Below are 72,089 nucleotides of genomic sequence, written 5' to 3'. Positions count from 1 at the left end.
TTTCAGCTTGCATTTCCCTAATGATTAGTGACATGGAGTGTCTTTTCATATAACTGATGGCCATTTGTATGTCTTCTTTTAAGAAATGTCTATTCCGGTCCTTAGCTCTTTTTAAAATGCTTTTCTTGTCACTGTTGAATTGTAGGAGTTCCTTACATATTTTGCAATTTAACCCGTTATTAGATATATGGCTTGCAAATATTTTCTCCCATTCTATAAGTTGCCTTTTTACTCTGTCAATTGTTTCCTTTGCTGTGCAGAAGCTTTTCAATTTGGTGTGGTCTCACTTGTCTAGTTTTGCTTTTGTTGCATGTGTTTTCACTGTCATATCCATGAAACCATTGCCAAGCCCAATGTCATGAAGCTTTTCCCTACATTTTCTTAGGAGTTTTACAGTTTCAGGTCTTACATTTAAGCTTATAATCCATTTTGAGTTGACTTTTGTGTATAGTGTAGGGTAAGGGTCCAATTTCATTCTTTTGCATTTGGATATCCAGTTCCGATACCATTTGTTGAAGAGATGTAATTTCTCCATTGTGCATTCTTCACATTATTGTTGAAATTAGTTGACTGTATATGTGTGGATTTATTTCTGGGCTCTCCATTCTGTTCCCATTAGTCTTTATATCTGTCTTTATGCCAATACGTACTATTTTAATTAACTGTAGCTTTGTGATCAGGAAGTGTGTTGCCTTCAGCTTTGTTCATTTTATAATTGTTTTGGTTATTTGGGGTCCTTTGTGGTTCCATGTGAGTTTTAGAATTGGAATACCATTGGAATTTTGATACGGATTACACTGAATCTATAGATCATTTGGGGTAGTACGGACATCTTAACAATACTGTCTTCCAATCAGTGTACATGAGGTGTCTTTCCATTTGTGTCTTCTTTAATTCCTTTTATCATGTTTTGTAGTTTTCACTGAAGTTTAGTTAAATAAAAAATAAACTTGGTTTATTTAACTAAAGTTTATTCTTAAGTTATTAAGAATAACATAGTTATTAAATTATTCATAGTTATGTTTATTCCCAAGTATTTTATTCTTTTTGACGCTATTGTAAATGAGATTGTTTCCCTAATTTCCTTTTTCAGATCATTCATTATTAATATATAGAAATGCACCTGACTTTTTGTGTGTTGATTTTGAATCCTGCAATTTTACTGAATTCATTTATTACTTCTAACAGTTTTTGTGTGTGTGCATGGCGTCTTTAGTGTACTTATATATAAAACCATGTCATCTCCAAACAGGGGCAATTTTACTTCTTTCTTTCTAATTTGGATGCATTTTTTTTTCTGCCTAATTGCCATGGGTAGGACTTCCAGTACTATGTTGAACAGAAGTGATGAGACTGGGAAACCTTGCCTTGTTCCTGATAGTAGAGGAAAAGTTTTCAGTTTTTCACCATTTAGTATGATGTTAGCTGTGGGCTTTCATATATGGACTTTACTATGCTGAGACAATTTCCTTTTATCCCTAGTTTTTTGAAAATTTGTATCATGAATAAACAGTGTCGAATTTTATTAAACACTTTTTCTGAGATGATTATGTCATTTTCCCCCCTTCATCTCTTAGTGTGGTTTATCACATTAATTGTTTTTTGTATGATGAACCAGGCTTGTGTTCCGGGGATAAATCCTGCTTGGTCATGGTGAGTTATCCTTTCACTGTGTTGTTGAATTTAGTTTGCTAATATTTATTCATCAGGGACATTGGCCTCTAGTTTTCTTTTCCTGTAGTATTTTTATCTGGCTTTGGTATTAGAGTAATTCTGGTCTTATAATTTTCGAAGTATTCCTTCCTCTTCAATTTTTGGAAGAGTTTGAAAAGGATAGGTGTTAATTCTTCTTTGTTTGGTAGAATTCACCAGTAAGGCATCTAGTTTGAGGCTTGTGTTTGTTAGGAGATTTGTGTTTACTTATTCAATTTCCTTGTTATTGGTCTGTTCTGGCTTCTGGATTCTTCATTCAGCTTTGGCAGGCTATATGTTTTTAGAAATTCATCCATTTCTTCTATGTTATTCAGTTAGCATATAATTGTTTATTGTAGTTTCTTATGATCCTTTTGGTTTCTGTGGCATCTGTTGTAATGTCTCCTTTTTCATTTCTGATTATATCTGTTTGAGTCTTATTTTTTCTTAGTCTAAAGGTTTATTGATTTTATCTTTTCAAAAAAACAACTCCTAGTTTTGTTGATTTAAACAAATATATTTTGTTTACTATTTATTTCTGCTCTAATCTTCATTATTTCCTTCCTTCTGCTCACTTTAGGCTTATTCTTTTTTATCTAGTTCCTTGAGGTGTAAAGTTTCATTATTTATTTTAGATTTTTCTTTTTTTTAATGTAGGAATTTATTGTTATAAACTTCCTTTATGACTGTTTATGGTGCATCTCAACAGTTTTTAAATGTTGTGTTTTTATTTTTATTTGTCTCAAGATATTTTCTCAATTCTCTTCTGATTTCTTCTTTGACCATTGGCTGTTCAAAAGTGTATTGTTTAATTTCCACACATGTCACATTTGTCACTTTCCAGCTTTCTTTCTACTATGGATTTCTAGTTTCATTTCATTATGGTTAGAAAAGATACTTTGTATGATTTCAGTCTTCTTAAATTTGTTAATACTTGTTTTGTGACCTAACATGTATCTAACCTGGAGAATGTTCCATATGCACCTGGGAAGAATGTATATTCTGCTACTATTGGGTAGAATATTCTGCATTTGTCTGTTAGGTCCATTTGGGATATATTGTTGATCAAATTCACTGTTTATTTGTTAGTTTTCTGTCTGGTTGTTTTCCCCATTATCAAAAGTGAGGTATTGAAGTCTCCTACTTCATTATTATATTGCTGTCTATTTATCCCTTCAGAGCTGTCAATGTTTGCTTTATATGCTAAGTGTTTGATGTTTGGTACAAATATATTCATAATTGTTATATTCTCCTGGTGAATTGACCCTTTAATCATTATATTATGCCCTTCTTTATCTCTTGTGACAATTTTTGACATAAAGTTTATTTTGTCTGATATAAGTATAGCCACCCTGGCTCTCTTTTGGCTACCATTTACATAGAATATTTTTTCCATCTCTCCACTTGCAGCCTATTTGTGTCCTTGTTTCTAAAGTGAGTCTCTTTTAAATAGCATATACTTGGATCTTGTTTTTCTAAATCCACTCAGCCATTATACGTCTTTAGTCATAAGCAGCAGCCTTTTTCAGAAATCACGCAAACCACTCTAACATCTATTCTTAAATTAACATTAACAAAGTCTAAAGTTAATTCATTTCTTACTATCATCTTGACAAATACGTAGATGTTAGAACAATTTATACTTAGACTTAGAGCATAGACTTAGAACACTACTCCCTTTGAATTTATATGCAGTTTTTATCAATTTTATATGATTTTTAACTCTACTGATTAAAGAGCATAATTATTAGTATTATTATTTTATATAGAGGGCATTAATTTATACATACCAATATATTTATGGATTTCTTTGTCCATTACTTATTCTTGAATCTCAGACCTTTCTGGCAATATTTTCTTTTGTCCTGAAATGCACGTTCATTTAGACTTTTACTTAGACTGAGTTCAAACCCTGGAGTTGTTATTTATTAGCTCTGTGACCTTGGACCTTAATCTTTATGTAAAATGTGGATAATGTAGTGCCTACCACATAGGATTATTTTGAGGATCAATTAGCTAATAAGTATAAGGAACCTGACATATAGTGAATGCTATTTAAGTGTTAAGCATATTTTTGAAGTTTAAAAGTTCCTTTCCGAAAGTCTGCTAGTTTTTTTTTTTGTCTGGAAATATATTTTTTGCCCATTCATTTTTGAAAGACGGTTTTCTTGAGAGATATTTTAGTTGATACACACTTCACCTTAAAGGTAAATTACACTATCACTGGCTTCCATTATTACTGTTAAGAAAAGTGCTATGTCTAATTACCGTTTTCTTTTAAATGGTTTTTCTTATTTATCTCCTCTCAGGTTACTTTTAAGACTATTTTTCTTTGATATTTGTGTTAGAGTTTTCCAGAGAATGCAGAACCATATAGATACAAAATAGGAATTGGCTCACATGATTATGGAGGCTGAGAAGTCCCACAGTCTGCCATCTGCAAGCTGGAGAACCAGGAAATCTAGTGGTGTAATTCAGTCTGAGTCCAAAAGCCTGAGAACCAGGAGGTGGAGAGTGGTGATGGTGTAAGTCCTGGTCCAAATTTGAAGGCTTAACAACCAGCAGCACAAATGTCTGAGGACAGAAGAAAATAGATGTCCCAGTTCAAATAGAGAGTGATTAGCCCTTCCTCCACCTTTTTGATATATTCACGTCTTCAATGGATTGGATGATGTCCAACCACGCTGAGGAGGGCCATCTGCTTTACGCAGTTCATGAATTCAAATGGTAATTTCTTCAGGAAACATCCTCACAGATATACTCAAAAAATAATGTTTTTCCAGTTATCTGGACATACTTTAACCCAGTTACGTTGACACATAAAATTAATCATCACAATATGCTATACTTTTATTACAGTGCTTCTAGGTATAGATTTACTTACCAATCAATCCATCCATCATGCCTTCTCTTTTTGTGGATTCGTGTCTTTCATCAAATCTGGAAGTTTCTCCAACATTGCCACTTCAAATATTGCCTGTCTTCTATGAACTCTGTTCTCTCTCTGTGTGTGAGAGTCTACATAAAAGCAGGTTAGGCATTCCTATTCTATCCTCCAAATCTCCCTACTTCCCTTCTGTATTTTCCAGCTCCTTGCTTCTCTGTACTGCATTCTGGGTCATCTCCACAGATCTATTCTGTGTCCACTCATGGTCTCTTTGGCTGTGTTTAATTGAATGTTTTGCTCATTTAAATTTGTTTTTTTAATTATAATTTCCATTTCTTTTTTTTTTGACATTTATTTATTTTTGAGAGACAGAAAGAGACAGAGTGTGAGCAGGAGAGAGGTGGAGAGAGACAGGGAGACACAGAATCTGAAGCAGGCTCTAGGCTCCAAATTGTCAGCACAGAGCCCAATGCTGGGCTCACACCCACAAACCGCAATACCATGACCTGAGCCGAAGTCGGCACTTAACTGACTGAGCTACCCAGGTGCCTCTGTAATTTTCATTTCTACACGTTGTATTTAGTTCTTTAAGTGTACCTTGATTTTGGGACAGTCTCTTGATCTTTGCTCATTTTTTATTCCATTTCCATTACTTAAACAAATTAATTGTAATTATTTTATATGTTACCTAATAATTCTAATATATTAGTTTTTGATGGTTGATCATCTTTTGTGTATTGTTTTTGCTCACTTTTACTCATTGTACTTTGTTTCTTATGGTTTGGTGATTTTTAATGAGGAATTTATATTTGGTAGAACTTAATCTGAGGAAATCCTCAGTACGTAAATTAAAGATGGTTTCTTTCAGAGAGGATTTGCTTTTGCTGGAAACCAGGGAAGCTACTGATCTATATCTACTTAATCCTCTTCTAAGGTCCTTGCTTCATATGAAAATCTTGGGTGCTGCCTTCTCACCTAACAGGGTGTCTCAGGCTCAGTCTTCAGATATAAATGTATAATCTCAGGTATGTGTATGTCATATATGTGTATATGTGTATGTGTGTGTTTTCTTTCAACCTATGCTATGTAACTGGTGCTTTTTGTAGTTTTAGGTATGGAAGGAGAGTGCAAGTGCAAGGTATAACTGAGCTATACAATGTGCTAACCATACCTCAGACTTGCATAATTTCAGAATAGATTTGACTCTTGTGTTAAATTATATAATGAAAATTTTCTTCAGTTGCACTCTATTTTTTTAACTTTATTTATTTAGTTTGAGAGAGAGAGAGAGAGAGAACATAAGCAGTGTGGCATAGACAGAGAGGGAGAGACAGAGAGAGAGAGAGAATCTCAAGCAGGCTCTGCACTGCCAGAGCAGAGCCCCAAGCAGGGCTCAATCTCATGAACCATGTGATCATGATCTGAGCTGAAATCAAGAATTGGATGCTTAACTGACTGAGCCACCCATGTGCCCCTCAGTTACTTAGTTTTCAGTCTTTTATTGTCTAAAATGATTTATTACTGTGTACTGACTTTCATTTTGCACAATGTCAGAATCCTTTCTCCAAAATATTGACAATCTATAGTATTTCCAGAAGACCTTGAAATTTAAAAAAAGAATTAAGAAATCTGCCATCATCACTAAAATGTCAGCTCCATCCACCATAAATTCGAGTTCTATGAGTGCAGGGTTCTATACATCTTGTTCATTTTTTAAATCCTAGCACCTAGAATAATACCTAATAAATTCTCAACAGCACTTATTGAATTAACGAGTTAATACTTTCTATAAAGAGTTAATTCCTTATTTTGAGATTATAGAGAGATATGACAGATGTTACTTTTATTTTACCATACAACTACACCGAAGTTTCAAAGATCAGAAATATTTTTGTACAACCCTTCTTGTTTAACCCTAATCTACTAATCTACTCTACTGGTCATGAAGAATAGTATTCTGCTGGATCACTATTACATAAGAATATTTCAGAGTTATTCATGTTTTTCTAAATGGGTATAATCTAGGAATCATGACATCCCTTTTACAACATTTCATTCTTGGTACTGAGTTTTATCTATCTATCTCTTTGTTTTTCATCTTTACATTGCACATCACATCTGTTGCTCTTGTTTCTCTGCTAAAGCAATGTGAAAAATGAAGTGTTGCTTCTGCCTGTTGACACTGATAATATTGCAATACGGATAAAATTAGTCCATCAGCTTTGCCACCTGCATTCAAGACTCCTGTGCCCTAGAGTGTGTGAGGCAAGTTTTCTTCAGCTTATGTCATAACTTGTACTTTTTACAGTTTATGTATGCAAGGAGATGGCAAGCAGCAGTAGAATGATAGCTTGACAATATTCCAGGTTGCTCTGCTTTGTCAAAGATACATGTTTGAAAGACTGATTCTTCATCCCTATGATAGGTAAATACCCCACAGAATATCGCTTACCCAATCAAAAAGGTCCACATAACAGTATTTATTGTTTCTAGAAGAAATGGAAAATGAAAGGCACTCTTTCTGCATTACTTTATTTATTTAACCACTTTTTAGGGGATGTCCTTGATGGGGTGCCTGACTGGCTCAGTGGGATAAGTATACGGCTCCTGATTTTCGCTCAGGTCATGTTCTCACAGTTCCTGCAATTGAGCCCCGCATTGGACTCTATGCTAACAGTGTGGAGCCTGCTTGGGATTCTCTCCCTCTCTCTGGCCCTCCCCAGCTTGTGCTCTCTCTCTCAAGTAAATAAAATAAAACTTAAAAAAAGTACACGTAACAGTATTTATTGTTTCTAGAAGAAACGAAAAATAAAGGGCACTCCTCCAGTGTTATTTTATTTACTTAACCACTCTTTAGGGGAGGTCCATTGAAAATTATGTGTTTTCCAAATCTTTTACTCATTTACAACTTGAAATAATCATCATTTTAGGAACTGAAGTAGATCCAAAAATTAATTAGAGAGAGCCCCTGGCCTTGAAGATCTTACAGAGGAAAATAGACATGGATACGTAAACTTACATGCAATAGAAGTCCCAGAATTGGGAATAGAGTGCTGTGGAAACACAGAAGAAAGGATAACTAACTCTTCCTGGAATGAGGTTTGGAGTAATGGGAGAATATTAGGAAAGCCCACACAGGAATGAGACTTGACTTTGGCCCTGAGGAATAAAAGGCAATTCAACAGACATTCTAGTCATGGAAAACACCATCTATGAGACTCAGAAATATACATAAGGATGACATATCTACCAAATGGAAGGTTTAGAGTATCTAAATTTTTTTTTTCAACGTTTATTTATTTTTGGGACAGAGAGAGACAGAGCATGAACGGGGGAGGGGCAGAGAGAGAGGGAAACACAGAATCGGAAACAGGCTCCAGGCTCTGAGCCATCAGCCCAGAGCCCATAGAGTATCTAAAGAGAGGAGCGTGGAAGCAAGGATGGGAGATGAGGCTAAAAAGGGAAGTTTGGGAATTTTTCTTTAAAAGGTATTTATGTTGGGCTTAAGAAGTTTGGACTTAAGGATTTATCAGGTCCATCATATGGAAGAGGGAGTGAGAGCAGATAGGCTGAAGACACAGAGACCTGTTAGAATGCTTTGGGGAAAGCAATAGAAGGAGCAAGGGTATCAGCTAGGACCTTTGCCTTCAGCAGAGGTCAAAATCTCAAAAGCCTCAAGGGCTCTGCAGTAGCTTGAATGAGTAAGGATTTGGGTAGGAGACAACGGAAAGGTTAGGGAGAGGACAATGACAGACTATGTTCCCAAAGACACTCAAATTCAATGTAAAAAGGAACAACAATAACAACATCTTTGTTAGTCAACTAAAGTTCATCCACAGGGCAGATTTGGCCTGCGGGTAACCCTTTGGTCAACACAGAATGGCCTCTTTATTCTCTTTCTGATGTTTTTGTGGAAGAGACAGCTACTCTGATCTCAGGTAGATTATGATGGTATTCAGTCATTCTGAAAGGCAAGGACTTTATTACTTTCTCAATTTCTGTTTCTTATGGAAACTCACTTCCTTTTGTTCCACTTTCTTGGCAGGCAGGGATCATTTGGGTTTTTCTCTCCCACTCTTGAAGTTTTTCATATTCTTTACTCAGAGAATATTTCTTTACAATCAATACAGTACAGGAAATTATAATAACCACAACTAAGATTTGCTTAGCACTTCACAGTTAAAATACACTTTTGTCCCCTTCTTCTGAGATAAATAAGGCAGATTTTCAGACAAAAAAAATCCAATACTTTGCTTAAATTACACATCTAAGTTATATGGCTGGAATATGGAAATGGAACTTTGGTCTACTCTCACAAATGGGTTTGCTCTTCTAACACCATGGCGGCTTGTATGGCCTATTTGTAAGTCAGATGATTCATCTGCATGTTTGTTCTCTGTAAGTACAGAGAGAAAGACTATTGGTTCAGGGTTTAGAAAACAAAGGTATTTAAATAAAAGTGGCACTTTGGGACTTAAAAATACTAAAGTAATTTCTTCTTTAAACCCACAATTTATTGAGTTGACAGTGTGTTAAAATAATAAATATTTAAAAGTTTGATTATTTTTTAATATGGAAATTTCTTTCAGGGACTACTTTAAAACCTCGTGAACTTTGACCTTATTCATTCGTTCATCCATCTATCAAACCACTTTTTTTTTTTTTTTTTTACCAGATATTGTGTTAGGAATACAAAGAAGAATAAACCGTGGTTTCTGGCAGCAACTCAGGCTCCAGGTCATTTCTGACTCACTCCCTGCAGAATTCTGCTGGTATCTTCTGAAGCCTTTTTCCCTTTATTTCTTTAACCCTGACCTGGATGCCCCTCTGAATTAAGGGTTTGGACAGAAACTCAGCCCAATCTCTGATAGAACCTAACTCAAGTTTTACTTAAGTGTAAGCAAAACTTCGGAAGCATATAGCACCCTCTGAATGATGGGTAAATATAGAAATATTATGTTGCCTGCAAATGTACTTTTAAACCAAAGAAAAGTGGGGGGATAAGCCAACTCAGAGAACTGCAATTTTCAATAAACTGCTCTGAAAAGTATCTGATTTTTCTTCTCATTAAGATTCAAGAGAGAATTGCATTTATATAACTTGAATAAACAATTATGAAAATCTGAAATAATGAAGGATTGCTTGAATTTGAAAAACACAACTGCCAAGTTTAAAAGAGATGGAAACAGCCAATAGAAGGAGAATATTGTAAAAAATCAATTAGTGAATAGAATGAATTTGCAAAGCTCTCTCATAACACAGAAGAAATGGATAAAAGATTAAAGTGATAAAGGAGACAATTAAAAAATGGGGAAAAGATCACTGAGATCCAACTAAGGAATATAGAATTCTCAAAGCAAAAAATGGACTACATGGACCAGAAACAAAGATCAAAGAGTTCGTGGAAGAATAATTGGCTGATCCAAAGAAACTCAATCTAAAAATCTAAGCAGCAAAGCATGAATAATACTCCCAGGCAAATGTCATAACTAAACATCAATACTCAGTAATATTGGCCATTTTCAGTTATTAAGGGTGGGTAAAAATCTTAGGGATTTTTAGCACTCCCACTCTCATCTCCACTTCCCCCGGCCCCATACACACACACACACACACACACACACACACACAATAAAACCAACAAACAACCCATCAAATTATTTACTGTGTCGTTATTATCCCTGCAGGAAACAGGAACCACTTCTGATGGTTTAGTGAAGAGCCTTTAATAAAGTCATCACTTACAGAGAGGGTTTAAGGTGCAAAAAAGGAAGGTTAGGCATCACTTACAGAGAGGGTTTAAGGTGCAGAAAAGGAAGGTTGGACACCCAGAGATTAGCAGCAATGGGAAATTGTTGATATCCCTTGGGCTGAAGGCGCAAGGGAAGAGGGTGGAGTTAGAACCCAATAAGCTGGAACCTTGAAGGAGGGGCCATGTGTGGGTTCCAAAATTGCAAACAGGCACACGACTACCAGAGAAGCTGCCCTGAGCAGGGGGAATGCAGAAAATGTAACTTTGACCTCTCTCTCCCCTCCTATCCTTTGATCTCCTGCTGGTACCTCCCTTGGCCAAACTCAACCAAGAGCCAGCCAATCAGAGTGCTAACATAGGTGGAAAAGAACTGTCAGTATCCTAGTGGTTATTGCAGGGTGGAAAACATGGCATGGATCCAGAGGGTAGGACATGGATGTGGGTAAGAAGAATAATTGGTATATCCAGCAAGGATCAAGTAACTAGTTCAATTAAGAAATATCCAGGTAGCTCGGTGGGGGGGGGGGGGGGGGGTGTGGAGACTGTTGTACATGAATTCTAGTTCCAGTAACTTTGTTGTCCAGGTGTGAATGAATTGAAAAAAATAGTCGAGGATAAGTAAGCAACGGCTTAGAGAACTTTCTGGGGGATTCAGTGACTACAGGACAGACTCAATCTCTGCTTTCAGGGAGTTCATAGTCATGTTAACATCAATTTGTAATAAACTGTGTCATGTACTGGGAGGAAAAACTTCTCTACCGACTTAGTTTAGACTGGACAAGGGCCTGCAAATTAACTGAAATAGAAAGATTAACAGGGAAAAAAATTACACATGCAGGAGTTCCAGCCCTTGGAGCATACCTGCTTAATAAAGGCTGAAGGGGTGGGTGACTTTTACCAGTTTCGAAGGGTGGAAGGTGCTGATGAGACTTGTTTGCACAAACTTCTTTTTTTTTTTTTTGCTCAAGGTGAGTGCCTTTCTGACTGGAGACCTGGGGCAAGGGGCAGATTTATGGCAGCTGACTCCCATAAAGCTCTGTTCTAGTCAGATAAGGCAAGTTCCAGTAAGAATTCCTTCTACATCTTCTGTAGCTCAGATGTATTGACTTTGAAGTAACCTCACTACCATCTTGGTGGTTGTTGGTCTCTACACTTGGCTATGGAAGTAGAAGTACAGGGCACCATGGGAACACCTTGCAGGGGGGGTGGGGACCAACCTAGTCCAGGATTATCAGGGAGGTTCCTGATCTTAGCTGAGACTTCAGATCTTAGTTCAGATGGAAGAGGAGTAACTGTTAATGAAGCAAAGCAGCTCAGAAGAAATACTACTGGGTTGGCACTCAGTAGATATCGAGCAACCATGATATAAGAGTTAATTTAAATCGTCTAATTAGGGGTGCTTGGGTGGCTCAGTCGGTTAAGTGTGGGGTTTAGGCACTGGTCATGACCTAGCAGTTTCTGGGTTTGAGTCCCCCCTCAGGCTCTGTGCTGACAGCTTGGAACCTGCTTCAGAGTCTATTATCTCCTTCTTTCTCTGCCCCTTCCCTGCTCACGCTGTCTCTCAAAAATGAATAGATGTTAAAATAAATAAATAAACAATAAATAAATAGTCTAATTAAAAGTCCTAAGAAGACTTTCATAGGTAACTACTTAGGCTGTGTCGACTGTTGTAACAAGATACCAGAGCCTGGGTGGTTTGTACACAACAAACATTTATTTCTCACAGTTCTGGAGACTGGGAAGTCCAAGGTCATGGCACCAGCAGATCTGGTGTCTGGTGAGAACTCACTCCCTAGAAGGCCATCTTTTCTCTAGCACCTCACATGGGGGAAGGGGGAAGCTAGCCCTCCGGGGTATCTTTTATAAGGACACCGATATCAATCCCGAGAACTCCACCCTCATGACCTAATCACCTCCCAAAGGCTCCACCCCCTAGTACCACCACATGGAGCCTTAGGTTTTAACATATGAATTTTGGGGAAAAACAAACATTCAGGCCACAGCAGGAACTGATGTCATACCTATATTTAAGAAGGATTTACTGATCACCCATTAAAGAGCTGTCACCGGGGACACAAGTAAACAAGTAAAATACATACAATCCCATGCCTTTGAGCAGTACCAGAGGGAAGCCAGTAAGCTTAACACCAGAGTTGTCTGTTGACAGCTGTGTGTTCAGGACAGCATGGGAAAGTGCAGGTGCTGAGAGATGCCTCATCTTCTCACTTAGGAGATGGCAAGAGGTTTGATTTAGTGTGCTGCATTTGGCTCCCAAATCATCTTGTCTTCAAAACATGATGTTATGTTTAGAGGGACTCTAAATGAAGTGGTAAATTTCATTTTAATATTGTTCTTGTCAATAAGAATCATATTCTTGGCGTGTCTGGGTGACTCAGTTGATTAAGCATCCAACTTCGACATCAGCTCAAGTCATGATCTTGTGGTTCACAAGTTCGAGCCCTGCATCAGACTCTGTGCTAACAGCTCAGAGCCTGGAGCCTACTTCAGATTCTGTCTCCTTCCTTCTCTGCCCCTCCCTCCTCCCTCCCTCCCTCTCTCTCTCTCTCTCTCTCTCTCTCTCTCTCTCTCTTGCTCTCGCTCTCGCTCTCTCTCTCGCTCAAAAATAAATAAACTCTAAAAAAGTTTTGGGGTGCCTGGGTGGCTCAGTCGGTTAAGCGTCCAACTTTGGCTCAGGTCATGATCTCATGGTTTGTGAGTTCAAGCCCTGCGACAGGCTCTCTGCTGACAGCTCAGAGCCTGGAGCCTGCGTCGGATTCTGTGTCTCCCTCTCTCACTGCCCCTCCCCTGCTCACGCTCTGTTTCTCTCTCTCTCAAAAATAAATACATATGAATTTTTTTAATTTTTAAAAAAGTTAAAAAAAAGAAATGAATCGTATTCTTGAAGGTGTGTCAGCAAGTTGGCATTACTAACTCTCTTGTCTCCACTTTTTTCTTCTCTTTTCACCACTAAGATTTATCACAGTTTAAGAGAAGTACTACAGCTAACATTAAGTTTCCCAGAAATTTGAATAAGTAAAGTTCCTGAGAGAATGTCTTGTCAGGATCTTTTAAAAAAAAAAAAAAATTTATTCAGATGAAGAAAACATTGGGAGTTCTTCAAATAATTCTACATAAAAAGTGTATCACGAATTGGCATGAATTTTAGTAGACATTCTTAACAATTCTTTAAGAGACATACAGATTAATAAAGCACAAAGAAAGCAAGTAATCACAAAAATGTACTTGGTAATGAACTACATATAACCTGAAATTCAGACCAATAATTAATTAGAACTGTTCAACGTTATTTCACCCATGGAAAAACAGGACTTTTATTATATTTATAATTAAATTTATAATTAATACTCTATGCATGTCAGGTATGAAGTCATGTTTATACAATGTAATTGTGATCATTGTTATATTGTTTCTCAAAAAAAATAAAACTGCAAGAGGTTTCCATGTTTAATATACAGAATCTTAGTTCTCACATGCTGTCACTTTTGTGGGAAAACATAAACTGTAGGATAAGAAATATGCTGATTTGGCTTATTTTTAAGTCATGAAAATAGTGTGAGTTTTTGGTGGCTCTGAAAATAGAGTAATCTCTAATGAAACATATGCATGAAGGGAACCATTAAGTCATATTTTATCTTCTTTATCTAGGCTTGTGATAAAATGTTCCCTACTGGTAAAAAAGAAAAAAAAAAGTGCTGTGAATTGAAGAGCTGAGCTCTCTCTGTCAAGGGACTAATGATTCTTGTGTTAAAATGTAAATGGGGCAGTCTTGAGTGCTTTAAAATTTGTGAGGAAAGACTGTGGAATTGTCATTATGGTGTCATTACTGTGGCTTCCCACAGGAGCGATTACAAAGATGGGGGTGGGGTGGGAGTGTGAACTGAACCTCTAAGTGCCAGGGGGCTTCCTGCAGAGTTGAGCTGGTCGGGCAGAGTCTGGCGGGACCACCCTGAGGATTGAGGATTCTGGAGAGAGCAATTTAGGAAGAGCATGGGAATCCATTCTAGAAGGTCAGGCTGGAGAGACAGGTGACTGGAGCAGAGGTCCATGGCCACTGGCCAGGTAGGTAAGGATGGGAATGAAAAGACCGTGATTCAAGGGGACAGGAAGGAACCAAACTGGATCCGTCTGAGACCAGGCTCAATCTGAGAAGGCTTTATTCTCTCAGAAGCAGAAAAGGGCTAAAAACGATAAATTGGACTGGGAAGTAAAAATGGAATGAAACGGTGTAGCGGTCCATGGCCTTCTGAACTGTGTGTAAAAATGTGTGTCTGCATTTTTTTCTGGGGAGATCAGATCCTTAGCAGGCATCAAATTCTCAAAAGGAGTTGGTGACTCCTCTCCACCCTCCTCTCTCCTCCCTGGTAAAACAAAACAAAACAAAACAAAACAACAAAGACAACAACAAGCCACGGACCCAGAAGTGAAACAATGAAACTTATGTAGGGAGTTCTTAGGATCTGAAAGTGAAATGGCAACAGGGACCACCTGAAAGCATTTATTGTTTTAAATTTCTGCTAAGAGATTTGATTAACCCAAGATTATATTTGTGATTTCCTCTCCTCCCCCTCAACTATGTTGTTTATTCCTAAATTCCTTCACACTGCAGTGAAATTTAATTGTGCATTTGAAATGAGTCTGTGTTAGAGTAATGGATAGGATGAAATGAAGGCATGTCTTCTGAGAAAAAAATGGGCGTCCATAGCTTAAAAATTGGACTTTCAATTGATTCTTGCACCCTTGTGTCCCCTCTTTCCATCCTCAGCCCCCTCGACCAGGTGTGGTGCCAACAAAAACCAGCTTTTTCCTACCAAACTGCGCTATGCACATTTCTTTAATCTTTGCTTTCATTTTTCATATATATACATATATATATGAAAGAGAGAGAGAGAGAGACCCTTCCCCCTCTCTCCACACCCTGGGTACCACACATGAGCAAGATGTCATTCCCAGTGCGGCGTTTGCTGTCCGTGTCAGGTTGGCTTGGCCAGGCAGCTTGCAGTCCAGGCATCTACAAGTGCTCTTTGTGCAAGGTTAGATCCATACTACCTTCTCAGCAGGAAGTAGCATCAGAGGCCACAGAGAAATGGAAATGGTGGGCACTGAACTTGGTGACTGGGCTCCTTTTAGATCAGTTAAGGATTTATTCATCCTCTAGCTGGAGGGGAAATGCGTACGTGTTCTCAATAGTTATGAGTTAAATGCCAAAATATAGGCACACATTGCTGGCAGTCCTTTTAATGATAGGATGAGAAGCTTTCAGAGATGAGAAGGTAATGGTGGGGAGCAAGGCTGTGACAAAAATAGAGACTTCATAATTTGTCTCTCCTCCACACTCCTGAATTAGAATGTATGGGAAATTGACTCTGGGGTAAAGCTATTTCTGCTCTTCTCTGCTCTCATCCATTTGAAAATGGATGAAAATGCTGAAAAATTATGAACCCAGAAATCTTAATGTACCATGATGTAACAGAATATAAGAGAAATGAACAGGGATGTCTAAAAAATATTTTACTTAATCCAAATCTGATATAACCAGGAAATTTGATAAGGCTGGAAATTAATCAGCCTGTTATTCTGGAAACAAAACTAGTTAGGCTAAGGATATAGTATATAATGTGGAAAAGAGGCCTTTTTTCCCCCTCTCTGGAAATACTGTTATTTAAAATAAGCTTTCAAACTTTTAAAGAAGAAAATTGATACAAGAATTTTATGTATGCATATCTTTCACATGGTAAGCATTTATAGGAAAAACTTAATGTACTTCCTGAATTTATATTTTTTCAAAGGATATTGAATTAAGTACATTTATTTTCAGTGGCATCATGTTTTTCCAAAATCATTTTGCTGTGTATGTACTCTCTTTCTCTACTTTATGTTTTTACAAAATATAATTGTGTATTTGTTTTTGTCTTCAAGATGATTTTAAAATAATTTTATATTACAAGCAATTCTACTCTTCATAAATTCATTGGTAAGATTTCGAAAGTGCCTTTCAACTGAACAGTTTATTTAAAGGAGGGACCTCATATCAGAAGAACAATTTTTTAAGTGGAATCTATTCTCATCAGTATCTCCTACTATTGTAGTCTGAAGTTTAAAAGTCTCTAGTAATGTCACTCCAAAAGTATATGTTAAAATAGTCCATTAGAAAAATCAGATAGCTTGAGTAAAATAGATGAAAAGCATTTACCATATTTGTTTATATTCTTAAAATAAATATATTTTGTACACTAACTCTATCTACTGAAAAGACCTCAAAACAGTGACAAACCCAATAGCGATAAACACTTCTAGTACCCAGATTTTGTTCTCTAGATAATCATTTCCCAACAAAATGAACCATGACTTAGTGGAGAAATGGCTGACTTCAGGTCCAGGGCAAGAAGAGCCTGGCGTGTCCTATGTGAGAGCTGGGAAGCTGTTAAAGTATATTGAGGTCATATCTGCAAAGCCAGGGGCCGACTTGAAGGGGCCTCCACTCACCCATGCAAACATGGGATGACTGGAGTATCAAGTATATGAGCTAGTAAACAAGAAATACATTAAATATATTTAAATTCTCAAGTTCATAATGACATTGGGAAAAAAACGGCATTGGTTAATTTGGAGAAGAACCAGGGAAGCAATTTATAATTTTTGAGCACTGGTAAATAAAAGGAAGGAGTCAAGCATTTATTCTAATTTTCCTCTATAAACTGTACCGCTGGATAATGAAATTGTTGAAGAAGGTAAGTTTCTTTCTAAAAAATTGCAACCAATAATTGTAGAATATCATCATTTTACAATCCCTAATGAAATAATAGATCTGGTCAATGATTACCATGAGCTGCTAATATCACACAAGAGACAACAAGATATTGTGTGCCTCCTAATGGAAGTCCACACCACCACCCATGAAGTATTCCTGCCATGAACTGAACCTGAATCTAATCACCCTCTACCTATAGCTACCAAGTTAAGACATACATAGAATACAGGGATGTGGAATGCAATTAGCAAATCCAGAAACTCTACAGGACAAACAAACCAGAATTCTTTTTAATAAAAAAATTGCAAGGAAAAAAGAAGGAGAGGAAAATAAACAAGTATTGAGACATCAACCAACTGCTGCAAATGGTCTATATTTGATACTGATTCAAATGAAAATTTGAAAAATTTAAAAATTAGGGGGTAAAACAAAAATTTGAATGCTAACAGGTTATTTGGTGATAGTTGGGAATTATGATTAATTTGTTTAGGTATTATATGGCATCACATATTACTTTCCTTAAAAAGAGGTCTTATCTTTTAGAATTATGTATTTACAGGTCAACTTTGCTTCAAAACAATCCAGGTGGCCAGCAGAGATTGGAGATATGAGTGGGGATATAGATGAAACACATTCCACCATGAGTTGGTGATAGTTGAAACGGGTGCTTATCCACGAAGATTCATGATTTTACTTTCTTTACTCTTGCATATGTTTGAAATTTTCCATAATTAAAAGTTTTGCAAGTATTTTTTAAAGTTTCTTAAAAATTGTTCTAATATCTTTTTTTTAAACCTATGTAGATGGAAGTAAAAAGAAAACCATGACCAAGTAAGAAGATCTCTAAGAGAGATGACTCAGAAATCTTACTTGTTTTAATTAGTAAAGTCAAAACTAAACTATTTCTGAAACTCTTCTTCTGCCAAGACTTCTGTCAGTCATTGTCAACCGGAACAGTTAGGGAAGGTATCCACTTCTGCACTTTTCCAAAAGGGGGATAAACTCTGTTGCAAATAGCAAGCTGTACTTATGAGACATGAAACATACTCTTTCACCCTTGGGTAGTTTCTCAGGAGGTTCTGAATAGTAAGGACAATAATTTAATAATGTATGTATACTTAATAAATGTCCATTTACTTTAAAATGCACTTCAGAAGAAAATTTTCAGAAGGAATTGCAAATATGCAAACTGAACTCAAAAATTTAAAATGTCAGAAAGGGAAACTTCATGTATTTATTTATTCATATATCCAACCACAAACTTTCTTTGCATATCTATCTTTTGGTAAACAAGATAAAATCTCTGTCCTCAAGGAATTTAAAGTCTTAAAATGAAAAAGAAATCGATGGTTACAATTTGCTGTTATAAATATAACGGTGTCTGCTTTTTTACCATTTTGCTTTAGCACCTAGAAATCTGACATGTAAAGAACCTAAGTAAATATTTTATAGACATGTAGGTGGGTGAACGGTGCTATGGAGGGATGTGGTGGAAGATAAAGTAGGAGAGATAAATGAAGGTCAGCCTCAAGAAGTGCCAGGAATACCTTGCTAGAGGAATAATCTTTGTCTCGAAGACTAGGGCTTGTTTGTTTCTTAACACAAATTATTTTTTAGAGAAGCTTTATGTTCACAACAAAATGGAACAGAAGGAACAGGAATTTCCCATATACTACCTGCCTGTATATGAGCACAGCCTCCCCCTCTAACAATATCCACAGTGGTACATTTATCACAATTGAGGAAGATACATCATTATCACCCAAAGTTCGTAGTTTACATTAGAGTTAACTCTTGGCATTGTACATTCTATGAGTTTTGGCAAATGTATAATGACATGTATCTACCATTATAGTATTATACAGAGTACAGGCATACCTTGAAGATACTCCAGGTTCTGTTCCAAACCACCACGATAAGCAAATATTGGAATTAAATGAGTCAAGTGAATTTTTTGGTTTCCAGGTACACATAAAATTATGTTTACATTGTACTGTAGCCTATTCAGTATGCAATAGCATTACATATAAAAAAAAACCCCAATGCATATGCTTTAATTAAAAAATGCTTTATTGCTGGGGTGCCTGGGTGGTGCCTCATTTGGTTAAGCTTCCAACTCTTGGTTTTGGCTCAGGTGATGATCTCGTGGTTCATGGGTTTGGGCTCCGCATTGGGTTCCTCCCCGAGAGTGGGGAGCCTGCTTGGGATTCTCTCTGTCTGCCTCCCTCTCCCTCCCACTCACTCTGAGCTCTCTCTCAAATAATAACAAATACACTAAAAATCTGCCATCCCTGAGCTTTAGTGAGTCACATCTTTGCTGGTGAAAGTCTGCCTTGTGGGGCAGCTGACCGATCAGGTGGTGCTGAGGTGTTGGGACAGCATTTCTAAATAAACATATGAAGTTGCTGCATGTGACTCTCCTTCATAACAATTCTCGTAGTGGGATGAGTTGATAGCATTTGCTGCGTGACTTCTTAAAAATGAGTCAATTCTGAACTGCACTGCTTCATCAACTGTTACTTGTTATCATATTGACAGTATTCACAGCATCTTCACCCGGAGTAGATTCCATTTCAAGAAACCACTCTCTTTGCTCATTCATAGGAAGCAATGCCTCATCCCTTCAAGTTTGATCGTGAGGTGGTAGCAATCCAGTCACATCTTCAGGCTCTACTTCTAATTCTAGTTCTCTTGCTATTTCCACCACATCTTCAGTTACTTTCTCCTCTGGAGTCTTGAACCTGTCAAAGTCATCCATGAGGGTTGGAAAAGTTTCTTCCAAACTCTTGTTAATGTTGATATTTGAACCTCCTCCCATAAGTCATGAATGTTCTCAATGGCATATAGAATGGTGGATCCTTCCCAGAAGGTTTTTAACTTACTTTTCCCAGATCCATCAGAGGAATCACTATCTATGGAAGCTGTAGCCTTACAAAATGTATTTCTTAAATGATAACACTTGAAAATCAAAATTACTCTTTGATCAATAGGTCACAGGATGGATATTGTGTTAGCAGGCATGAAAATAACATGAATTTCATTGTACATCTCTAACAGAGCTTTTGAGTGACAAGTGCATTTTTTGTGAGAGAGAGAGAGAGAGAGAGAGAGAATCTTAAGCAGGCTCTGGACCCAGCCTGATCCTGATGCAGAGCTTGATGTCACAACTGTGAGATCATGACCTAAACCAATATCAAGAGTCAGTGTGCACAGGTGCACTGTTAATGAACAGCAATATTTGGAAGGAAATCTCTTCTCTGAGCATCTCGTAACAGTGGGTTATTCAGTAAACCATGTTGTAAGCAGATGTGTTGTCATCCAGGCTTTGTTGTTCCATTTACAGAGTACAGGCAGAGTATATTTAATAAATTTCATCCTTGAGGGCTCTAGGATTTTCAGAATAGTAAATGAGCATTGGCCTCAACTTTAAGTCACCAGCTACATTACTACCTAACAAGAGTCAGCCTGCTCTCTGAAGTTTGAAGCCAAGCATTGACTTTTCTTCTTTAGCTATGAAAGTCCTAGAGGGCCTATCTTTCCAAAATAAGGCTGTTTCATCTGCATTGAAAATATTTTGTTTAGTCTGAGCTAGATCTTATGGATAACTTGATGCAACTTCTACAACATCGTTTGCTGCTTCACCTTAAACCTCATGAACCTTTGCTATACAGCTTCCTTAGCTCTCTCAGCCTTCATAGAACTGAAGAGAGTTAGGGGCTTGCTCTGGATTGGGCTTTGGGGCAAGAGAATGTTGTGGCTGGTTTGATCTTCTGTTCAGAACACTAGAACTTCCCCATATTAGCAATAAGGCTGTTTCATTTTCTTATCAGTCATGTGTTCATTATAGTAGCACTTTTAATGTCCTTCAAGAAGTTTTCTTAGCATTCATAACTTGGCTAAATGTTTGATGCAATGCCTTGGTCTATCTTGGCTTGCCACATGCCTTCTTCACTAAGTTTACTCATTTCTAGCTTTTGATTTCAGGTGAGAAACCTGGGACTTAGAACCCATTGTAGGGTTATTAGTTGGCCTAATTTCAATATTATTACATCTCAGGGAATAAGGAGACCTGAGGAGAGGGAGAGAGATGAGGACCAGCTGGTTGGTAAGGCAGTCAGAACACATACAACATTTATTGATTAACTTCACTGTCATATATGGGAGCAGTCCATGGCACCCCAAAGCAATTAAAATAATAACATCCAAGATCTGATCAGGGGCACCTGGGTGACTCAGTCAGTTGAGCAACCAACTCTTGATTTCCACTTAAGCCATGATCCCAGGGTCATAGGATCCAGCCCTGAACTGAGTGTGAAGCCTGCTTAAGTTTCTCTCTTTCTCTCTCTCTCTCTGGCCCTCTCCCCAACTCGCACCCTCTCTCTCTCTTAAAAAAAAAAAAGGAAAAGAAAAAAGAAAAGATCACTGATCAAAGGTAATCATACAAATATAATAGTAATGAAAAAGTTTGAAATATTATGAGAATTATCAAAATAGGACACAGAGACACAAAGTGATCAAATATCGTTGGAAAAAATGGTGCCAATAGACTTGCTCAACACAGGGCTGCCATGAACCTTTAGCCTGTAAAAACACAGTATCTGTGAAACTTAATAAAGTGAAGCAGGTATGCTTGTAGTTTCACTGCCCTAAAAATCCTCTATGGTCTGTCTATTCAGCCCTTCCTCCCCTAACTCCTAGCACTGATTCTTTTATTGTTTCCATAGTGTTACCTTTTCCAGAATGTCATATAGTTGGACTCGTAAAATATGTACCTTTGCAGAGTGGCTTCTTTGACTTAATAATATGCTTATGTTTCCTCTGGTTTGACAACTCATCTATTTTTTTAACACTGAACAATGTTCCATTACCACAGTAATGTATCACAGTTTATTTATCCATTCAACCTATGAAAAGACATCTTGGTTACTTCTAAGTTTTGGGAATTAAAAAAAAAATTTTTTAACGTTTATTTATTTTTGAGAGAGAGAAAGACGAGACAGAGCACAAGCAAGGGAGGGGCAGGGAGAGAGGGAGACACAAAATCTGAAGTAGGCCTCAGGCTTTGAGCTGTCAGCACAGAGCCGGCGTGGGGCTCAAACTCTCGAACTGCGAGATCATCACCTAATCATCAGAAGTCGGACACTCAAACAACTGAGCCACCCAGGCGCTCCTGAGTTTTTGGAAATTTTGAATAAAACTACTATAAATATCCATGTGCAGGTTTTTGTGCAGGACATAAGTTTTCAACTGATTCTAGGAAGTATTAAGGAGAGCAATTGCTGGATCATATGATAAGAGTATGTTTACTTTTGTAAGAAACCACCAAACTGTCTTCTAAAGTGGCTGTACCAGTTTTCATTCCCATCAACAAATATTGAGAGTTCCTGTTGCTCTTCATCCTCATCAACATTTGGTGTTGTCAGTGTTTTGGATTTTTGCCTTGTTAATAGGTCTGTAGTGGTATTTTGTTGTTATTTAAGTTTGCAGCTCATATGATGACATATGACGCTAACCATCTTTTCATATTATTTGCTATCTGTGTATCTTCTTTGGTGAGATGTCTGCTAAGGTCTTTTGCCAACTTTTTAATCAAATTATTTTTTTATTAAGTTTTAAGAATTCTTTCTGTAGGGGCACCTGGGTGGCTCAGTCAGTTGAGCGTCTGACTTGGGCTCAGGTCATGATCTTGCAGTTTGTGGGTTCAAGCACCATGTCAGGCTCTGTGCTGACAGCTCAGAACCTGGAGCCTGTTTCATGTTCCCTGTCGCCCTCTCTCTCTGCCTCTCCCCCACTTGCACTCTGTCTCTCTCTCTCTCTCTCTCTCTCTCAAGAACAAAGAAACATTTTTTAAAAGAAACACAGGAAAAGTTTCCTGGAGGGTCTTAAAAATTTTTTTGTGTATTTTGGGTAACAGTCCTTTATCAGATGTGTCTTTTGCAAATATTGTTTTTTCCCAGTCTGTGGCTTGGCTTCTCTCTTTTTTTTTTTTTTTTTTTTTGACATTGTCCTTCACAGAGAAGTTTTTAATTTTAATGAAGTCCCACTTGGAAGTTAATTTCATATATGGATTGTGCCTTTTCTGGGTTTTTTTCATTTTTTATTTTATTTTCAATTTTTTTAGAGCAGAAGCAGGGAAGAGGAGCAGAAGGAGAGCAAGAGACAGAGTCCCAAGCCTGACATCAGGCTCAATCCCAGGACCATGAGATCAGGACCTGAGCTGAAACCCAGAGTTGGATGCTCAAAGGACTGAACCACCTAGGTGCCCTCCCTCCCCACCCACCCACCCTGTGCTTTTCTCTAAAGTATCTCCCTACCCAAGGTCATGAAGATTTTCTCCTGTTATCTTTCTTGAGTTATAGTTTTGCATTTTACATTTAAGTCTATGATCCATTTTCAGTTAATTGTTGTGAAGGGTGTAACGTCTGTGTCTAGATTCACTCTTTTTGCATGTAAATGTCCTATTGTTCCAGCACCATTTGTGGAAGAGATTTAGAAGGGACTTTTTTTTTTTAATTTTAGGAACAAGATGATATTTTTTAAGAAACCAAAGGAGAAATGTTTAAATAGTCTTTTATTTACTATTCCAGGATAAGAATATACTCTTTATAATAAAAAAAGGACTAATTACCAATATGGGGCATTAAAGCAATTTCTCTGTCCCCGTCCTCCCCAGATAATTATTTATATATTCTACTATCTCAAAACAGAGACAAACCTTACAGTTTTCAATTGTCATACTGGGCTGAAGCATATTATTGTACATTCAAAATATGTAATTGATTTCATGAAGAAACAATTCCATATGAGATTTCTAACTCAAGACAATAAAAATACTTTAAAAACCTAAATAAGGGGAAACAATTCACAATATGATTATTTTTATAATAACTGTTTCAAATAAAATGGAATTTTTGTTTTATTGCTTAAAAATGCAAGCTGTAAAAGATAATTCATTCCAATGAAGTTATTATAATTAATAGCATAGCATTGTTGGTGCTACTCAAAAATTACAATAGAAAGAATAACTCCATTACACCAAGGAGATTAAATAACATGAAATACAATTCGCATGACACCTTGTATCCAGATTGCGAAACTTGAAGTTCACATTTACAGTGACCGTAGGTACAACATGGATAAAGCAGGTTTGTAAACACGTCCAATTCTTTTCACTAAGATTTGGGAACGAAAAGAAAAAGTAATATTCATTCACTCATTCACTCAATATTTACTAGGTCCCTACCACAACTAAATAAATGAAGAGACAGCATTATAACAGATACAAAGTTGTGTTAACCAGAGCTCCACTCTCAAGGAGCAAACATGCTGTTGGGGTAGATAAGAACCTACCAAAATGACTTAGAGTTAAAATAGAAAATAAACTGGAGATAAAAGAGGCACCGATTCGTTTCTAGAGATTTCAGGGAAGAAAAGAATTATTTCCAGCTGGGAAAATCAGGAAATGATTCATGAAAGAGAAAATATTTTAGCTAAATCTTAGGAAACAAAAAAACCCTACTATTTCCTACCACCGTTTCATGCAGAGCTGACTTGTTTCCCAGATCCCAAGTACCCAGGTGTGAGGAAGTGGGTATCCTGTTCGTGCACCCCATTCTTGCTTCTATACCATTAGCACTCCTCCACTCTCCCCCTGCTCGTTGCTGTCAACCAACAACCTCTGGTCACTTTCTGTTCATTTCTGCTGATTACTTGGTTCCTAGAATATCTTTTTCCTCTGCACTCTGACCTCCTATTATTTTTGCTACATTCGACACACACCAGACAGGGCTGCCACTAAAACTTGTGCGAGTCTGGGGGACCAACTCCACCATCATCTCTACCATTGATCTGCATAGTTATTTTGACAAATTCTGGTGGGTGATGGTAAAACATCTTGTGAAAGAGGTGCCATTTTTTAACTTGCGTAAAGCCACCACATTGGCCACTGGCACTGTTGCATATGGATAATTCATTCAATACCTCGGCCCCTTTGTTTTTTGACTTCATCCCCACCCATTACCTTGACCAGAGTCACAGCCGTATGATCTCAGCTCTTTGATCCCAGAGTTGCACCCTGGATTTTATCACCCCCAGAGAATAGACTACCTCGCAATGAATCTAGAGACCCTGCTTTATTACATTATCCTCCTGTCTTCCTAGCTCACTTACTCAAGTATTTCTTTCATTTTCCTATCTAGTTGATGCCACTAATTCATTCTCTCTTCTATATTCACTCTGTCTAATAGCTCCTGTCCTTTTTTATTCTCTCCTATCTAGCTTAGATTTCATAGTCTTTCATTAGAACCGTTCTGTTACAAATACTCTCAACATCCTTGCCCTCTCTTCCTTTTTCACATTCTAGGTGGGGGAAAAAAACCCCACACAATCCTGGATGAACCCAGCATCTGCCTTCTCTGGTTGGCACTCATGCAACTGAGAAAGCCCACAGCCACTAGATGGTTACTTCTTATCTCATCCCATAGCCAACTTCCTGTCACTCATGCAATTCCAGCAACACCTTTCCTAGACCCTATAATAAACTGAGCTCTATTGCCTTTGCTCATATTGTTCCCTCTTCTTGGAGTGTTTTTCCCGCAAACGCCTGTCATGGTTTAACCCCTACTTGGCCATCTGCTTTCAGCTTAGTAATAATAATTCATAGTTAACATTTACTGAGCACATTCTTTGTGCCAGAGGATTTACATAATTAGTTCAATCTTCTCAATATCTTTAGGGTTAGATGGTGTTATTATCTTCATTTTACAGATAAGAAGTTAAGGATTAGAGAAAATTAAGGATTAAAGTCCAATAATTTATTTATGACTGAACACATAGAGAGTAGTAGCTGTAGAATTTGGACCCATGCTAGCTGACTATGGGTCCTGTGTGCTTAGCTAATCTATTCTGTTGCCCTGTTTAGGACTTTCTCCTTGCTCTTTCCTGTTACTCCTCCACAGATATGTCTTCCCAATGACACCCTAAAAATATCTTCTAATAACTTTCTCAATGTGTAATCATGCATTTATTTACTTAGTTGTACCTTGCATTTTCATTGTTTCTCTCCTCTAGCTAGACTTAAGCTCCATGGGGTCATATGTCCATTTCACCTACAACAGTGTCTTCAGTGCCTAGCAATGTGCCTGCTCTATAACAAAAATCAGTCAATCCTTACTAAATAGGTGGAGAAAACTGAGGACAAGACAAGCGGAATAGGGCATTCCTGGCTGAGCTGGGCATGAACAAAGGCCCAGAAGGAAGAATTGGGACACACTAATGTGATGGTCTCACGTGGCTGTGAACTGATAGACTTTCCACCCTGGATATTGGCACTGGTAAGATAAACAAGGCTAAAGAACTGGCAAATACCATGTAGAACTAAAAAGTGGAAGGCGCCCTATTCTCCAGGGCCATTTCTGGGCATATGGGGTAGCTCATTCCACCCTGAGTTGGGAGCTGAAGTGGCATCAGAGTGGACTCTTTCAGCCCCCATGTGGGTTTCTGTTGAGACTCAAGGGCACTTTTCAAACAAGTAAGGATGGAGCCATCGGGGATAGATCTCAACAATGGCAACTTCTGTAGAGTAGACGGAGTATGAGATAGGTAAGGAAGGCAAGATCAGTAAGCTGAAATAGGGGTAGAATTTTATTACATTTGACCAAAAGTCACTCCAACACACTTAACAAAGCAAAGGGCAGGTACATTCAATCTTTAAAATAACTTACAAAGATCAGAACAGAACACAGCTAAAGTGAAATCCTGAGTGTACAGAAAGGTAACATTCACAGCATTAAGTTTATGAGCGGAAACTTCAAGGCAATATTGTATCACTGAATCATTTTAATTGCAATGTCTGACATAGCTTTAACTATAAATTTTCAAGTATCAAGTGCAAAGAGAGAGTCTCTAAAAATTATATACATGTTTATGTGCTACAGAAAGTTACTTATCTTTCTGATCTTATTTAAGAGTTACCATTTACAATGTCCTGGATAAATCTGCATGTTTAGGACAGGATAAAAGTGCTGGGGGCATGCCTGGGTGGCTCAATCAGCTAAGCGTCTGACTCTTGATTTCGGCTCAGGTCATGATCCCATGATTGTGAGATCTAGCTCCGTGTCAGTCTATGCACTTGGTGTGGAGCCTACTTACGATCCTCTCTCTCCCTCTCCCTTTGCCTCTCTCAAATTAAAAAAAAAAAATACTGCCAGAAGGTGTGGGCTTTATAGGGTAAGAAAAGTTCGAACTGAACTGGCATTGTAGCAAATATTAAGGCACGAAAGACAGCAGGAAGTGTCTCATATTGATTAAACCAGAATTCTCAGATTTCTAGACACATTCTGTGTAGAGCAGTAACTTCCACCATGGAATCCAGAGCTCTTCCTGACTAGTAGGACTTCTGTGATAAGGAGGTCCAGAGGATTCTAATTTACCTTGGCTTTCAGGAGGTGTTAATGAAGAGACTCAAGAAGGGCCAGAGTCCAGAGCAACTCAGCGCAGGTCTGCCTGCCCATCACTGATCACCAAGTACCACAGGAGGTGGGCAGCTCCTCCCTGAATGCTGCCTCTGGGCTGGTGTGTGCCTGGGAGATGACATCATCTGGAACACAGAAGACCCCATTGGTGTGTGACTCCAGCTCTATGTTGTCTTATTCCTGCAAGCATTTGCCTCCCCCACAGGAGTGTGCTTGACCCGTGTAGGACAGGCCAAAGTGCCATGGAACAAATGTCTGTGGGAGCAGTCCTCAAACAATGACAGCCAGGAGGTGGTGGACAAATGCATCTCTGTGGGACCTGGCTGAGGTGTGCTACGCCCTGCAGGATTGAACCCCCACCTGCTCCCTGCAGGGGTGTATAGAGTGATTAGGGTAAAATTAACAGAAGCTTATGAAAATTACACTCATCCTTTCCTCTCTCTCGGTAATTATTACTCAATTTTGCAAATATGGAAACTAAGACTTAAAAGATAAAATGACTTAATTTTTAAAAAACAGCTTTATTGAAGTGTAACTCATGTACCATGCACTTCACCCACTTAAAGCGTACAACTTGGTGGGGTTTAGCATATTCACAGAGTTCTGCATCTATCACCATGATCTACTTTTGGACCAGTTTTGTCAGCCCAAATGGACTTTGTTTTTGCAAGAATAATAAAAAGAAGTTAACCTATGTATGAGGTCCTGTGCTGGGACCTGTGCCAGGCCCTGGACCGTGTAGGTAGACAAGAAAGACATGTTCCAACTCTTATGCAGCTTAAATTCCAGTGGAAGGGACAAATACATATGAAAATAAGTTAGCAAGATAACTGTTGGCTGTGGTATGTACTGTCAAGGGGATAAATAGGGTGAATGAGAAAAAGAGAAATAAGGACAAAACTTTGCTTCATAAGGTTGAGGACAGCCTCTCTGAGAAGATAGCATATATAAGTTAAGACAAAAAAATATTGAAGAGGCATCAGGCAGGTGCAGAAGGGGACAAGAACCCTCCAGACTCAGGAAACAACCAGAGCAGCTGGGTGGACAGTGGTCTGAATTGATGCTGGAGAAATGGGAAGAAAGCAGTTCCTGTAAGGCTGTATACACCATGAGAGGGTGTTTGGATTTTATTCTAAATACATTGAGATGCCACTGAAATATTTGAATCCTCAGGTGTCATGACCTAATTTATGCTTTCAAAACATTTGGCTGCCCCATGGAGAATGGACACTAGGCAGGCAAGAGTGGCAACAGGAGGACTGGATAGGAGCCTACTGCAGTTGTTTAGGCAAGAGATGATGTTGACTTGGACTTGGTGGTGGCAGAGGAGATAGAAAGAAGTAGACAGAGTCAAATATATTTCAGAAACAACAGGAGGTGAGAAAGTCAATGCAGTATGTAGAGTTTGCTGAGAAGGGGAGCAGAGAAACTGGGTGGTAAGCTGGAGTCAAGGGAAGGAGGTTAGGAAATGAGACGTGCTGGAGCATGTTTGTGATTTTGGTGAGAATAATGCAATGGAGGGGGCAAGAAAGCGTTGATGCCAAGAGCCAGCAGGGGAGAGCTGGATTAGGTGAGGTCGCCAGTAATGCAGAGGGTTGGTGGCAGAGCCTAACGGAATCCAATTACACCTGTGTCTGTCAGTGTTCTCTGAGGACTCCTTAGGGATCCTCAGAGCCATTCAGGGAGAGGCTGAGCACATAGAACTCTAGTAGGGCTAGTAGCCTGAGCAAGTAGGGATCCTACTCTTGCTTTAACCAGAGCAGTTCCACTTTTATTTTATATTTGGGGCTTATGCTTACATTGTCATTGGAAGAAAGTGATCTGGGCTCAATGAACTTTGAGAACTGTAGCACTATACTCTGCTACTTGCCAAGGAGTAATTTGTTTGGTAAATATCTCTTTAATTTTGAAGACATTCAAAGTCACACTCAGAGGAAGGAGTGTTTCCAAATCATTTCATTATCTAGGACGTCGAAATTAGCCAGGACTGGGGGAAGTTCAAGTGTATGGCAAAGTATTCTTACAGGTCCAGGAGACCAGACTCTAGCCAGTGGGTTTATTGGGTGGACTCAGGCAGACAAGGCTGCTGGTGCCTCTGGCCAGGGGTGTGGGTAGGCTTGAGGGTGACAGGCGACTTCCACATGCAGGCCATGGAATCCACTTTGGAGATCCGTAGTCTCACCCAGGAAATTTTTGACTCTCTGAAAGCTCCTTCAGGAGGAGACAGCTCCGGGGCACTTGGATGGTTCAGTCGGTGAAGCATCTGACTTCGGTTCATGTCATAATCTAGTGGTTCATGGGTTCAAGCCCTGTGTCAGGTTCTGTGCTGACAGCTCAGAGCCTGGAGCCTGCTTTGGATTCTGTGTCTCCCTCTCTCTCTGCCCCTCCCCTGCTCATGGTCTGTCTCTCTCTCTCTCTCTCTCAAAGATAAATAAACAAAAATTTTTTTTCAAAAACAAAAAAACAAAAAAAAGGAGGAGACAGCTCTTTCCAGAGTCATCATTTCTAGACATTACTGACTTGGCATCTACTCAAATTCTTCTGTAAATGTGAGTCAAACATGTGCAGGTCACTGGGAGCAGTGCTGTCACTTCCTAGAACATCCTGATATTGACTTGGGTGGGCCCTGGTGAGGGACTCTGCTCTGCCCACCGTGATGCCCTTCTCACCCTCTTTCTCTAAAAGCACTTTGTCCTGACTCTGCAAGCATTAGGAGAGTATCTTGGTTGTTCTTTTATTTAACACCATGAAACAGTCTGGGAACTTACACAGATAATCTGCACATACACAGATACATCCCAGTGTGGTAGAAATAAACAGAAACGAAATCTGCTAGTTTATAGACAAAGGTTTTATTAATGGTCATAAATTATATTATTTAGCAAAGAAATGTTTAATAATTTATTCAGTGAATATGTAAGGAGCATATCATTTGCTAAACACTGTAAGGAACTGACATAATGAAAAAGAATATGATTTCTACTGTCTTCCAGAAGAAATAAATAACGATAATAGTATGTAATGCAAGCTGTAATGGTATTAATGATAGAGTTATGGATGCAGTCAAGCCAGTGAATAACTCTGCTACAGAAACTCAGTAATGCCTTCAGAGAAGAGGGTTGACTGAGCAGGTCCAAGGAGGGCGTGTAGGAGTTTGCTAGGTAGAGAAGTGGCAGAAGGGTTTTCTGGATTTATGAGGAAGTGTACAAAGCCATGGAGAACCTAAAGGAGTTGATGGGTCAGAGACCCCAATACTTCAGTATGCCCTGGGTGTGGGACAGGCCCAAAAACAGGTGGACATGAGGCTAGGAAAGGGATATGAATCTAGATGATTGCTGTCTATGCTAAGAGTGCCACTGAATTTTCTAAGCAAAGAGAGACACACGACAGCATAGGTGCTTTATTTACTATCTACATAGATACTATCTAGACATTTACATTTACCTTGATAATCTTCTTGGCTACCATTGAATTTGAGTTCTTTTTCTAATAATAAAGATAGATTTGCATTGACTGTTCTGCAGTACCTGTTCTCCTTTTGTAATCACATCTGTGCAAAATCTGGGACCAAGATGAGGATTATAATCCATAGAGGAGAAAATCATCATGCAGGATGGAACCCCCACCTTTGAAGGCTCTAGCTGTATCTCTCACCAGGGGTTAAGTGACTATGGATAATATCACAAACAAGGCATTCCTATTGCCACTGGATTTTTAAAAAATACCCATTTCCACATCAAAGCTTATAAGAAATAAGCTGTAAGTGGGTTTCACACCATTTAAGAAGCTCCTGACATTTTCGAAGTTCCCCTGGGGTTTGCAGTGAGAGTCTTTCTAGGAATACTGATCTCTAGGAAAGAAGAGGAAAATTCCTTGCAAAATTTTGTTTAAATAAAATAACAAAAGGAATACTTGATATTCAAATTCTTTGAGGGAATTGCATTTTTTAAAAAAATAAAAGAATAACAGTGGTTGCCATTGCAACTTGCTTTTTGCTTTTGATTTTGTGGCAATGTGCATGCTGAGTGGGGAATTTGATGAAGAGGGGTTGAGCATAATAAGCAGAAAATTGCAAGTGATCGATCTGTTATATACATTATCTCAGTGCCTAAGTGAAGAAAAAGGTGGTGAAATTATCCTTTGAATTCAAAACCATGCTAATCATCAATCTAGATAATTCTTCTGGTGGTATGTTTTGTTTGTTTAATTATCCAAACTGGCCATCCAGTGACTTCAAATCCATTTCTAACTGCACACCCCCCTGCTTTGTCCTTGTTTGGTAGATAAGTATTTCATCTTTCTTTTTAAATGATGGTGTGCTTTTCATATGCTAACATATTACTTCTCTGTCAGTGTATGATTGAGTAGACATAGGGTCGACAATGTTTTACCAAGTTCTTGAACTAGAAAAAGATACAGAGAGATCATATAATTCATCTTCAGCTTGTATCTAAGAAATAGATTTGTTAGTTTGGTAGTTCTTTTTCAGAGACAGGTCCATGGGTGTGTCTGTGCTGTTCACCACTTCATATCCGACACTTAGCACACTGCCTGGCTCATGGTAAAGCCTCAGTTAATCTTTGTTGAAGGAATGAAGAAATGAAGAATGAATGAATGAATGGTAACTTGCCACTCCTCCTCTCTGCACCCCCAACTCTCCACATGTTATCACCAATAAGTGATGTTCATTCTTTGATTATCTTCATATGGTGTCTTCATAAGGTCATCATATAATTTATAGTCTAAGCAAGGATATTTTTGAGAATGAAAAGGATGCTGTTAGTAATTACACCAGGACAACCAGGCATAAACTGGAACCAACTCAGGCAAATCGGGACATATGATCACGCTATACATGGAGGATTATGAAGAGACTGGAGAATCAGAGAACATTTTTTGCCTATAGCTCATGTCTTATCTATTTTCTTGACACCTTACTTGGCTTGATATAATTGATCTGACATTTTGAGCTGATTATTGAGTGTTCCTTAAACTCAATAGTTTTTATTTTTATTTTTTTGCTTTCCAATTTGAACTTTGCATTAAAGTGGCAGGAAAAAAAAAGCTCTATGAGGAGACTATTCTAACTCCCATAACTACCTGTGCTCAATACATAGTGAGCTCAGTAAGTGTTTGCTTAAAACAAAAAAACAAAAAAAAGAAAGTTCTAGTTTCAAAATGGTGGAATGTAGAATTAGCAAACACTTCTGCCACACAAAATCCATACAAATGATTTTAAAAATATATATAAATTATATAGGCATAATAAAAATTGAAGGGAACCTTTACCTCACAAGAAACTAATGAAAACTTGAAAAATGGAAAGCACATAATTAACAAGTGTACCAGAGTGGCAATAGACAGACTGAGCCACAGACACACACACACACACGCACACACATACCAGGTATACCCATTTCCACCCAGGAGCAGTTGAAGCTTGGGAGAGAGTAACAAGGCAGTTCCTCCAGGTGTGCTCAATACTGCAGAAGAGTCAGGAGTATCTGTGCTTCACCTAGTGTCATGGCTCATTCCTTTATCATTCTCCCTGGAAACGGCAGCTCCCCCTCCTCCAGGCTGTACAAAGAGAGTTAGAAAATCTAGAAGAGAAGTTCAGCTACCAAAACAAACTCATAAGGGAGTAATATACAAAATATATGAAGAAATTATACAACTCAACCCCCCAAAACCAAACAATCCAATTAAAAATGGGCAAAGAAGCTGAATAGACACTTTTCCAAAGAAGACATACAGATGGCCACCAAACATATGAAAAGATGCTAACATCACTAATCATCAAGGAAGTGCAAATTAAAACCACAATGAAATATCACTATACACCTATCAGAATGGCTAAAATTAAAACACACACACACACACACACACATAAGAAATGACAAGTGTTGGTGAAGATATGGAGAAAAAAGAAAGCTTGTGTACTTTTGGTGGGAATGTAAATTGGTTCAAGAGCTGTGAAAAACAGTATGGAGGTTTCTCCCAAAATTAAAAACAGAATTACCACAGGATCCAGTGATCGTTCTACTGGGTATTTACCCAAAGAGAACAAAAACACAAATTTGAAAAGATATATGCACCCTTAGGTTTAGTGAAGCATTACTTAGAAGATATGGAAGCAACCCAAGTGTTTGTTGATAGATGGGTGGATGAAGAATATGTGATGCATATATATACTGACATGTTACTCAACTCTAAAAAAGAATGAAATTTTGCCATTTGTAACAGCATGGATGGACCTAGAAGGTATAATGCTAAGTGAAATAAGTCAGAGAAAGACAAATGCCTTATCATTTCACTCATATGTGGAATTTAAAAAATAAAACAAATGAATAAACAAAGAAAAAACAGACAAAAAACCAGACTCTTAAATATGGAGAACAAACTTGTGGTTGCCAGAGGAGATGTGGGGGGCGGGGGTGGATAGAAAAAATAGATAAAGGGGATTAGGAGTACACTTATCACAATGAGCACTGAGTAATATATAGCATTGTTGAATCGCTATGTTGCTCACCTGAAACTAATATAACACTGTATGTTAATTACAGTTGAATTAAAAAAAAACTCCTAAGAAAGATGAAAATATTCTCAAAGTTTGAGGAACACTAACTCTATAAAAGAGAAGCTTTTCTCAAAAAACAAAAAAGATAAAAACAAAAACCAGAAACTAGACAAATGAAAGCATTTACACTAGCAGAAGTCATGTGGGACTGTAACTTGAGCTTTTTTTAAATCATCAGAGAGGTAAGGAAATATATTGCATTCAAAAACCTAGGAAGAATGATTATGAAATACAACCAGTTAGATAAAATGGAAATGAAATAAGCCTTTGAAATAAGAAAGTCTCAAAAATGGACTGAATAAATAAATAAATGAACATAATGAAAGAGTAAATTAGTCGTCTGAAAGATTACACCAAGAAATTATTCTAGAATATAGCACAAGTGGTAGAAGTAAAGGAACAGTACAAAAGAAAAGTTAAAAACAAACAAACATGTAGAACAGGGCTGGAAATCAACATCAATCCAATAGAAATCCAAACTTGAGAGAATATGGAGAATGCAGAGAAAATAATATTTTAGTGACATAAAAGCCAAAAAAAAAATTCTAGACCTGAAGGAAAACTTAAGTCCTACAATTAAAAGGACTCACCAAGGAACAAACACAACAATAGCAACAATGGTGACAAAATACAGTTCTAGACATTTCGTTGTTATGTCAAGCCTAAATGGGAAATCCTAAAAGCAAGACAAAAAAAAAATCAGAATACCTAACAAAAAATGGAGTCATATTGACAGCATACTCATCAGCAACATCATTGTATACATCGAAGTATTAGAGCAGCATCAAAAAGCTGAGAGGAAATAGTCTTGACTCTCTAATTTTATGTACAATGAAATTGCCATTCAAATATGAGAGTAGACTAAAATATTTTCAGACATATTAGTTCTCAGGAAGCTTATTACTCATGGATGTTTCCATAAGAATTACTAGAGGATATACACCAGGAAGAAGAAAATAAATTCCTGGAGGAAGAAGCTGGATGCATTAGTTGTGTAATTTAAAATTGATAATAAAAGTAACATTTATGTCTAGGGAAGTAGTTTGATTTTTTGCCTTTAAACATGAAATTAGATACAATTAGAATTTTGTTTCAATTATATATGTCCCAAGCCCGTAACTGAGGTACCATGCCAAACTGAGGTACAAACTGAGGAATAAATCAGAGGCCTGGAATCCTCTGATAATGGCAGATTGTGGCTTTTAGAGGAGGCCCTGCTTGTCCTGATAGCAGAGGATGGGGAGGCCAGAGGCCAGGAGCCAGGACCCAAGCAAGATCTAAACTCCCCACAAAGAAGATATGAGAGTCAAGGTACCACAGAATTCCTGGCACAGAGCCACCTCTAACCTTTCATGTAGTTTCCTGAAGATCTATATTTCCAGTTTTTGTCAACAGCTAGTTCATTCTCTATGCCATTTTCAAAGACTCTTCAAAGGTTAGCGGGGATTTTTATAGAGAGAAAATTTGATAAACCAAATAAAATTGGGTGTTATCAGAATATTGAGACTCCCAGAAATGCTCTGACTTGCACTGTAACTCTTTATCTAACTTCCCTAACTCTTTCCCAGTCAAGACATAGGAGTTCTGAATGATGTGGGGATTTTTCCTTTGGGCATGGGTCCCCACTATCCAGGTGGCAGATGGCCTCAAGGAATGAGTTCTTTCTCTTGGCAGCTTAGTGTATGAGTGGAAGTTTGTTAAAAGAGGTTGTTTGGAAGTATTACCTAATTCAGGAGAATGTTAGGTTTCCCTTTCATTAATGTCTTCCTTGGTATTATGCCTTTGGTGGACATCTGTTGTGGGGACTGCCTGGCTCACTGCCATCTTCCTGGAAGCACTGCCCCATATCTCCTTTTTCCACAGCAGAAGCTGCCCTGATCCTGCCCATCTGGCCTCAGTGATTGGCCCAGAAGATGAGCTCATACTTTGTGGGCCAAAATCTTTCTCCAGAACTTTCTGTGCACACCTAGAATTGAGAGAGATGGAGGTCCTTTCTCTCTGGAAATCTGTGAAGATATGATCCTTGTCATGGCCATATTCCCAGTCTGTGGAAGACGAAAATTTGCAGATGGAGATAAGGCCAGAGAGGGAGGATAAGGGGCAGAGGTAGAGAAACCTGGTGGAATGAGTCCCTGGCTCCTATGGCACTAGTTAAACCCCTACCTATCCTTGATCTTGGGTCAATAAATTCACCCTTTTGCCTAACTAGTTCAAACTGACTTTCTATCATTTGCAACCAGAAGAGTCCTGTCCAGCTCAGTAACTTTCCTAGAACAGGTGCACAATAAAGGTCACTGGATCCAGAGGAGCAGGCCAAGAATTAATTCAGCATGAGATTGGGTTCCGGAAGAGGGAGGTGAGTGGGCCAGGCCACAGCATCTTTGTGGGGACAGAGCACGTGTGTGGGGGAAGGGGTAGACCATGTGGGAACAATTTTGCCAACAGGAGGCAAATAACCAAGCACATGGTTGCAGCTCATGCCAACAGAGCACAGTGGAGGTGACAGTAGGCCCCAGTAGGAAAAGGTCCTTTATCCAGAAATTTAAAATGACATTTGGAGAATTCTGTTTTGAGTAATGCAGGATTTGGGACTGCTGGGATCTTTCCATGGTCTAATACCTTATTTGCATTGCTTTTTCTTTCTCTTAATAACTCTGTCTTTTGTTACCTTGCACCAACGCACTTATATGGGAGTTTATGTGTATAATTCCAGAAGGGAAGGAAAGAATTGATGTGTCAGCCTCTTGCACTTCCTAACGAAGACATATTCTCAAGGTTCTAGGTGAAGAATCAAGCCAAGAAAAAAGTAACTACCCAAAGGGTAAACCCAACCTTTGAGAAGGCAGGAATCTTTGACCAAGGGTCACTTCTAATCTTTAGTGTTGTTTTCTTTTCTTTTTTTTCTTTTTTTTTCTTTTTTTTTCTTTTCTTTTCTTCTTTTCTTTTCTTTTCTTTAAGTTTACTTATTTATTTTGAGAGAGAGAGAGAGAGTGTGTGTGTGTGTGTGTGTGAACTAGAGAGGGGCACAGAGAGAGAGAGACAGAGACAGAATCCCAAGAAGGCTTCATGCGGTCAGTACAGAGCCTGATGCAGGGCTCAGTCTCACAAATTCTGAGATCATAACCTGAGCTGAAACCAAGAGTCAGACACTCAACCGACTAAGCCATTCAGATGCCCCATAGTGCTGCTTTCTGTAGAGGTACAATTTTCATTTGTGACAACAACTAATACTTCCTCTATACCAGTTTCAAGGATTATTCAAAGGTAAGCAGGATTTTTATAGGAGGAAATTTGCATGAATCAAATAAAATAGACTATTTGAGGACTGTTTAGATTTTAGATGTGTTTGACTTGTTATATATTTCTTATACACATTTTTTGGCTTCAGTTTCTTCATTTGTTTATAGGTGGTGATCAGCATTGACCAGAACCAGGAGCCTGGTATAGAAATGATTATTCAACAGAATGTTAGAGAGGGACTCCTCTTGTCTCAGTTTTGACTGAAGTGCCAACAGAAAGCCAGAGTGTGATACAGGCTCTCATTGGAAGAATTTACAAAGGAAATGATGGAGAGCTACTTCTAGGACCTGGGGGCCTTCAACAAAATCAGAGATAATAAATGAGAGAGAGGGTGGAATAGAAAGAAAATGTGTCGATGGCATTTCCTTGAGAAAGTTGCTGTCACTGGCAGATGGGTGTTAGTTCCACCATCTCAGCCTCTCAGGATGACTTGGAGAACCTTGGCAGTGCTGGGAGTTGAGAGACACAAAGACTGATGTCTGTGGAAGGTGAAGCATCCCAGTGTCAACAGGGTTAGAGTGGCTGTATCAGGAGCAGCCTGAACTTCCAGAGTTTGCTTGGTCAACAGATACATGAGTGTTTTTTCAGTGGACCAGATATGAGTCATGTGGGAGACACAATTACTGTGGGATCATCTTATGTCCTGTCCTAAAGGGCCACACAGCAGAGTGGAGGATCTTAGTAACAAGAAACTGGAAATTAATTCAGAATTGTGAGGGGCTATAAGAAGATTTGCAAGTGACAGCCTAGAATAGAGATGCATCTACCAATGTCATGAAAAATGCCATGAGAGTGTCAATCAGGGAACCTCTGAAGAGACCATGAAAACACCTCTTGAGAGAAAGAGCCGGCTTTTCTCAGCCAGGTCCAGAAATTATGAAGCCAGCTTACAGGAGTGACAATGGGAGTAAGACCTTTTCTATTTTCCCACCATTCATCCCCCTCCAACTCTCTCTTCTCCCCTAGAGGGGTCAGGAATTGGCTCGTAAGTGGGGGGTGAGGGAAAGAGAAGCCCAGTGTGGAAAGATAAAGAAAACTCCAGCCTGTCACTCTCCCCATTGCAGGCTTCTAGCCTTAAGTCACTCTAAGCTGAACAAGGGGAAAAGGTTTTAATGCTAAATAACATTTAGTAATATGAGTAATATCTCTGACTGGATGTTGTAATTATTGAATTAAGATGGTTTGGGGGATGTCAAATGACTATGGAGGTGTCCATTACTTAAGAGTGAGTACAAAAGCTAGGGGTCTTGACCAGCTTTCTATGCTCAGGCAGGCTAAAATGAACCCCACTTAATGCATTTTAAAAATAAAGTTGCATTTTGAATGCATCATCGCTTAGATTTGTTTAACATGGCAATAGAAGCAACATGCAGAAAATCAAACAAATGTAATACTCCCTGAGATATGTGAACAATCTTGTCAATAAGCATAAAGATGTCACTTTATTCTCAGAATTAGTCAGGCATTCTTACACAGGTATTTACTCCCGGGCTTTATAATTTAAAACATGGTTTGTCTTTAGAAGCATGATGAAAGGGTAGAAAATTAAGGGCAGAAGAAATGTTAGAGGACTTGGCTTATATAATAGGAAGAAGTGAAACCTCTAATGCCACCAATTCTTAAAAATTTTGTCACAGGGGTGCCTGAGTAGCTCAGTCGGTTAAGCATCTGACTCTTGATTTCAGCTCAGTTCATGATCTTGCTGTTTGGGGATCGAGCCCCACATTGGGTTCTCTGCTGACAGTGCAGAGCCTGATTGGGATTCCCTCACTCCCTCTCTCTCTGCCCCTATGCTGCTTGTGCTTTCTCTCTCTTTCTCAAAATAAATAAATCAACTTAAAAAAATTTTTTTTCTGTCACCTACAGTTAGAAGCACAAAGCAATGCACCTGTCACAGATATACTTTAATTAAATTCCTAATATAGTGGTGCACTAAACAATCCAAAGAGCTCCAGGTATGGCAATAGCAAGGGGAAAAAAACATAGAAATAGGGTCAGCTATCTGAGGACCATAACTGACAGCTTGTGATTGATTGGTGTCCAGCATTCATTAATTGACATATATTGAGCAACTATTATAAGCCAGTCTTTGTAGATAAGGAGGCAGAGAAATACAAAGTGACTTAAAGGGTCAAAAAGGAATAAAAATGAATCTAAGAGGAGTGAGGCTTCTGTGGGCACTGGAACAGCAGTAGGGAAAGCAAGCTGTCTTAATCCACCTCTATTCAACTAACTGGCTACATTTATAAACCCTCTTATCTCCTCTGCAGAACATAGACTGAGGCCTTCAGTACTCTGAAATGCTTTCGGCTATTCTCTAGTATGCCTGTGAACTTCTGCTCTGATCTGTTGCTTGTTGTTGTTGTTGACCAAGAGTTAGTTCTGTTCATTTCTCAAACTTATTTATGCTGATTATATTTATTATTGTATTGAAGGTATTTAAACAAATAATATAAGATATGAAATATAGATTTTATAATAAGTACTTTTGAAAATTAAATGGAATTATTTGGAAAGGTACAATAAAGGCAAGTCCCTAAAAAATTGGTATTTGATAATCCAGATTCTTACGCAGATCTTGAAAGTTTATAACTAAATGGAAGAGTGTACCTGCCATTGTCTCACCTTTTCTACCCAAAATGCTGTGTGGATGAGTCAATTTTTCAGCTCTATTCAATGCTAAAACAGAGCAAACATTGGCAGGATGCATACTATCATTTTCTCACACAGAGAAGCATTGTCAATCGCAAAGCCATTGTCTTGGCCACCAGCTAGGAAAAGCAATAACCTCCAGAAATTCTATTATTTGTGTGCCAGTAGGGCCATATGACCATTGCAAGGCAAGTCTTTCAGCATCACCCACCCCATACTTCATGTCAGTTCACTCATTCATTCAATTAATATTGATTAAGCTCCCAGAGGGAGTCTGGCAGACAGACAATGCCTCTTACTAAACAAGCAGGAAAGAAGATTGCATGACTTACCTGTCTCTATGAGTATGCTTCTGTGGAGGAATCCTGAAAAAGGATATAGCTTGTGATGGCCTCTCTCTTGTCATGAAGTCTGCCGTGCTGAAGCGTTACCAGCCCAGTACTGGCTGTTATTTATGTACTATCTGGCCTGTTTCTGGTGGGAAGATATACTCCACCACAACACAATTGGGTGTTGATTACACAGGAAGTGGCCCCAGCCTGGCTGGTAGCGCAGAGCCAAGAAGTCCAGCCAGTAGTGCAGAGGCACCTTGGTGACCTCTGAGTATTGAGGGAGACAACTGATTCTTATGCATAAGGCAAAGTTCATCATCAATTTCCACAACATCAATCAATTTCTATTGAACATGCTAATATTCAAAAAGATTGAAAAAATTGATTATTAAATTTTTATGACAAAACTTATAATGTGTTGAAAAATTATGATACATATTTATGATAGATGCTATAAGATTACTGATTTTTAGGTAACTTTGTTCTATTTCTAAGATGACTTAGATGCCATATAAAATTATACATCACATGCTTTCCTATCTTAGAAGGGTGTTTTAAAGGCTGAGACCTTATCCACACAGAACTTACAACTTCTTTAAAAAAGGAATTAAGTAAATGAAAAGTAAATTGACACAAGGATTTGTAAATATTGTTGACAAATTGGGGGATTTGAAAATAACTCTCCTTCTGTGTGCCATGAGTTTCCAACCCTGTGAAATGCAATGTCTTAAGTAGGCATGGAGGACACATCTATCCATCTCACATTATGTGGCTACAAGCTTGTATTTTGAGCAAACATGATTAGGATGGATGAAAATAAAATGGATGTTCCACCAACTCTGTGCGCTGTCTCAAGTTAGCTATTAGACAAGAGTAAATTGAATCATTGTAATGTTTTCTTACTATTAATATTAATTAAAAATTCTCTTAGTGTTTTTTCCCCAGTGTGATGCACGCCAATCTATAGAGGGATGAACTTTATTTGTAAGAGCACTGAATTCTTTCCAAACATATATTTGGTGATGGAAGGGAGGAAAAAGTGGGGATATCCAGATATTCAGTATCCTTGGTGATTGGCAATCCACATTGGCCCTCTAATCTGCTTATTAATGGACCCATTTGGTGCAAGTTGTGTAAGGAAGAAAAATAGAAGAGTTGAGGAATTCCTCTAGCTCATTCCTGAGTCAGTACCTCCGAAACAGCATGTAAGCATAAGCATGGAAAATTAGGCTATGCTTTGTTCTGCTGGGGTCTGGCACTTCTGCTTGCCCTTGCCTTACATCTTTCCTGGGTAGCATCAAGGTTACTATGAAGTGCAAGAGTCCCTGTTGTCCTCCCTACCCCTTTTCTGGGTTTTTCTTTCCTCTGGAGTGAACGCAAAGGCACTTGCCATGGTGTGGAGGGCTCTGTCTCCAAGAGGACATGTCTGTGCATGGACTGTCCTTGAATGGAGTGGGCCATTCTGGTAGGAACAAGTGTCTCTGCAATATTCTCACAGAGGATATGAAATAGTTGATTAGGAAAATTCTAGCAAGGCAAAATTTAATTTGTAATGTGGCTGTGTGGTGGTCAGCAACATTTGCAAATAAGAAGAAATAATGTATAAACCTACCTTATTTCGGCATTTGACAGGTGATGGGAACAACATTATGAGTATTTCATACACAGTCACATTCTATCCACACAACTCCCGGTGAAGCTGGTATTATTTTTATGGCCACAGGAAACTGACGGCCAGAGAATCTACCTAAGACCTCGTAACTAAGAGACAAAAGTACAGAACTATCTTAATTCGAAATCCTCACTCTTGACCTCTACTAGGAATTATAACTAAATGGGAGGAACTGTAAAAGCAGTATTGACCCTTGAAAAGATTTTTCTAATCTAAAACTATGGAGGAATTTATTAGGTTGAAACATTAGTATTCAACTGTTTGCCCTGCAAAAATGGCAATTTCATACGGTTCAGTTATATCTGTTTCTAACTTCTGCAGAAGATATTCACAGACTGGGGAGACATACTGAAAGACATATTCATATTGAGAAGACTCCACCCCACATTTCTTAGGATTCGCAGACTTTTATGCTGTAAAGTAAAAAGGAAAATAACCATAGCAATATAAATCCACTTAATTAAATCTATATAACTGAGGCAGAATGTTTCTATGCATTAAAAATTAAAGTTTTACCATTTGGAGGCAAAAACTGGGAATTCTTTGCAATGAATACATCAGCTCTGATAAAAGCTGACAGTTTGACATGGAGTTGCCCCAAACACCAAAGCAGGACAACAAAATAAGATTATCTAAACTAGGCCTGGGAGACAGTTGCTTTTTCTGGCCACTCCTGGTTCAAGTTATTTATAATTTGCTATGCATTTGTTTATGACCAATTTAACTATTTAGCAACATGACTACAGTTCTTTCTTATGTACACTTAATTTCAGCTAATGCTTTGTCCTCATAAATTCCAAAGTTAAAGACAATCCTTTCAGGCACTGCACTTGTCATTTATGCTGTTGGCCAAATATGTCCAGTTTTTCTCTCAGACAACAAAAAAGTGGGAATGGCATTTCTGAAGCCCCTGTGGCTGGGTAAGCCCTGTGATTAGTTCTGGCTGGTGAATTGTGAGCAGAAGTAACATGTGTCACTTCTGGGCTAAGCATTGAATTGCTGGTGTGAGACCTTCCAGAGCTCTCTTTTTCCTCTGGCATGGTGATTGACAATATTTGATACAAGGAGAAATTTCTCTCAGCATAGATCCCGGGAGGGGGAGCTTTGTAGTACAGGTGCTGGCCCACATACACAAGAGAAAGATAAACTTTATTATAAACAAGTCAATAAGATTGGAGGATTGCTTATTATGGAATCATACCTTAGCCTGTCTTGATTGGTACAAGTGTTTTCAATGGCCTGACTACACTTTTAAAAAATTTTTTAAAAATGTTTATTTATTATTGAGAGACAGTGAGAGGTAGAGCATGAGCATGGGAGGGGCAGAGAGAGGAGGAGACACAGAATCCGAAGCAGGCTCTGTGCTCCGAGCTGTCAGCACAGAGCCCGAATCGGGGCTCAAACCCACAAACCGCGAGATCATGACCTGAGCCGAAGTCGGATGCTTAACTGACTGAGCCACCCAGGCGCCCCTACATTTTTTTTTTAGGTCAGCTCCATGTCCAACATGGGCTTGAGCTCATGACCCTGAGATTAAGAGTCGTGTGCTCTACTGACTGAACCAGCCAGGTGCCCCCCGAACTACGTTTTCAGTCCCCATTCTGAAAATAAGGATTGTGTGTATCTGGTTCAGCTATTTCTGCTCCTGCTGGTACCTGACTTACAAAATGGTGCCTGGAAAGGGCTTTTTTCAGTGTGGGTGTATCTCCCTTTCCATCCCAAAGAAGGATCATTCATGTTCAAACACCAGTTCCCCAAATGAAGTAGTCACTGATGGAAGCAAAACCTTCACAAACATAGGAAGACTTGACAGCTCTGTAAGAAATAAATTTTAATAGGAAACAGAAGATCCATCTGGCGGGAATATTGCCCTACCCCCATCTACCATGGAGGGAGATTACCTCCATTTATATCTCTTTTTAACCTGTAACATTGTTTCCAAAAAAGGGTGATAACAAAGATGATGCCTAGAAAGGTTGAAAGTCCGTCATGACCCATTAATATATTGCAAGAATTGTTTACTATCTAGAAATCCATAGAGCATAGAGAAAAGAGGATAGTTTACTAGATAGAAATTTGCCTATTTATCAATTTCTGCCAAATATGTATCATTTATTCCAATGTATAGAAAATTTTTGTTAAAATGTGCAGCTTTAGGATTACCTATGTTCCTCCTCACAGTTCAGCAAAACAGTGAGTCTTATCACAGTGCCTTGATATCTGCAAGATTCAAATACTATTACAGGTCAGGCCACACCTAGCAATGATGTGATTAATTGGAGCATATCACAAAAACCAAAATACAGATAAAGACAACATTCATCTCCAGAAAAAGTATGGGATAAAACATGACAACCGAGAGAGCCTCCCTCTCTCCTCCCCATGCTCACCATATCTGCCAGCAGGGATCTTTGAAAGAACTGGCCATCGCAATAGGTAATTTATGCAGCTCTTGTAACACCCAGACACTAATGCAAATTTCCTACTTAAGAATGCTGACCTTCACAGCACCAAACCAAGACCTGGCAACCAGAAATTTCCCTTCAATCTTGCATGGAGGAGTCACATTTTAAAGCCTGTCACTCTGCATAGGGAACTACCATTTAACTGTCATTAATATGGCTTTTAGAATTTAAATTGAATAGCATATAAAATACTTCTTAGCAGCAGATAATTGTAGCTTGTAATTTGCATCCTCCTTTGAACATTCCACTACAAGATTCTGAACCTTACATATTGGTTTTGTGATTTCACTTTTGAGGGATTGGTCAAGAAATAAGGTTTTATAAAGGTTAAGCCCTTAGATCCTGAATCTTTTTACTTAAATCACATTGAATTATTTAAAAATGTATTATACTTGTTTTTAACTGCCTTTCATAGTTTAATAGTTTAATTGGGTGCCATATGAAATGCCATAAACTGAATGGCTTAAGCAAGAAAAATTTATTTTCTGCCAGTTTTGGAGGCTAGAAATCCACTCAAGGTGTAAGCAGGTTTGGCTTCTTCTGAGGCCTCTCTCCTGGACTTTTGCTGTGTCCTCAGATGGTCTCTCTGTGCACACACACCCCTGGTGTCTCTCTCTGTCCTAATCTCCTCTTTCCATGAGGACACCAGTCAGCTTGAACAGCCTCATTTTAATTTAATCACCCCTATGAAGGCCCACTCTCCTAATACAGTTACACTCTGAGGTACTGGGGGTACCCAAAATGTGAATTTGGTTGGGGGAACAATTTAGTCCCTAACACTTAGCAAATGGAATATAATGTAGTTTTTTCTTAACCAGTCAGGATCTGAGTTTTGGACATTCATACGTTTTTCTGTGCCATCAGCATCTCTAGAGCGTCAGGGGGTTATTATGAAATATGCTTTTTTTTAAAGAGAACTCCCTAGAATCACTTTGCCACCTGGGAGCCCTACATGTTTGCTATTCAATGCAGTTGTCACTAGCCACGTGTGGTTATTTATATTTCAATTAATTGAACCTAAATAAATTGAAAAATTTTGTTTTTCATTTGCACTAGCCACAAGTCGAGAGCTCAAGAAGCCCCATGTGGGGAGTGACACCGTATTGGGCATTGCAAACAGTGAGCATCTCCACTATCACAGAGTTCTACCAGACTTCACTGCGGGACTGTTGCTGCTGTCCTATTGACAGGAACTCACCCCTCTTGGCCTTGTGACACCCTTAAGAAAATGCCACACATCTGGAGTGGAGAACAGCACTGCTCTTGCTGTTGTTCTCTTTTCTCTTCCTCATATTCATCTCCTTTCCTCACTGCCAGTGCTTTCAGTCTCTGCCTTTACTCCTCATCACATTTTCTCCTATTTCTCCTTTTGCCTTTTAATTTCCTGCCTCCTCCCCCCTCCTCCCCCATCCTTTCCTTTGGCTTCATCTTCTCCTGTCCTTTTCTCTGTTGGACTGGTGTGTTCTGTTCGGAAGAGTTTTGCCAAAGAGTGAGAAATCACCTTTTTTCTAATCGGTAAATGCCATTAATCTTCATGTCTTTGGCCACTCTTGACAATGTTATTGGTGTTCCATTCAGATGCGTCTTGTATAAGAGTGCCTGGTGCTTGAACAGTGGATAAGATGGAACCGTGTCATCTATCTGGAAAGCATAGCGATTGCAGGACGTTTGTCTCCTATTATTCCTCTTTTTAACTCTGGTATCATCTCTTGAAAGGTGGGTTAACCTAATAATTAAGTCAACCTGCTTGAGTTCAAATTGTGGTGTCATCACCTATTAGCTATTTGGTCTTAATCAAATTTCTTAACTTCTGCTTCTTCATCTGTCTATTGTGAGTTTTAAAACCTCATATTTTCTTGCTGCCTTGACATCCTCAAAAACAGACTGTGAGCACCTGCCTAGGTGACCAGCTGCACCAATGTGATAAGGCTGGCCCCTGCCAGCCAAAAGTTCCCCGTCTTGCCCTCCCCTGACTATAACCTAGTGACAGTCAAATGCACTGATGAAATCCTCTCCTACCTTTTGTGCATGTACCCTATCCTGACCCCCCAATGAAAGCACTTGCCCATGAATTCTTACTCTAATCTCCATACCTACTTGTTGAGCTCACTCTCTGGACACTCTCCCCCTGTGGCCTCTCCACGGCATGCAGTGACTGTCTCTCTAAGACCTGTGAGTTTACTAAATTCTGTTTTCTTGAGCCTCTCTTGTGTCCCCTCTTGTGGCCACACCTAACTGACCATCTCATGAAAGAGTACAAGATAATCTATAAGATGGAATTTGAGAACATTACTCACCTTATAAAGTTGTTAAGATTAAGGAAATTGACCCAAGGAAAAGGTGCTTCAAATATAGCTCAATAGATGGGAGCAGTTGTTATTTCTCAGGAAAAGTTTAGCTCTTCACAAGATGGCTGTGGACCTTTTCTCCTGCACTTCTTTTTTTTTTTAATTTTTTAATGTTTTATTTATATTGAGAGAGAGAGAGAGAGAGAGAGAATGAGCAGTGGAGGGGCCAGAGAGAGAGGGGGACACAGAATCCAAAGCAGGCTCCAGGCTCTGAGCTGTCAACACAGAGCCCGATGTGGGGCTCAAACTCATGGACCACAAAATCATGACCTGAGCTGAAGTCAGACGCTTAACTGACTGAGCCACCCAGGTGGCCCTCTGCTGGAATTCTTGTAGTGACTCCAGGCAGAGGAACACTTAATTTGCCACATAGAATCTTTATTGTGCATGTATTTCATGCTCAAGTTCTGCCAAGCACTTTCTCCACTTGATCAATTTATCATCTGTATAGGGGACAAGATTTATGCAGAGAAAACAGAAATTAGTAAAGCTGGGCATAATCAGATGCTAAATTATATCAGATAGACAATATATTCTATAATCTCTTTTGAAAAGAAATGCTAATTTCTGGTTTCTGGTTCCATATGTTTAAGTAGCTTGGAAGTCATCATTCCAACAAGGTTGTTTAACTAACAACGAGTAAAAAGCTGGACACACTGAAAAATCAACAACTCCTCTAGGATTCATGAGATGTGAGGACACTGGGCAAAAGCCACTGCCCCAAGATCAGAGAGACTGACAGGTAAATACAGAGAATAACAACTTTCTGGAACAGAGACAGGCAGAAAGTGCCCCAGGAACGAGTAAGGATAAGAAAACCTGAACTGTAATTGATGAATTGCTGGAGACTTAGTGCTGACAACTCAGAGTTAAAAACTCCAGGCAGAATCAGTGACAGGGGAGCCCCACAGCACTGTGAGATTTACCTCTGGGAAGTATCAGGAGCTCTATCAGATTCCCACAGTAAATATTGGAAAACAACAACAACAACAACAACAACCTTCTGTGCTTCTGACATGGAGGAGAGGAAAAGGAACCATTTTAAAATACAAAAAAAAAGCATTGTGTTCTTTAAAACAAGGCCTGTCCCCATGGGAAACTAGTTAACCAAAGCCTAAACTGTTGGGATATTATCAGAACCTAACTGACCTGGGAAAGGAGAATACCCTACTGCAGCCCATGCTAGCCATCCTCTCCCACCTAATGGGAAAAAATACTGAGAAGCACTTGTGAAGTTCACAGTCCAGAAGCATAGACTCACTGAAAGTCTGAGAACTAATAATAGGACTATAGAATGCTTTCCCTCCCCCAACATCTTACTACCACATTACTTACTCAAAGATGTATTTACCACTATTCCTTTCACCCAGTGCATCATATCTGACTTTTTTTATCAAGAAAAAATTACTAGGCATACCAAAGGCAAAAAAAAATTTTTTTTGAAGAGACAAAGCAACCATCAGAACCAGACGTGGTAGGAATGTTGGAATTATCTGATCAAGAATTTAAAACAACTATGATTAATATGCTAAGGGCTCTAATGTACAAAGTAGACATCATGAAGAACAGATGGGCAATGTAAGCAGAGAGTTGGAAGAAGCAAATGAAATGCTAGAGATCAAAAACACTGTAACAGAAATGAAGGATGTCCTTGATGGGCTTATTGGTAGACTGAACATGGCTGAGGAAAGGATCTATGAATTCAAGTTTAGCTCAATAGAAACCTCCAAAATGGAAAAGCAAAGAGAACAAAGACAGAAAAAAAAATACAGAATAGGATACCCAAGGACTGTGGGACAACCACAACAGGTACGACAGGTACAACAACACATAATGGGAATATCAGAAGGAGGAGAAAGAAAAAGAGGGAGAGAGGAAGGGAGGGAGAGAGAGAGAGAGAGAGAGAGAGAAAAGAAGGAAAAAAGAAATATTTGAAACATAAATCATTGAGAAATCAGAACCATGTGAGGAGAGTGTTGATTCAAGCTAGGGAGACAGGAGTGACCATGGAGGGATGTGAAGAGTGAGGATGGGGGGGGCTGCCTTTGGGGCAAGGAAGGTCTGGAGTAAGGAAAAGGATAGGGTGAGACCGGGCAGACCAGCAGGTTCAGAGTTAAAATCCAAGTGAGAATCAGAAGAGGACATTTTAGTTCTCTCAGTATGTTTCTGAGCAGTTTCTTTAGAATTTATTTTTTATGATATATACTATAATGTACTTTTGATTGTTTGATTTATTATGCTCACTTCCAATGATCACCTCCAAATTAGAGCCTTCCAAATTCTCATCTCTCTTTGGGTTACTAGGAATGGTTCCATTTTAGCATCATCCACACATTTCAGGAAAATTCACCTTGTCAATATATAACTAACAAAATATTAATTTACAATGAACCCCCAACTAATCAGAGGAACATGCAATAACCCCTGCATAGAGAAAGATTTAATTGTTCATTATTCTTCAAGGTGAGTGTACGTGAAGAGGGATCCAAACAATCAGATTGTATCAAGCCTACATTTATTTTGTACCCAGTATGTACTAAGGAAATGTACTTGGTATTTTGAAGTGTGTAACAAAAATATAAGAAATATTTTCACCTTCAAATGGCAATAGCACACTTATGTAAAGGGAAAAACTAAATAATATTAAACAGCTTATGTTTAAATGACCAAGTGAATAGTAAAGTGTTAAATCATATGAAAGTTTATTAATAGGAGATATTAATGGAGTAAAGAATAATTAGAACTATTGTCATGAGAGTTGCTAATATTTGAGTGTACCTTAAAACATACAGCCTTTGGTTAGGTATAAGGAAAAAGAATGCTCCTTTTGGTAGGGAAAAACATCATGGGTAGAGTACAAGGGTAAGAATAAACCAGGGCTGTCCTGGATAGTATGAAAAATAACGGTCACACAGATAGTAGGGTCACACTGATAAACCCCCAAAGATAAGCTAGATAAGAAGTTAAAGGAGGGCCTTAAATGCCAGATTAATATTTATTTCTCTGAACCTTAAATCCTCAATATGTATTTACCCTATGTGCCTAAGGATGACTCTCTGACAAAGTCATGGAAACACTTCAAGTGATTCAAAGTGCTTATTATAATGCAGAGTATAAACACTAAATTTCGCAGTTTTTAGAAGTGTCCCTTCTCAAAATTAGTGGTCTGGGGGCAGAGATTTGTAACTTCTAGAATATAACCCCCTGAATGGCACCTCAGATACCAGGTCGTTTTACCCAATTTTGTTCTATCTATCATAATACTTCTCTTAAATTCTCATCTTTTCCGGTTTTATTTTTCTACTTTTTCTTATCTAATTGTCTTTTGATCATATGTCTCCCTAGGACATAGAAATATCCCAAGGACATTTTTAGCTCCAAACTAAAGAAATTTCCTTTCCCTGGTTTATTTGGGAAATACTTACTGAACATCTACTATGTTCTGAGAAACTAGTCTAAATTATTGGATGCATCAGTGAACAAAACAGATAAAAATTCCTGCTCTGAGAGAGCTTTCTCTTAGGTAAGTAGGAAGAGACAATAAGAGTAAACCAGAGGAGACACTTATTATTATCCCATTTTACAGGTAAAAAACCATTCAGAGAGATAAGTGAATTATCCAAGATTATACAGTTATTGAGTAGTAAAATAAAGCTCAAACTTTTCTGTCTTCAATCACAGCTACTTATTGTGAAATAATTGACTACCAAAATGAAGAAATACAACTCTTTAGTTGGCTTTTTGCATCTAAAATGAACATCTTTTGCCCCCACCAATTCAACTCATTCGCTATGTCTTCGTTTTGAAAGACTGGAGCTAATGTGTGTTTAAAATTCACCGAGAAGCTGCATTATCATCTCTGGAGTCAGAGCCTATTACAAATCCTTATATCTCTCGAAAATGGACATATTGAGAACAGGTGTTATTTTGATCTCTGATCATGAACTCATTGTCCACTTAGCTCCACACCTGTCAGTTCCTGGCTATCAGCACCATGGACAGCTGCTCTCCATCCAGGCCCTTTGAAAGATTCTACAGTAAAATATTGCACACTGTCTTCTGTTCCTCTGCATTTTAAGTATCATATGGCTACTATGAAAAATGACAATAATTTAAAAATTTCCCTGTAATTCATTGTCCAGAACATTTTTCACCTCTACATGCTCAATTAATAAGCAGCAAAAAGTGCATAAGAATCCCAAACATAACATCTTCTGAGTTTTTAAAAGTGAATCAAATAGTAAAAGTTACACATTCCACAGGATATTATGCTGTTTTTCATTGGTACACTATTTCTTTTTATTGACTATTGTTTCCTTAACTGAATTATCAAAATATTAAATTTTAAATATATATATTTAGATGTGTAGAAATCAGATGCCAAGGATATTCTCTGACCTGAGTATACTCTATAAATATGAATGTTCCCAGCATCATCTCACTGGCTGACAGGATTTTAATTTAGGTAACTTCACTGTGATGAGATTATTAAATAAACATTTCAAAAAGGGAATCTAGCCTCCCAAAGTAGAAGGGGTTGTAACAAAGAAACTCACAAAATAAATGCAAGATAATCTGTTTCCTTCATTTTGAATTAGCAGTGGTGGGGGAAGTCTTCATTATTTATAAGTGGAGGAGTAGAATTTCATGCTGGCATTTTGATAAATGGTAAGAATTAGTGGAAGGAAAGCTTGTGAATGCCAAACAGGAACTTCTGTTGGTTACTGCATGGTCATTCATTTCTGGGAGGGATACTTTTCTGAACAACCCATGCTATGGTCTGACCATTGTAATTGGCTATGGTATAGTTTGCACATAGAACAAAAAAACGTTTGTAAATTTTAGAATCAGTCACCTAAATGAAGGTACACATGTATAAAATCCTTGCAATAAGATAAGAGGAATAACCTAGTCAATGCAAAAGAAAGGAGGATGGAAAAAAGGAAAAAAGAAAGAAATGAAAGGAGGAAGAATCTTGTTTTAGTAAACCTTAGTAGCAAAATGAGTGAAGCCAATTTTCTAATTTTGGTACTGTCTCCTAATTCCATGTGCTTTATGTATACAACAAATGATTTTAAGCACCAACACATACCAGGTACTGATCAGAGCAGTGTAAAGGTTGTATACAACCTGGAATTTTTTTCCAGCCCTAAAATATATTTCTTTAATGTACTGGTTGCTTTGATAGAGTAAATAACTGACCATTTGTTAGGCTAGTGATGCCCTGCATGTGATCAGCTTCTCAGAGAGTCTCCTATTGTCCTGTAACCGAAAGGGGCAATCTGACCATGAATCAGCTGTGGGATTAGGCACGACAGTGTTATGGCTGTCTGTGCACTTGAGTCTTCCTGCATTGAGTGCCAGTGAGGTCTTGTGACAATAGCTGAGAATAGAAATTTTTAAAGATCCAATGGTCAAGAAGTTCAAAGTGCAGAAATGCCATCCACTGATCCATGTCACAGGTTTGGTGAGGCATATATGGACAGGAAAGCCATGTAAAAAAGAATAAACGCCTTTGGCTTCATTTATGGCCCTTTGACAAGACACTTTAAAATCCCTGAGGCTTCAGTTTCTTCACTGGTAGGTACTCATACCTGCCTTGATACATCATTGTGAGGGTTACATAATACTGTTTATGTGAAAGCTCCATGTAAATTCTAAATCACTTTAGAAATATTATGAAAGATAGCATATGCCTGTGAGATGAGCAGAAAGGTTCAGATACAAATAGGACAGTATTGGGCACCTGGGTGGCTCAGTCAGTTAAGCATCCGACTCTTGACTTCAACTCAGGTCATGATCTCACAGTTTGTGAGCTTGAGCCCCATGTCAGGCTCTGCGCTGACAGTATGGAGGCTGCTTGGGATTCTCTGTCTGACCCTCTCTCTCTCTCTCTTTCTGCCTCTCTCTTTCCCTATCTCTCAAGAATAAATAAACATTTTTAAAAGATCAAATAGGATAGTACCTTTTTGCATTTTTTGCTCTATTATAAAATGCAGTACAAATCTATGGCCTCCACATATTACCATAGCTTATATACAATATGCAATATAGAATTTGGAAATGCCAGGACTAAATCTCCATTACAGATGTTTGTTAATGCACACAGTGGGGGAAAAGTAATGGAATAATAGAATATTCTACTGAATATCCCTTCCACCTATTTGTCTTAGGCTGACAAATGGGTGTGTGTGTGTGTGTGTGTGTGTGTGTTTATGTCTTGTGTGAATGTGCGGTGAGATACAGAGAATATGTGTGGTCGTGTATGTGGTGTGTGTATATATGTGCATTTGCTGTGTGTATGATATACGTGTTTGTGTGACTGTGCTATATATGTGTGCATATGGTGTATGTGTGCCTGGTACTTGTGGCATGTGGATATGTGTGTATGTCTGTGTATGTGTGTGCAAAGGTCTACATGTGGGTATGCAGTATTGAGTGTGGATATGTCCGATATGAGGCTCTGGAATTGACATTTTCGTTAATTCAAATGTTCTCTGGGAATAGAATTTCCATGGGCCCACATCATTTTTTTTCTCCTGGTGTCACAACTTGAATTCTACTAATTTTCCATGTCCTTGTGCCTAAAGTTGCCTTGGCTTCACAACAGTAAACAGGCAACCTCTAAATTAAACATGAAGGTTTGACCTTTCTTCTCCCATTCTATAAAGGGCATATAAGAGCTAAATACTAAGATTGTATGACTAAAAGCTTTTCAAAGAAGCAATGCTGATTTTGTGCATACATATATTTTTCCTATATGTTCCTCTAAGATATCCTAAACTTTTATCATTTTCAAACTATAGGATATTTAAAATATTTAATTAATTCCTGCAAGGTGAAAGACAATCGAGAAAATTTAGCAGACATTTGTTTAAAATACATATTTTAAAATTTCTGCCAAATAAACATTAAAATGATATATAGCCCTACCTTTTCTAGTGGATCATTTCTTTTTACATTCTTATTCTCTGATTTATTTCCTGGAATAAATAACTATTGATTGGTAATCTCAGAGCATAAAGTAGTAAAATGACATACTTGGTATTTCCAGCATGCACAAAAGAGACTAAAGTTGTTTTTTTTCTTTGATAGTAATGATTACCCTTTTTATTTTAAAAGTTGCATTGCTGAGAATTATGTTGGTGTGATCTCAAGTGGCATCCTGTTCAGCTTTCATGCAACAGTAAGCACCAAATTGAGATAGAAAGTACATGCACAGAGTGTAGTTTTTATTAAAGATTTTAAAGGGCACTATAGAAAGTATGTGATAGAAAATATGATTTAGACTGTGTATTTGTTTGGAACATTAAGCAAACTAAATGAAGCTAGTTTGCTGATTTAGCCACTGCACAGACTGGTGCCTTTGCCCTTACTGTATTTCAGTGTCTAGGATCTTAGACACTTTAGTAATACAGTTCCAGTGGCTGATGTAATATTTCTAAAATCTTCACAGCCTCAATCGAGATCAGAAAATATTCTCAAAATGCGCCAATGAAAATATTCTTAACCTAGGATTTCCTTTCAGTTATTGCAATATATACACATGAATACATGTTCATAGAAAATCAGATATTTTCTATGTGGAGTTGTCAAAAAGAAAAGCCAAAAGATCATATTGCTTCATCCTAATGCATTCCTGATGGGCAGCTTAGTGTGTGTGTGTGTGTGTGTGTGTGTGTGTGTGTGTTTTGTCATATTATTTCACCCTTGTTCTCTATTACTACTGCCAAAGATACCCAAACTTAGTTTTCAAAATAAAAATGTTTTCTATATCTTTTCATAACAATATTGATAACCTTTTATAAAATCAATAAGTGCATTTTTGTTCCCTTATTTAAATAATAGATTAAAAGTGAGAACAACACAAAAGGACTTGACAGCCTATAGTGTATACACTAAATCTGACCTCCTGGCTGGTGAATGGCAAAAGCATTAGCAAGTCCCATCAAAGGACAGAATGCTCAAAAGAAAAAATGTTCATTACTCATGCCTGATAGGCATACATAAAGAATGTAGGCTACCAGAAAAAATAAAAAAGTTTATGTTTTCTTCATACCAGGCAGTCTAAGATGTACTTTTCCCACTTTCCTTCCCTCAGTTGATCCTCAACATCACTGCTTCTCAGTTTGCCTTCAAAATAAAAATTTGATGATAAATACTCATAAAACTTTTAATAAAAGAAGATGGTTATAACTATCAGGGCACAAATGTAGCAATTTGTCCTGTGATAAACTGAATAATGACAAGGTTGCTGAACATATTTTATTCAAGGCCCTCCTCTACAAATTCAGATTTTATAATTACTGTGGTACATAACTGAAAGATGCTTCTTTGATATTTTTAAGGCCTGGGGATTACAAATGTTTTGGATATTATAACGTGATTATTGGTTGATTGTTAAGAACAACAAACTCTTTCTCACCAAAGGGTACCCTTGGAGTTTCCTGTAATCATATACATACACGTCATTCTTTCAGTAAAGGATCCATATGGCAAAGACAGACTAGCTGCCCACCAAATCCATTTCCCTGTCCTCTTGGGTTCATCTGGGTTTCTTAGCCTCCCTTACAGCTAAATAAGATTACGTGAGCCCAATTTTGGCCAGAGGAATGTGAGGAGAAGCTACAGCTAGCAGACATGACCATAAATACCTTCAATGTGATATTCCACTCTCTTTTTTCCCCTCATCGGCTAGCTGCATCTGGATCCCCAGTCCATCCAGGAATCCATGTGTTGAAAAAGGCAGAGAACTTTTCAGCCTGAGTCTCTGAATGGTTGTGTGGAGCAGACTCTTGTATTGCACATTAGTCTTCCTGTAAGCAAGAAATAATTGTCTTTTGTGTTAAGGCACTGAGATGTCAAGGTTTACTGGTACAACTGCTAATATTACCTTAACCCATACAACGGACCACACTCAAATGAAACTAGTGAATGGCTCACTTGGTGCTGGTACACAGAAGATGCTTAATAAATTAAAACTATTATTTTAATATAAATATTGAAGAATGTTATTTTACCTACTTGTGTCCACAAGCCTCTATAAGATTGTAACATTCTATAATATAGGAGACAAAGGCATGCAGCCATGTGAGTTCTGCTGTGCTGGCATCCAAGGACATTTCAGAACCCATCATTCCTGCTGGAAAATAAGTACAAATGGGGATAGTTTGGGGTAATATGCAGCCCCTTCATGGTGCCCTTCATGTAGTAAAGTCCTAATAATTGCTTTTTCATTGCGCTGATGAAAATAATAATGAATGCCTTCCTTAGGCCTCTCATCCCCCTGCCATTAGGTTGTGATCTGGTAACTTCTGCAACAGACTGCAGAGAAGCCAGATTGGCTATGGTGCCATGGTGAGACTAGGAGCTTGATTAAAAGCAAGGGCTCCAAGTACATAAGAATAATTTTATATTAGTGGCAGAAAACAGTTGTTTTGGCTGACATTTATATCATGTCTAAGTATAATGCTCCAACATACAAAATAGTACATAAAGTAATAATCGAGAAAATGTCAAAATTCATAGCTTATTTTCACTTCAGTGTGACATTTTGTCAAAAATCTGAAGCACCTCCTTGAGGTTTGGGTGTATTTAGATCGCTAACCCAAATTCACAAAAAGTGAAACTTCAGTGCTAAAGTGTTCATTCTTGGGGCACCTGGGTGGCTCAGTCAGTTGAGTGCCTGACTCTTGATTTCAGCTCAGTTCATGATCCCAGAATTTTGGGATCAAGCCCCCGTGGCAAGCACCACACTGAGAACTGACTATGGAATCTGCTTAAGATTCTCTTTCTCTCTTTCTCTCTCTCTCTCTCTCTCTCTCTCTTCCTCCAGCTCATGCTCTGTTTCCAAAATTAAAAAAAAATTTTACTATCACTGCCTGTTCAAACAATGTTATTAGACAATAGCTTTTTTGAACAGAGGTCTTAAATGCATTAACTAGGTAGATGGGAAGATTATTTTGGACAAATCAAGATTTTTCACTTAAAATAACCAAGCAAAACAAAAGGACTCTGCAATTAGACCATGAGAAGCCATTATTTACCATTCCTTGACATTAACAATCAATTCCCCAAAGGAAAGTAATATACTATTGTTTGAATTTGTTACAATAAACGTGTCACATTTTTGCGGTGTAGTCTTTTTATTGACACATAGCACACACACACAGAAAGTGCACAAATCATAAATAGGCAATTCAGTGAATTTTACAAAGCGAATACACCAGTGTAACCAGTACTCAGATTGAAATATAGGAGATTATCAGCCTCCCGGAAGTTTATACCTTCTTCCAGTCATGAGCTCTTTGTCCCAAGGATAATAACTACCCTGGCCTCTAACACTATAGTTTGCTTTTGTTTCTTCTTCATCTTTATGTAAATGGTATTATATAGTAGCTTTAATATATATTGACAGTTTCCCAAAGTGGTTGAACCAAATTACACTCCTGTCAATCATATATGAGAATTCCAGTTATTCCCATCCTCACCAAGACTAGATAGTGTTCATGTATTACTTTTATAATAATAACGATAATAATGACTGTTAATAATTTTAAAATGATCTCATTTCAGAGGAAAAAATATAGTCTAGACCATTTACAAGAAAAAAATCAGTAAAAATTATACACAAGACTCCAACTATTTTATTTGAATTTTTAACTTTTTATTATGAATGTGTTTCTACATACAGAAAACTAGAGAAAATAAGCTGTGTTTAATAATAGTTAATATTCTTCCACAATGTTCCAACTTTTTTTGCTTAAGTATTAAAGCAAATCACAGATGTCAAGATATTTCAACCTAAGCATTTTAGTACACATCTCTAAAAACTAAGAATATTTTCCTACAGAACCACAGTAATATTATGACATCTAACAAAATTCTCTTATAACATCTAATATCTAATCTCTTTTCAAATTTTCTCTACTTCTAATATTTTTTTAATGTTTATTTATTTTTGAGAGAGAGTGGCAGAGAGTGAGTGGGGGAGGAGCAGAAAGAGAAGGAGACACAAAATCCAAAGCAGGCTCCAGGCTCTGAGCTGTCAGCACAGAGCCCTACGCAGGGCTCAAACCCATGAACCGTGAGATCATGACTTGAGCTGAAGTGCGATGCTTAACTGACTAAGCCACCCAGGCACCCCAAATTTTCCTTATTTCTTCAAAAAATATTTTTGGCAGCTGGTTTATTTAAACCAGTATTTACTCAGGGACCACACATTCCATTGGGTTGTTATGTTTCTGAACTCATGCTCCATTCCTCTTTTTTAATGACACTGGCTTGTTGAATGAACAAGGCCAATTTTTCTGTAGGATATCTAACTTCTGGTTTTGCCTCACTGTATCCTCACAGTCTGATTAAATTTGCTTTTCTGTCCCATGGATATCCTGTAAGCTCGGTGTTAGATCAAGAACACTTCATGGAGGGGCAATGACCTTCACATTGCATCAGCCCAGGAGGCAGACACCATCTGGTGTCTCACCATTAGCAATGCTAAGACTTATCACTGGGTTAAGATGGTGACCCCCAGATCTTTCCATTGTAAAACAACCTATTCATCCTTCCAATCTTTAATTAATCTGGGAGGTCATTCCAACAGTTTTTATATTAACAACAACAAAAGATATTTTTAAGGCATACTGAGATATAAAGTATGCCTTTGCAAAATTTTCAAGGAAGGTTTATCTATAGTATATAGTTCCCCAACTGCCACCTATGTGATCCTTTTTTTTTTCTTCCCCAACACATCTTACATTCCCTCCTTACTTCTTAAGTATATTGTGGTGCTAGACAGGAGATGACAACTGGGAAGAAAGGTATAGTGGAAGAATTCTGTCTCTAAACTCCTTTATACAACCCCCACCAGTTGGAAAAAAGAATATAAACATCTTTTTGCATTTATCGCCTGTTCAGTGGACTTCATTCTCAAGATGTTTTACAAACATGGGATGTTGGAGAACCACTTTATCCACCTATGACAATGTTCTCTAAAAACAATTTATTTTACAAATATGGAATAAACTGTTAACTATTAAAGTAGTTATTATTATTAGTCCCACAAGAATATCACATCTGATGGGACCAATAATAATAATACAAGACATAATAGCTTAAAGAGGGTTGGGGTTTTTTGTTTGTTTATTTGTTTGAGGTTTTTTTTAGTGTTTGTTTCCATAGTTTGGAAGAAGCCATAATACAGAGGCAAGATTCTGATTTTGCCAATATACATGAGCTGCACAATTACTCAGTGAACATTAGTCTCTTCAATGCACTGTGTCAATCCCTGATGTTGTTTTATTGTCCCATGAGGCATATTACGAGGTCTCAAGGGTGGAAAAATGCTAGAAGAATATTAAGCCCAGAATATGAAGGATGGACATTCACTGTGTGCTGAGCAGTCTGGAAATTATTGTTTAATATTAATTTATTAGATGATTGCTGAGCCAAAAGGACATAATATCCATTATGTAAATGTTCAGTCATGGACACTGTGCCCCAATACTTATCAACTCCAGGCTGAATATCGAATGGCGTGCATCCAAAACTAAGCATGTTCAAATAGACAAGTACTTTGTCATGAAAAAGCAAGACCATTCAGTAAGTAGTACATTATGTCCTACAAATGAGAGAGTGCTTTTTCTAGAACGATATTGAAGGCTCAAGCCAGAAAACAAAAATGGGTACTGGGGAAAGAAGCAAATAATGTGGTGGAAAAGGAAGAGCATGTCATTGCAACACATTAGCTCACATTTTGTCCCACCTCTATTTCAACAAATGTCCTGAAGGTGCAGTTTTATGTGCAACGGGCTTGTGATTATACTTTGCAAGTCTTTCAAGGGTTTAGAAAAGGAATTTTCCTCTGTTTAATGTTATGCCTGACAGTAGGCGACTTGTATAATTCATTGGTTTATCTGCTCACCTTAGCATTTTCAAAAATGAATTTGTGACTCTGTGATGCAGTTTTTGTGGAGACTTGAGTTTTATACGGTTGACCTGACAACCTTTTATATATAGTAGCCCATAGAGAATAAAGAGATTTTTCTATTTTATGAGTTTTCCTGTGACTCTGAGGGAGTCCCTGTCACATAGAATTCTCTTTATTGCTTCAAAAACCTATAGACCCTTTAAATGACCAGCGTGGGTAGGACACTTTGCCCCATTTCTCATACCCAAGGCTTATCTTTCTTTTCAGATCCTAGCAGTGTTTAACATGGAACAGATGTCTGTGAAATAGTTGTTGAATGGATACATGAGAAAATAAATTGTTGTATCATATCAATAAAGGTATGTGTTTGGGGCAAATCTTGAAGCTTAGGTGACAAGATGGTAAAGAATTTGGCCATCTTAATCATTTCTTGAGCAAATGAAACTAATCCTTCTGATGATAGTTTTCTGTGATAGTGGGGGCAGAATGTCTAAGTAGAGTGCCCTAAGAGAGCTGTCTTTATAATTATGTTCTTTTGCTTGTATAAGGAACCACTGTACACATGTGACTTTCTTACGGCACTTTATGTTTGTTTTCAGAAAATATGCAGCAACATGTGACCTAGCAAAGAGTAGGCATGAGAATTTTTATTGGTGAAGGAGTTGATTAGCAGATATAGCAGCTAGCTGTGACTTTGCCTTATTTCTCACGTGTTTCCCAGGGAGGAGACTCCTGTCTCTGAAATACATCCAGGACACCTGCTGTTTTGTCCCTTGAAGACAACTGAGTTCTTTTAGTCTGCAAACTCCCGTGGCACCATGTTTTACTTCCAGGAGAAAACTCTTTCCTGTAGCTTTCAGTTGGGTCTCTCCAGTACTGGCTGCCTCTTGGTTTTGCTGAGAGCTATTCCGATCACCTGCCCCAGTTCACACCAGACCTTTAGGTCCTGGTCAGCTCCCAACTTTCCAGATGACAGATTGGCCAGGATGGGAGATAATGACCATTTCAGGAAGAAGCTACATTTTTATGATCTACCTTATTTGGAACATAATTCCTACCTGTCCTGCACAAACTTCAGCACCCCATTCACTTTGCTACACCTGACCATGTCACTGGATTCCATTGGCTGCTGTACCTGCCATCTCTTGGTCAATGACACTCCAGGAGCTCTACAGTAAAAAAAATGTGCTTACCTTTTCAGGCCCATTTGGGCCCCACCAGCCAACATAGCAGGGGTGTTGGATTATGTGTTAGTTCTGTCCTTCAGTTGGATATGATTATAATAAAACCACCACTTTCTGGAGCCCAGGCTTCCAAAAGCAAGCAGGAGGAGAGGAAACAATGTAAATAAAGAGCCCCTGAATACCCAGAAATAAGTGATGAATTTAAAAACTAAAGATCTAAATATTATTTTTTAAAACCAATATTGCATAGTAAAAGAGAAACCTCTAGATCAGTGGCCAGTGTCTCTAAAAAGTGAATCTTTTGACACAAGCCCAGAAGTAAGAAGCAATAGATAGGAGAGAAGCAGACAAAGGGACAAAATGAGAGAAAAAAAAAAATCAATGAAAATGAGCAGTAAAAGCAGTAGTGACATTGATAAGAAGTGATGGAGGCAGCAAGAAGGGACCTTCTGACCATTGGGAGAAGGAGAGCAAATGGGTGGAGAGAGAGAGTGAGGGGCCACTCAGGCTAAATCTTGAAGTTTTTGAGGAGGAACTGGGACAATCTGTTACTCCCATGGAAGAGCTGAAAATGTATCTCTTCTTCACAGCATACAGAAAATAAATTCCACATGGATTAAGGACTTTAGTGTGAAAGACAAAACTTGAAACTTTTAGAGAAAAATATAGGACAAAATTTTTATGGTTTCAGGGCAGGGAAAGATTTCTTAAACAAGTTATAAAAAGTATGCAACTCTTACAGGAAAAGATTGACGTTTGATGTCACTAAAATCAAGAATTTTTGTTCCTTGACAGACATCAAAAAAGGAGAAGGGAAAGACCAGCCACCAACCAGAAGAAGGTATTTACAACACATATAAATAAAGATGTTATTCAAAATAATTAAGAAGTATAACATAAGCACCACTATAGTGCCAACCATAAAGTGCTATTACAACAGCATCAGTACATTCTAGCTTATATCACAAAGGATTAATATCCACACTATATAAAGAACACACACACACACACAACTTGGCCTTAGCTAGCCAAGTGGCCTCAGCTAGCCACTGAATATGTACAGTAGTTTCACTCCTCGGTATAAACCCTGTAAAAATTCTTGCCCGTGTGTACCAAGGTGCATGTACAAAACTGTCTTTTTAAGGCATTGACTGTAAGAGAAAAATAAAAATAATTCTAGTGTCCCTTGATACTAAAATGGATAAATAAATAATGGTATTATATTTTATACAGTGGAAGCTCTGCATATGACAGTGATAATGAATGAACTATAGCTGAATGAATGAGTCTCCACAACATATCATTGAATGAAAAAATAAGTCATAGAAGAATATAAAACATTCATTCCATTTATATAAAATAGAAAGCAATGAAAACCAAATAACTCTTTTGGGACGTGTGCAAAAAACAAAACAAAACAAAATAGGTCAAGAAACATAATTGGGATAGTGCCTAACTCTGGGAAGAACAGCATAAGGAAGGGGTAATAAGATCCAAGAGGGGCACACAAAGCAGCACATAAATTAAGTGGGGATAGAGGGTGTTTTATTATTATTCAAATATACATATGAATATGCAAATGTATATACATGTACTTTAGAATGTTCACATTTAGCATTGTCCACAGTTTAAAAATAAAAAAAGTAAAACAAAAAATAAAAGGGTGCTTGTAGAAATGAAGATACAGTAGAAAAAATATTAGCCCATCAGTGGATCGGCATAAAAATATGAGCAGTAACTCATATTAGTGTACTCATTAACTTCAGAATACTAACCACTTCTGAGAAGGGAGAGTGGGAAGATAAGGATAGAGACAGGCATAAAATGGACTTTGCCTGGCTCTGTAAGATTTTCTTTCTTTAATAAATCTAGATTGATGTCCAGATTAATGTTTGCTACATTATTTTCTGCACTTTATATTTGATTTAAAAAAGAAATAGCTGGGGCGCCTGGGTGGCGCAGTCGGTTAAGCGTCCGACTTCAGCTCAGGTCACGATCTTGCGGTCCTGAGTTCGAGCCCCGTGTCAGGCTCTGGGCTGATGGCTCAGAGCCTGGAGCCTGCTTCCGATTCTGTGTCTCCTTCTCTCTCTGCCCCTCCCCCCTTCATGCTCTGTCTCTCTCTCTCTCTCAAAAATAAATAAACGTTAAAAAAAAATAAAATAAAAAAATAAAAAAGAAATAGCTACATCAAATAAAAAGCCAAGTGTTGCTGTCCCAGCAATTGAATGTTAAGTCTCAATGACTTGGAAACCTCACCTATCTAGAATGACTTGATCAAGAGAACAGGAAAACAGGTACAGAGAGGTAAAGGGTAGCTCTACAGAGGATCACTTTTAGATGTAATATATATTTTATCATCCCATACTTAGAGTCCTGAGTTTAAATAAAATGGCAGCTGAGTGAATTTAAGAATTTTGTTTTACACATATTCTCTTGATCCAAACAAACAAGTAAACATGAACACCGTTTCAAAAATCTGATTTGCATTATTAGTTAAAATATATCCACATTATCTAAAGTTTGCCTTAGAACATCATTTTTATTATAATTTTGATTCTAATTTAAGACTAAAATATTTTTAAACTTTATTTAAAATTGTTCTTTCTAGATTTTAAATAAAGAAAATAGTTTTTAGCTTTGTGCATTGGGCGATTTTAGTATTTAACGCATACAATTATGTAACTGTTTTTTAAGGCTAGAATTTCTCCATTTAAAATTAACATTCACAATTTTATCTGAAAACTTAACACATTTGTTCACAACTGACATAATTATTTTGAACTTAATTTAGTTTAAATCTCTAGTCTTGAATATTTCATTGCCTTTATGAAATACTTTAAAGGTTAAATTATTTTCAATTAGGTATATCTATTAAAATTTTTAAATTAGTTTTAATACTTGGGTAAGTTTATTTTCCAATAGATGATATTTTTAATCTTTCTGTATTCAAACATGGAGTAAACTGGCTTCGTAAAAGACACTCAAATTGCAAATTGACTTATTAAGTATAAAATTAACATTTACAGTATATCTATTAAAATAAGCTTAAAAATCTGTAAGGCAATTATTTTTTAATTATTATAAATTGAATAAAAACATGTAGACTCATGCCTAGAAACATCCTTTTAATAATGCTTTCCCTACCTTGCAAAGATTAGGTAAAGACAAATAAAGCTACTTGTATTGCTCTAATAAACTAGTATGTTTGAATTTTAGTTTTGCTCTAGGATGTGAAGAAAGTTTGTAATGCTCTAAAGACTTGAATAAATTCATTTTACATTTCTGTAAATATTAGATTAATACTTTGTAACTGATTTATAACTGTCAAAATGCTAAAGCATACTATTCCATACAATACCCCCATTTTAGTTTACATATGATTTTCTTTTTACATTTACAAGACATAGACCATTTGCAATGCAGTAGCACTGTTACATTTCATTTTTTACATATTTTTATGATAAAAAGGCAATGATCATTGTGTTCTCAATTTTCCACTACCAGACAGGCAATTTTATTCCCGCATTCAAGCATCATGTCTCTTCCCGAAGTGTTGAAAAACTGTCATATTGTACCTGTATTTTGTTCTTACTAAGCCTGGCGTTTGGAAACTCCAGAATATACTGTAAGTGAAGCTATTATCATATGCAGAATCACTTCTCTATAGAAACAGATTGAGATCTGGGACAAGTGAAAGAAAGAAGACCTACTGTATGAAAATTAAAATAGCCTCTCAAAAACTCAACAATGAAACAGCTCCAATTACACTCCCAGGCAGAAACACCACAAATGGCTCCTGGCTCACAAAGAAAATCAATCCAAGAAGATATGCTGATTTACATAGCTGATATGGCTGAAAAATGGGCACAGGGAGAACATAGCTTTCAACACACAAAAAAGCAGGTGAAGAATTACATTTGTACTGGGAGATGCATAACAGGAGAAAGAGCTCTTCTGAGTGAGCGCCCACAAAAGGGACCGGCTCTGGAGCAAAAGACAAGGGCAACTGTGCCTGAGTCTTAGCCTGAGAGCTGCTCCAAGAAACTACTGCTGAAAATGATGTTTTAAGAGGGATTCGATAAGTCCATAATCGGCACCCAGAGGTGATCACAAACTTGCAGAGAAAGTCTGTCACTTAGTGCTGTCTTATCACAGTCTCTACACGAGGTGTTATGCAATTTCCCATTCCTCTAGCAGATTGAAAAAGCACACTTTGATGTACCTTTTATTAATTTCACCGGCTTTTAAATTGTCGGAACTGTGGATGCCTGCTATAATGTATCAGCCCGTTCATTACAGCTCTTGTCTATTCATGGTTTCCAGAGAATGAATGAAATAGCCTCAAAATTGAAACATGTACAATTGCTAAATTACCCATGAGGATAGGGACATATATGTAGTGTGCTTCTGATTCCAGGGAAAGGTGAGGCTGAATAGATCCCCTGCATTTTTTGAGGCAAACATCCATCCCTACATTTCCAGCAATCCCAAAGAGCACATAATGGCATTTATGACACTCTTTACATCACTACTTTTTAGTTTTTTTCCTTCTCTCCTTGATAAGGGTGAAAGGGTGAGAGATGATGGTAATCAGAGTCGGTGAAGACCACCATTTCCATTACATCTCCCTCTCTCTGTCACACATACTGTCATCAGTAGACCAAAATCCACCAGCCCTAACTTCATCTTAAAACTTAGGGATGGGGGAGGGGTGCCTGGGTGGCTCAGTCGGTTGACCATCCTACTCTTGATTTCAGCTCAGGTCATGATCTCAGTTTGTGAGTTTGAACCCCATGTTGGACTCTGCACTGCCAGTGCGAAGCCTGCTTGGGATTCTGTCTCCCTCTTTCTCTGCCCCTCCCCACCCACGCATGCCCTCTCTCTCAAAAATAAACATTTTTTTTAAAAAACCTAGGGATGAGGGGAAGAAGTGCCCACACTTTAGAAATGAAGCTAAGCCCCACATCCATAGATCACATCCTCATAGCACGAAAAAGATACCTCTGCATTTTCTGACTTGGGTTCAAGTCCTGGCCCCACCATGTACCAAGATGTATGGCCTTAGACAAATTGCCCAATCTCCCTAAGCCTTACTTTCCTCCTCCCCAAATGGCTAAATAACCAACATCCACTGCAAGATTTCTCAATCTCAGCACTATTGACCTTTGGGGCCGGCTAATTCTTTTGGGAGCTGTCCTGTGCATCATAAGATGTCTAACACCATCCATAGCTCCTACTCACAAGATGCCAGTAGCATCTCCCCCACCCCAGTGTGACAATGAAAATATTTCTCCAGACATCACCAAATGTCCCCTGGGGGTGGGGAGTGGGCACCATCACCTTTGATTGAGAACCGTTGTTCTATTTAGTATTTTGATGAGTACCAGGCACTTTCTTAAAAACTCTTCGAGTGTTAAATTATCTATTCATCCCAACAGAGAGGTGGGAAACTGAAGCACAGGTACAGAAACTGAAGCACAGAGAAATTAAGTACCTTTCTGGAGGTGACACAGCTTTCGGGGCTGAGCCTGGACAGCAAGCAGGGTTAGGCTCCAAAGTAGAGGCTTCACCTCTGCTTTCTGTTGCCTGAGGTGATCACGGTGTCGGCCTCATTGAGCTATTTGGCACATTCAGTGACTCAAAGACTGTGCACGCTATTGCTATTGGTGTCACTGTTGTCACTCAAGGGCACAGCTCATCTATTCTGCAAGGCAAGGCTTTCTCCCACGGATTCAGAGCCAGCCCCACCACACCCCAGCCTGTGCCTCAGGGGACAGAAGGAGGCAGAAACCCTGTTGGACTTCCCTCTCCAGCTGCTAATTCCCACCTCAGCTCAGTCCCACCACCCCGTCTTATCACTGTCTGATTCAAAAGTTCAGAGAAGTCCAAAGAAACTCCGGATTCAGAAACAGAAAGGGATCTGATATAGAACCATTGGTTCTCAGATTTGGCTTCACATGGTAATTACCTAGGGAGCTTGGCAATACAACCTGGTGTGCAGAACCTCACCCAGAGATTCTGGCTGAATTGGACTAGGGTGAGGCTCGGGTGTTAGGGTTTTTCAAAACCCCTCAGGTGGTTCTAATGCACAGCCAAGGTTTGAAACCACTGACTTAAGACATCTTTTCTGTAATAACCTATTAGTTCATTGTTTACTAATTAAGCGTTATAGTTTACTGTTTAAATTGGGGTGTTATTTTATGTCACCACAAGGGAACTAACCTAAAATTTACTGGATAAAAATAAACTAGAAACACTGGCGATTGAAAGCGTGCACAAAGTAATGAATGCAGAAGAGAAGAATTAGAGTATAGATTTGCTATTATCATGAATGCCACGCGGAGAATGATCCAATTCTAGATGAATAGCCGTTGTTCTCTGGACCGAATTTCAGCAACAGTGGACTAAGGGAGTTTGCCAGGCTAAAAAAAATTAAAGTCTTTAATGTCTAAAAATAAGGGATTGGCCAAATATGTAAAGGTCATATTATGAAACACCATGCTTCCCTCATGGCGATTGTTTAAGGTGAAATAAATATACTGACACAGAAAAATGCTCACAATATGTTATCCAGTGGGTGGAAAAATAGTATATACCCAAACACTTGTATCCTTTCTAACATAAAAATAGATACCCATAGAAAAATATCTAGAAGGATGTATCGCAAAACATTGAGTGGTAATTGCTAGATAGTGGGGTTAAAAATCACTCTTCTTCTTTTTGCCTCTTGAGATCTTACAAGCTTTCCACAACACTTGTGCATGACTTGTGTAATGAGCAATATAATTAAAACTAAAATTCCAATTCTCTTGTTCTAATTTTGTGTTCATGAAAGCATCTTTCCGGTCTATAATCTGGCAGATTTAGTGCATGTAACTCCCAACAAAACTATCCTAGCTGGCTTCAGGCCTCTAGTCTCGGGTCAGTTAAAACTACTGTAGTTTTTTGGGGCGCCTGGGTGGCTCAGTGCTTTAAGCATCTGACTTCGGTTCAGGTCGTGATCTCACAGTTTGTGAGATGGAGCCCTGCGTCGGGCTCTGTGCTGACAGTTTGGAGCCTGGAACCTGCTTTGAATTCTGTATTTCCCTATCTCTCTGCTCCTCCCCTGTTCTCTCTCTCTCTCTCTCTCTCTCTCTCTCTCTCTCTGAAAAAATAAACATTAAAAAATTTTAGAAAAAAAACTGCTATAGTTTTTTAAAGTGAATTTCTGTTGCCGCCAATATAAACCCTGCACAATTCGGTGAACCTGGGTCTAATTCCCCATCTTGCATTGTGGGACCTCTCTGGGATGCTGCCCTAAAACAGTCAGGTGGCCTTACCCCATCTTCTCACACACATGACCATACACACGTGGCTGTGTGTGCGCTTTCATTTAGAGATCTCACCTCAGCCTCAGTGCTCCTGGTTGGACCATCTGAAGACTCAGGCCACTTCAGGCTGGGGCTCATTTTGAGCTAGAGTTGGGCCTTGCTTTCCTGTTAAAGGAAATAATGAAAGCAGCTAAAGACATATGTTGCTGGAAGCATATAGACACAATCAAAATATAAAAAGTGAGCTTTTGTGTTAACAGTCTTTGCTTCTGAAAGCAGGTGCCTAATACAACCATATCACCAACAAAGAGCTTTGCATGCGATAAATATTTGATGAATGAATAAATGAATGAATGAACAAACAAACATAATCAAAAGCCATCCACGTAGAATAAAATGAATCTTACCTAGTGTGGGGCAGGCCCCTCAGTGAGCCAGGCTTATCTTTTTTTGCACTTTTAGATTCAGACGTTTTCACAGATGAGTGACACATGGCTCCTGCGGTTAGAAGCAATTCACAGACGCTTTGTGCCAGAGTTCATATGATAAGCCATGGGAAAATACCTTCCGAATGAAAAGAAAATGTGGAGAAAAACCCTTTCTCTAACATACATGCTTTTGTGGGATTTTTACATCCTTTTCAGAAGCCACTTCTGTGGTCGGATAGGTTAACATGCATGGTGCTGCAATACTGGCTTAGTCACCACATTCAGGAATTAGAAATTTCTGCAGGAAATCATTTACTTCATCCTTCGGAACCACTGCCCTCCCTGCCCCCCTTCTCTGTGAAGAAAACACCTCACCTCCTATACTCAGGATGTCTGATTGAGCCTCAAAGACCTCTAAGGAAGGAGATGCTATCAGTTTTCTTAGTAACCTTTTCCAAAGTCTTATTTGTCAAAGTGAAATTAAGAGATTATTAAATTGATCCCAGGTATTCAGCTTTATAATTATCATAATATGTTACCATCCTGTTGAAAAAAACTAAAAATAATTTCCTTAATATAGTCTTTCTAATCTGAGTCAAATTTAAAATTAATCATCTATAATTACCAAAACTAATTTAATTAAAACTAGCTGTTCACCATCTGGTCTTATTTGTATAAATTTAAGAATCTACCATTTCATAAGAAATTCCTCTATTTAACCAATTATGTTAAGCATAATTATTATGTAATTAATCTCAGTTCAAATTACATTTGTTGTCACTTGATGGAGAAGTAATTTATGTGATAAAAAAAAAAAAAGCAGTTGACCAACTAATTGCTCTGACAGACTGGGGTCTTTTATCTCAATGTCTCACCATTTTTTTATAAAAGGTACTTTATAGGAAAACATTCTTTGTGAAATATGAGACTAGCTATTGCCAGTGCAAAGTAAACATAAGAAATAGTGTTTGGAATGAATCACCATTACGTTTTGCAGTTTCAAGACCTTTATCTGGATAAATTAGTAAGCAAAGGAATGAATTAAGGGTGGAAACAGACACACATTATAAAACGAAATGCAGTAAGCCAAGAAAATTCATAAGGAAATAGGAACTAGGTAAGAATATATGTACTCCCAAAACAAGCTTCCTGCAATATTCTCGATTGCCGGCTACTTTCAGATGCTTGTTTCCCTTCTTGTGATGGATAAACCTGCTAATAGAAGAGATGAATAGTTACTGATTATGAAAAAGATACCTTTACAAATAATGCTTACTTCTACGCATTTCCTTTTGAAGACTTCTGAAAAATCAATGATGCTATCCTAAAGAGTCTAAAGAGTATGTGTTGCTCACCTAAAATCTTATCATGTGGGAGGGAACTTGATCACTGAAGGAGTAGGTGACTTTCTGAAGAAGAAGAAACAATTTTGAAGACACGACTGCCTTGCTGGAATAAGGACTGAAAGAGAAGACAGAGAGTAAGGCAGAAAAAAATAAAATTGAAGTATTTAGGATTCTTGATCCAGCTGCAACCTTGCACTAAATACATGGGGGGAAAAAAGAGAAGGAGAGAAGTAAGAAACTGACATATACCCAAATATGAGAAACACTTTGTAGGACAAAGGAAGAACTTCTTTCTACAAGCTCAGTTAAGAGTCAAGTGCATAGCGTTTCTTTATTCGTTCCCTGTAGCACTTATTTTATATGAGAGGTTGTATCAAGTGCACTAGGCATTCAAAATTAAAGCTTCCGTAGAAGAAGGGGCCATGTGACAAGAGGGGCTATAAAAATTTTTACCAACCTGACTAAGAGAAAAACACGGAGAATTTTTGTAACTTCAGCACTCGTTTTAAGTCTTAAAATCATGAACTGCATCTTACACAACAGTTTTATACCAATTTTAATCTTCTGAACTTGATAATCGCACCATTGTCATATAGAAGAATGTCGTGCTCTTAGGAAATATACACTACAGTATTTAGGGGCAAAAGGTGTACAGTTTTTTAAAATAAACTCCCAAATGTTTCAGGATAAATATATATAAAGCAAACGTGCCAAAATGTAAGCCATGAATGAGTCTGAGTGAAGGATATATGAAAGTTCTTTGCACAGTTCTTGTAATTGTTCTGTAATTTGAAATTATTTCTGAATAAAACTTTAACAAACAAAAATGATAACCTCAAAAAGTATTCTGTATCTAAAAAACTCAAAGTCAGGATCAAAGTGTTGGGCTAAATCATGTAAGGTCTGCAGATTCTGTGCTTGGAACAGTGGTCCTCTTTCTCCTACCCAACCCACACCCCAGCCCTGCTCTACAGTGCAGAGGGCTTCTCAACATTTCTCAGAAAACAACTCTAACAATGAAGGTATACGCTATGAGAAAATTTGATACAAAGAACACAACAGCTGATGCTCTGTCCCTGGTGGGAGCGGAAAATGTTCAATTTTTTTCTCTGAACACACATCTCAGCTATAAACATAGACCCCCACTTTTCCAACGGCTTCCGTGAAAACCAGATGGCATCTCTCGGATAGAATACTCATGACTACAAAGGTGGCATATGGGTCAGTGCCAAGATGATCACTTACACGGCATCTGCAGATGGTGGTCCACCACATCCTGAGGCAGGAATAATGAGAACAGCATCCACTTCATCATCATCTGAATATCCAAACAAACACCAGGGGAAAGTTAATGAAAACAGCACCGGGGCATGTCCCGGGGGTGTGAGGGGGGTCGGCTGGCTCACCTGAGATGAAATGAGATCTGCAGCAAAACATATGCAAAATATTGAGTTTGGCTTTTAATTGAGAATCAAGGATGATGGATCTAAAAAAGAGTGTTATAAACCTCCAAGCACTACACAAAAGGAAGAGATTATTTCTGTCCATGAAGCTAAATAATGAAAACAGATACATTCCTCAAATGTTGTAGAAGTGAATAGAACTTCTCTAAAATTAATAAAAAAGGCTTTCATCGGGACAGATAGGATGGATTTAATGTACTTTCAGAAACTGAAAGGGCAGTTTCCCTAATATATACAAGTAATGCAAATGGTAAACAGAAAATGTTATTAAATTAAGTTTGATAATTAAAATCGATTATCTTTAGTTCTGAACTGCAATATGATAAACTATACCAGGACTATAATAAATGATGTAGTTCTATATCCTTCAACTTGTCTGAAGTTTCACACCTAAATACATCTTGATTTCCAGTGCTGTTTATTCATACCTTCTTATTATCAACAAACAATTAACTTTTGCTGGGGTGAAAATAAAGGGATTATCAGATGGGTAGATGGATGAATGGCTGGAC

Source organism: Acinonyx jubatus, chromosome B2 (assembly GCF_027475565.1).
Source record: "Acinonyx jubatus isolate Ajub_Pintada_27869175 chromosome B2, VMU_Ajub_asm_v1.0, whole genome shotgun sequence".
Taxonomy (NCBI): domain Eukaryota; kingdom Metazoa; phylum Chordata; class Mammalia; order Carnivora; family Felidae; genus Acinonyx; species Acinonyx jubatus.
The sequence above is the reverse complement of the archived record's forward strand: the minus strand, read 5'-3'. Positions refer to the sequence as shown.